The sequence below is a fragment of the Strongylocentrotus purpuratus genome, unplaced genomic scaffold (genome assembly GCF_000002235.5).
Source record: "Strongylocentrotus purpuratus isolate Spur 01 unplaced genomic scaffold, Spur_5.0 spur5_scaffold_14, whole genome shotgun sequence".
NCBI classification, from domain to species: domain Eukaryota; kingdom Metazoa; phylum Echinodermata; class Echinoidea; order Camarodonta; family Strongylocentrotidae; genus Strongylocentrotus; species Strongylocentrotus purpuratus.
This window is the reverse complement of record NW_022145599.1, coordinates 26,671,012-26,743,100: the sequence shown is the minus strand read 5'-3', so window position 1 is coordinate 26,743,100 and position 72,089 is coordinate 26,671,012. Positions and strand designations below refer to the sequence as shown.

Here is a 72,089-nt window from a genome sequence, read left to right as displayed (position 1 = left end):
TATCTTGAAATGGCGATTTAATATCGTTAGTACCAAAAAGAACCAATAGCAAATTGCCATGTCAAGAGATTTTCATATATTGGATGAAACAAATGGATAAATGTTAGATGCCGCACAGGATCGAGACATTGCACAGAATTGCCCAAAATAATAACTGACACAGGACTGAATTTTTGCAATTTGTAAAAGTGTCTTGCTGTGAAAATGGCTGTTGTTTAATTACAATTTGTGAAAGTTACCATGCAGTCACAAACATTCTGGTTTTACAGTAGAGTAACTGATTTCATATTCAATTCTTTCTAGCAGAGGATATATAATGCAGAGGATATATAATGCAAAGGAATTTTCAAATATAATATTCAGAATGAAGGCATATACTGTTTATACATTGTAGCTGCACTAAAAAAATGAACTGGTTGAAATTAATTGGTTTTATGGGTCAATGAGTCCCCATAGTTAATATTTCATTTCACAAGATGAGCAAATAAAATAATGTAGGCCTTAAATTACCCCTATCCAATTTAAAAAATATTCAAAAATTAGTAAATTTACAAACAGGTTATTTATTTGGTGTCTCATTGATTTGTATATGCTAAAAATGGAATTAAAATACACAAAACATTAGAATGATTGAATATCAAATTAATGAAAGCATCAAGATCTTTTTTTTAAAAATTGCTCAACAAAGCAAGAAACATACATTCTTTGGAATAGATGACCAGCTATGCTACTGAGCATTACTTTGATATTGAGCAGGTATGATTTCTTTGTTAATCAAGGACTTAATATGTTATTCATATCACCTTTTTTTTTCTTGTTTCATGTACTCATACAAATATCATATTTTTGTAATGGGGTTTTCCATTTGTGGCCTTTGCAAATCCCACCATATTTGAATTTGTATGTGTTTTTATACTTTATATTTTCTCTTTTGCTGTATACATTAGTGTCATTGTGATTGTTCTTTTTATTCAAATGTGAAAATAACATTGATTGAATTCAAAAATGTAACAGAATCATAATTTTACTACTCTTGGTGCCTGAGGGGCAAATGTCTTTCTTTCTGAAGTCAATTGGTTTAGGTGATTTTTTCAAGAGTAATAGATATATCTTTAGATATATAGGGAGAGAGACAGCTATGGTATACCAGTGAGGTGTAATAGATGTACTTCATTTCATGAGAATGGGGAGAATATTAGTTTTGAACTTCCAATTCAGTTGTATTTTCTCCATTTCTCTGATTTTTGTTGGATATTTTACAAGAAATATAGCTCATACATTGTAATGTCCATGTTTTCTCTGAAAACTACTTTTATCATTACACAATTAGCACTTACATGTTTTTGTATGCATTAAATGAAATTTAACACTGTAAAACTTTAATGCGCTATCAACTCGCAAACCACATGCCAACACATAGGCATGGAATACCGAAAGAGCAGAGTAATGTACATTGTACTAAGAGACCATTGTTTACACTGGCTCCTATTTCAAAACGAAGTGATATCATAATGATGTTTACTGTATCTCTTATGTCTGTTAATCATTGACAAAAATTGTATGGATCAAAATTCCCCCACTGGCCTTAAAGTAGATATTCATTGATTTTAAAAACTAACTTTATTTTCATTATCGCAAAGTTGAAACTTTGATTCGACAAGGTTATCAAAATTCAATGCTTGAAAACATTCGAAGTAATGATTATTATAAATTACAAAACGCTTAAATACAGCCCCGGCATAGCACCTGAAAAGCTCCCCGAACGCTGCTGAGATGTGTGAGATCACAGTATGGACATGACTTGCACAAGCAGATGATGTCCCATGACATCTTACACATTTTCAGTGCCCGTGTTTTCATCTTCTCTTGAGTTCTTTCTCTTACTTCACTTACGTCAGGCTAAATTTATAATCTATTGCCTCACTCAAAACCCCGCGCATGGTTTTATTTTGATGACAAATGCAGTGATACAAAAATAAATGAATCTGTCGCTTGTAAACAAAATAAGACGCCATTGTATGTTCAGCTGCACACACCGGGGTATGTTCGGTGTTTCAAGAGGGAACAAATGCCATCCTTAATATTATTCCGGGGGGTTTTCAATTTGAAAGTCTGGTTTCTTTGATTGTTAATTAACCCCTATCCTGTGTATTTACAAGCAAAAGATTTTAGTTCTCAGAATCGGGTCATATCCCCTTTTGAATGGTTTCACATGCCATTACATTTATATACACTAAACTCATTATAATTTGAGAAATAATAGCTTTGCAATTACGTTCATTCTCTATGGGATGTCGTCTGCTTGGGCAGTGTTGGTCCATATACATTGTAGTGACATCATCAAAACATCTTTATTTTTCCGGCGAATCTGTCGGATATCCCAGCTGCTATGGAGGTGGTTGTATTTGTATTTTTATAAATCACCCGATATGTAGTTGACCTAAAACTTGTCCGATGGTCATCTGTTAGCTTACCAGTTTCTAGTGATACATTAGTTGACATATTGGTGATCTTCTTTGAATTTCACCTTTAAAAGCCCTACTTGACTGAATTTCCATGAATCTATTCTTTCATAGAAGTACTGCCATCTAAAGTCATTTCAGAAATAAACATGTCTATGTTCTAGTTTTATTAAGGAGTACTGGTTAAGGATTGATGTACACGTAGATAAGAATAGATGGATAGACAGACCGATAGTTAGATATAGACAGAGAGAGAGAGAGAGAGAGAGAGTTAGAAATGTACCTTACAACGTCATTAGACAGACAGGCAGACAAAGATATACAAAGTAGGTAAATTGATAGATGGACAGATAGATATATTGGCTTAATCCAATTGATTAATTTGGAGATAGGAGTCAACTATTTACACAAACAGACTATTAAATCCTTTTTGCTTCATACAATTACTCCTACCCTCCCAAGAGACTTCCTTCAATAATAAAGTGCATGTAACTCTGATTCATACTATTGTTGTTGAAACTGTAGAATCTTGTGGAGGTATCACTCACATGAAGCAAATATGGGGTACAGTGTATCTATTCATTAAGTCAGTCTGTAAATGTATTGTATCTGATTAATTTAGTGTGCAAGGCAATGTAAACAAAGGAGGAGCTGTGAGTCCTGGTCAAAGTGTAAATGGTATTTGATGATAAGCAGCTGAAATATTGGCCCCTTATTATTTCTTTCCAAGGAGATCTGTACATTATGATGCATGTAGGCCTGCATTTACATGTTCATGTATACTACTGGATGCAAGATTAGCAGTGAACACTTTTAGTTACAAATTCTTTCAATTTCATTTCTTTATAGTCAACCATGAGTTTATATCAAAATGTGTTTGTTTGGATGAGAATTTCTAAAAACAGATCGTGTGTGATTTGAATTGAATTATTGAATTGATATTCAAGCTTTGATTTTAAAAAAAATTAATGACTACCGGTATTACTCAGCACCCCTTAAACTGGCAGCATAGTGATATGATATCTGTTCAGGGCCAGAAGGGGGTTTAGTCTGTTTTAAACAATTTCTTCTGTTCAATGCGTATAGAATGTGGTTACGAAAATTAAATTTTATAGTTTCTTAAAAAAGGGGGTTTTACTGCAAGTTTGTTTGTACATGTCATATCCAATCAAAATGAACACGTAATTTTGTTTATGAATTTTAAATCTAAATTGTACTGATACACATTGTGAAATGTACCAATAAACGTGTATACACAGTGTATTAGATTGATTGTATTAACACTTTCCTTGGAGTACCATTTGGTTGGCTAATGACTTGTAATCCTTGAAGTTGTCTTGGAAACTGCATTAATGCCCTACATTTACATATTCACTGTAAATGGACACAAGCAGATTTTGGTCTTGAAAAACATGCAAACTCATGATGCAGCCTGGCCTGAACATTGCACTACAATATCAGCTTACCTGTAGACCTTAATTGTGTAAGAAATAATGTATGTAAATTGTATTCCCTTGACTTGTGCGCTGCATATAGAGAATCATAGGACAAAAAGCTTTGTTATGGTTGAGATATATCAACTTACCAACTCCATCTTGTCTCCTCAAAGATGGCTGAGATTAGAAGAGGCTCTCCTCTCGAGTTACTTTCTTCTATTTCAAAGCTCCATTTGTTCTTTTTTTCTTCCTTCAAGTTGAACAATCCCTTCCTTTCTGTTGGAATCTGTGAATGAGGTAGAGGCAAATGCAAGATCATCAGCATCAAGAAATAAATATGTCAATATATATTTTCTTTTCTTTTTTTTCATTTTAAGATGTTGGCACTGCATGAAAAACACTCTCAGTAGTACTGAATGAAAAACAAATGTTTTAAAGTTTATGGAAGCAATAAACTCTTATGAAATATTAATGACGAGTACCAGTCATTTGCAAGTTGAATTCAATAGAGAAAAATTAAAAAACCAAAACAGTTAAGGTTTCATAAAAGTCCACAAAAAAATAGGACAGTTATTGAAATTTAAAGTTTCACATAATTTCATGAAACAGTGTTGTGTATTGCATAGTCTGTATGCAAATAGCGAGTTGATGTCATCTCCACACTTTTCTGTATCTGTTTATACATAAATTTAACAAAAATATCATGTTTCTGCTCTGGAAATGTACAATATATGGCTTGAATACTCATAGAACATGTGCAAATTCATCATTACTGTAAGCAATTGTATTATAAAGGACCAATTTTATACAGGTGTGTCCAAAAAAGAGAAAACTTAAAATTTAATAAACAAAATATATGGGGAATATTGAGGGGGTGACATTATCAACTTGCTAAATTGCATACAGCCTATATGATGACGAAATTATGAGAAGCTTTAAAGGTCCACAACCTTCCCTTTTTTTTCTTACAATTTTGATGAAACTTTTAATGCTTTGTTTGTTTCATTTTTTTATGTATAATTCAATTCAAATTCTTGCAGATGGGTCAGACTTGCCCTTGGACTTGTTCAAATAATAACAATAAATTTAAAAAATAATAAAATAAAAAAATAATCTTGGCTGGTCATTACTAAAACATTGTACATACATTTCATATATATATGTTAATAATTTGTATAGTAATATGCAATGCACTGAAGAAAAAAATTCTTCAGTGTTCTGGACAGCTTAGAAATACCAAAGTTTGTACGCTAATATTCCTATATCCCTGTCTAATCTTTGATAACTCTTCAATACATGTATATACAGTTCTTGGATTAGGGGGTACATGTAGCAGTAATAGAAAAAGATATTTTTCATCTGATCTTTGAAATTACATGTTTGTGAAAACTTCCTTTTACACCACTACACGACAACAACAAAAATTGGTCTTTATAGACAAGTGGTCTTTCTGAGTCTGAAGGCTTGTCACTTAAGCAAGTTTGACTGTACTCATATAAATATACAAAATACAACTATGGTGGTCTACACTTGAAGAGGTGCATGAGGACTGCTTCAATAAACCATGAATAAAGTGAGCATCCCCCAAACAATAGCCATCGATCAAGTCGTGGTGCCACAGGTTATGGGCTTGAAGTGCTGGTCATATTTGTTTGAGCCTCACCCAGACCCGTTAATCCATCACGTCCAGAAGAGGATGGCAATTGTTTTCTTGACGATCGTCGATTGGTGAAGAATGTTGGCACAGATCACACCCTCTCTACCTACAATTGTTCTGAGGTGACATCACGACTATGTTTTCTTTCATGAAAAGTCACGGCTGTGATTGTAAACGGATGGTGACTTTTGATACCCTTTTGATTAGGAGCAGAGGGCGATATGGTGTGATATTGCAGAATTTGGGAGTGGACAAGAGTACAAGGGTATACGCCCTAAAGCAGCAAACATTTTAAGAAATGTATTTTTTTAATACACAAATAAACCTTAGTTGGATGTCACTTTTGGTTTGTTTTAGTTTTGTTTTGTTTTTAAATCTTATAAGCACATGAAGATCACCTTTATGAACCATTTTAACCTCATGAATGTGGCAAGTACCTTTAACCCGGAGATAAATTCATTTGTTGTCTCATCGCTATCCACATTTAGGATATTTCAATTATCTCAAACAAGTTTAACAGTACATTCAAATTCTATGGTACCAAATTATTCATTCCTTCAACAAAATAAAATCATAATCTAAAACGTAAACAAATACATTTTATGAAACAAAAAAGGATAGCTTCACATAAATACCCAGATAATTATGGGCATGTGCATGTAGAGTTATTCACAAGATTGTCATGGCAGCTAGAACAACCTTAACAAACTTTAAAATGAAATAAATGCTTATGAAGTTCTTAATAACATTTTCAAAAAGTACTTCACTATAATGAAAAACTAATTTTAATTCCTGTGTACATGTATGCCCGTCTTCAAATAAAATAGTAATGTGCCCCACCCCCTCGATTCTCTATCTCCCTCCCTCTCCCTCTCCCTCTCCCTCTCCCTCTCTCTCTCTCTCTCTTTCCCTCTTTCTCTCTCTGGTCAATAACCATATGATATAAAAACAAAATTCCTAGGCATAATTATAGATTGGCCATTTTGATTCAGAGTCACTGCATTGGCGATTTACTGCAAAAAATCAGCCACAAATCTAAAAGCTGAAAATAATTGTTCTGATAGTAATTATTTTCACAGTGGCTGTTTTCATAAAACTGCATGGTCAATGAGATTTTACCACAATCAAATTGACCTTGCAGCAGCACACACAGTTCACAATCTACTGTAATTACCCAGCTATAAACCTTATGTATGCTTAATGACGTGATAATTGGTGCAATTCATACTCACTTTAATCAATTCAGCAACTAGCCAGATTAATTATATCCCAATCAAGTCAATGAAGCACACTTTACAACTCGATCCTCTCTTGAGTACTATTAAATGCAAAATTCTCGCTTCTCGTTCTAGCTCCTGCCCACACTCTTCTTCTGGAAATGATTTATCGTTCGTGCAGATCCTTCGGTGATGATGGGCTGTGATATATTTAAACCCTTTTCTACAGCCCCTTAATGAACAAATAACAGTAGGCTCCGGCAAACAGACATGCCAAAGATTAAACACAAGCAGCCCACTAAGTACACACTCCAATCATCTTAAATTGCAGGACAAACTCTGTGATGGGGCAGACTTCTCCTGTAACACTGCCCTCTATCAGACAGACTTGACAAGGGCTGTTGGCATCAAAACAATCTAACCTTAATTTTCATCACTCAATGCTTGACCCAAGAAATTAGCATTACTAGAAAAACATTGAGATGATTCTTTATATTCAATAGTGAATTGCCTTGATAGAGATACACTGAAGGTTAGTGACCTCATGCTTCACCACAATTGGACACAAAAGTTAAAAAGGTTGCATTTGTTAATTTCAAATCTTTTGTTTACAGTATTTTTTTTCTTTACTTCAGGACAATCCAACTGTAACAAAGTGAGACAAAAACATGCTTAGTTGTTTATATTCAATATTAAACTTCATAGGTATTTTTAGAAATTGTATTGTTTGTTTGGATATTCAATTCATATTTTAAAGATACAAATCCAAGACATTCTGCACCACCTTCTCCTTGGCACTACATACACGAGTGAAAGCAATATCATACAGAATAGTTGCTAATTTTTTAAATGTTCTAAATCAACATTCAATCAAATATGAATTCTGGAAAAGTACAAAAATGTGAACTATCAGGGTACTTTTACAATGGCACTATCCAAACAAGATCCTACATTATGCTTCATAAATATACATGTATCTACAAGCTGAAGATTTTTTTTTAAATAATTAAACACCCATTTTTTAATGAAGATATACACTATTATTATATATAAGGATTCCAAGTGGTACAATAAATCAGTGAATTCAATATCTTTAGCGCAGTACCCGGAGACTGACCAATAATGTTCTTGTATTGCTCAGTCATCCGGGAATTTCAACTATCAATATCGATATCATGATGATATCACACGAAAATATGGCCATTTTTACTGAGGTAAGTCAAATTTTGTTATTTCGCTAGTCAGACTAATATAGATAATAATATTAATATTGTATGGCTTTGTTTTTCATGTGATACAAGAATATATTGCTCTCGCTAAGACAGACTCGTCTTTGATTCGTCCAGTAGCTCGAGCAATATATTCTTGTATCACACTCAAGGCCATCCAATATTATACATGTATTAGGGAGGGAGGGACCTCTTTAAAGCAAAGACTCGTTAGAGGGGCGTGAGGGAGGCATAACAGTTCATAACCCTCCCCCTGTCAAATCCAAAAAGTGCTCAATGACATACAAAAGTACACAAACTACAAACTAGCTTCGCCCCCTTTTAAATTCAAATTTAAATTTAAAATCCCTAAATAGTATCGGTTCAACATAGCCTGAAAGCACAGCATGCCCATTCATCATTTCAAGCATTTGTACGATTCCTACCTACCATTAAGTTATTTTTGTATTGTTTTTTTTGTGTACAATAATATTATTGCTCAATAATCATCTTTTGACTCGGGGCCAATCAGGTATAATATGACTATAGACGATGCGACAGCAGCATCCGATCATGTGCATGCAACCTATGCACAACCGAAGCGCGAGAACTTAGTTCCGTTTAGCAAACACTAATGCGCGCTGACCATTAATCAAGTTCATTTGTTTACATACAGTTGTCCAAAAAAAGTTTTCGATAGCTTATCCAGTATTTACCAGGCTTTGGCTTATTCCTTTAATAAATTTTATCTAGGTCTATCAGATTATTACTTTTTTAAAGTTCAGACTGCCTTAGTTTGATTTCTCGATTCTCATTGTCTTGTCTCTGCTTTGTGTAAAAAATGATGAAAACATCAAGTCTCTCATGCTGTAAAATCACATAATGATCCTCATCATCCACTAACCAAGAGGAGAGGGGTTAACACCCCCCCCCCCCCCCCCCCCCCCGTGATCTGCAGCTCACACTTTGTTCTCTCATTCCGACTTTAAAATAAAAGTCAATAAAAAGTATAACAGGAAAACATACGCGTGGGACCGAAATGTCAGAATTTACCCATCTGGTCACGCCTGATGAATCCACGCTGAATAATCTCCTTTCACGTTGTCCAATTAAATTTGAACTGCATTCGTATGGTATCATTTATAGTTATTTGTGTATTGAACATGAAGAAATGGACTCACCTAGTTCGCATATTATTTTGCTTCCTTTATAGCTACATCACCGTTTATTCGCATCCACTTTCTGCAAAGAGCCAATCATGAGTTCCGCACTGAGAATACGTACACAGTATACGTACCGGTACAATGTACAGCGTGTGTGCGGATAAGTTATAAAGGCAAGAGGTTACACAACGAGCATGCATGCAACAGGTGCACATGTATCGTGTCTTTTATACACAGCAATTCGTTTACATCTACTGCAGATGAAACCCCTTGTATTTGTGGCGACTGCCAATACGCATCATAATAATACCGGCAACAGAATATTATTGGATCGATTTCATATCAGGATGGCGCTGTTATCATAAGTGATAGGAAATTTATAATCAGAATTTATTCGAGACAGATCAAGGATTGTCATGACCGGGGGGGGGGGGGGTATATTAATCGAATTTACGAAAGAGGCGAGGGTGAGCGAGGGAAGAGGAAGAATGGATTATAACAGAGTGATACAAATCTGCGAGGTGGAGAGACTGATATATAGAGGAGAGGGTGAGAGAGAGAGAGAGAGAAAGAGAGAAAAAGAAAGAGAGAGAGAGGGAGAGAGAGAGATAGATGATAGAGAGAGTAAGGGGGTGAATGGCGAAGAAAGAGGAAATAAGAGAGAAAGAGAGAGATAGAGAGAGAGAGAGAGAGAGAGAGAGAAAAGGATAAAGAGAAAGAGGGAGAGAATAAAAGATTGTATATTGCCACCCAGTGCGTTATAGAGGATGGACTCTAAAGTATAAAAAAAGGTACAGAATTTTTTTTTTTAAAGAATTGTTACTTATAATTAGCAAAGTAATTAAGTTTCCTATATACATTTTTCTTTCTACTTCTTAAGTTCGCCTTCTTCTTCCTCTTCTTCCTCTTCTTCCTCTTCTTCTTCATCTTCTTCTTCATCTTCTTCTTCTTAAGTATTCTTCTTCCTCTTCTCCGTTCATCATCTTCTTCTTCTTCTCCATCTTCTTTTTCAGTTTTCTTTTTCTTCTTCTTCTTCGTCTTTTCCTTCTTCTTCGTCTCCTGTATGGCTATGCTTCCGCTTCGACCATAAAGAGGTCCATTGGGTAGGCCTAAGTATAAAGAAAGGTACAGAATGATTTATTTAAAAGAAAAATTGTTAATTAATAATTATCAAAGTTATTAAAGTGTCCTATACACATTTTTTCCTACTTCTTATCCTTTCGCCTTCTTCTTGTTGTTCTTCTTCTTTTTCTTTTTCTTAAGTTTTCTTCTTTCTCTTCTTCTTCTTCCTCCTCTCCTTCTTCTTCTTCTTTTTCTTCTTCATCTGTTTGGCTATGCTTTCGCTTCGACCTTAAAAAGGTCCATCGGGTAATTCCACACTTAAAAGTCTATCCAACATAAAGTAGGCCCACCTTTCTAAAATACTACTTTCATCCGCCCACACAATACATTTTTAAAATCTTTTTCTCTCTTATACCAAACTTAGTTTAAAGTCTGATGTCAGTTAAACAAAATATTAGGCCTTACCAAATCATATTATGATATACAACTCCGGTGCATCGAGGCACTGAATTAATTATCAATGTGTGAAATTAGAAAATATTATTAGAATTTCCAAATTTTTATATCAACTCCTTGAAAAGAGCAACGTAGAAAAGAGTCCATAATAAAACAGCTGCATGGGTTTTTAAAATTCCTTTGAAAAGGTCTTATTTTATGTTTTAAAATGTTATGTCTGCATTTTTCCAAAAAGGCCTGCAATAACTGAATAACAAAAAACATATAAACTTTAAGTATAATACAAAAAACAACAATATTAACTTTATGTCAAAATGATATTTATATAAACATTTCATAACGAACTCATATTTCTATAACATATTCGTATAAATCTAAAATATTATCCGAATAAACTGTGGACAAATTGCAGGAGACCGCAATCATATATAAAGCGATGCTTGACTAGGATGTCGGCATCAAAAGAAAAAGAATAAATTATGCATTCCTTTCATGGCTCAATTATTATTAACCGAATGAACATAATTATATAAATGTCGTCAGCATTTGCATGAGTAATGATAATAATAATAATTTAAGATTTGTTTAGCGCACATATCTGCCTATATAATGGCACCCAAGGCGCACAAAAAAGATTCACTATAATGACATTTCAAATACAGACAATAAACAAATTAAAGTTAACAAATTAATAATAAATCATAAATAATCATTGTAATTATGCATAGACACAGACTTACATTCTTTAAAGTGTCATTCCCACCTCTCTCTGCTCATTTGTATAGAACATTTATAAGATCAACGTCATTTTTCCCATCTTCATTCGTAAACCACGGATGTTTGAGTAATGTTCCAGCCTGTATTTTTGCTTTAAAGGTAATACAAAGTTTTGGTAAGGGGTCATGAATTTGGTTTAAATGAACAAATTGGAAGCATATGTGATCCTACAATATTTAGTGATCATTGCCGCGGTTGAAATCGAGTCTAAAGTTATGAAAATGTAAATAATAAACTCTTTATGCTGCATAGCTCCCTCTCAAGGTCAAGATATTAATTATAAGCTATAAAACAATGTTTCTTGACTAAAATCGACCGATTAGCTATTCCGGTTTGGAAATTATATATCACAATTACATATTCTGAGATTTTCATGGTCACAGCTACGATTGTACGGCCGTATAGGCGCTTTTTGAATTCACCCAAATTTACCGGGAGCACCGGCAAATGTTTATATTCAATTATTCTCGAAAGCAGAAGTGTTTTAGGGGCTAAATGTTTTAGTGCTTACAATACACCCACAGGGGCATCCGAATATATATAAATTTTAAAGAATCACTGTCCACCCAATTTTCAAAATTTTCCAAAACTTTGTAATACCTTTAAGTTTTATCGGTTTTCCCCAATCGCGCTCTTCACTCATTTAAAAACACTCAACCACTCACCCACACATACGCACGCATCTTCACTCACCCACGCACACACTCTCTCTCTCCTTCTCCCTTTCTCTCTCTCTCTCTCTTTCTCTCTCGCTTTCTCTTTCTTACACACACACATACACCATCTCTAAGAGATCGAATAATGATAATAAATTAAAAATAAATGTTTAAAGATATATTTTTGTGGTTTTTCGACATTTGGATAGAAAATTGATTAAGAGTTAGTTGTCAAAAGAAAATATTGAAAATTTGGCCACACCTTTAGTTATGACTAAAATTCAAAGTTATAATATGTTTTTATATTGGAATACATTTTGGTCTCTCTGTCATATTTTCGTCATTCTCTCTTTTCCTGTATGTATTGTATACAAATCTCTTTCCCCTTCTCTCTCCTCTTCTCTCTCTCCCTCTCTCTCTCTTCTTCTCACCACCACTCTATGTACAATTCAGGATAAATATATTATATGACTTTATATATATAGGCATCTCTCTCTCTCTCTCTCTCTATCACTCTGAATTTTTTCAGGTTCATCCATCATCTAAGTCTAATTTGTCTCGTTTGTCTCTGATCTGCATCTGCAACACGACCGTTATCTATCATAATTATATTTTTCCTCCCTCGACTGCATATTCGCGAAACCACCCTCTCATCTTAGTCTCGATGCCAAATTGGCATTCCATTTCGAGGACACGCCCGCGGGATTTGACGGTGAACTCGTCAGGAAATAGAAGAGTCGTTATCACACACTCTCTAAAGAAAGCACTCACTAACGTTATTCCACCGGACGTCTTTCTGGAAACTAATGGGCTTCTAAATCCGCAAATGGCATCGACGCATCATATTACACAAACTTGTGCACGCGTGCCGCCGTAAAGACTCGCAGACGATCGATCGACGAATTGCACTGCATCTGAGAGGAAAGGAAGTGACTGTGCGCGCGAACTTCATAAATATTACACAACGCGTCTCCGTGAGACCTTTAACTTTCTTTCATCGGTACATATAATTAATTCTCCCTACAGGGTTTCCGGACACCTTTATCAGTTCTTGGAAAATTTTGTCTCAGGAGCATGGCGGATTACATGTTAGATCTTGTTGTTTCATGTCACGGACATTGCAGGAAAACAGCGAATGTTTGCTAGTCGGAGGCAGCAGTCACAATCGTTTTCAGTTTTCACAACAAGATGAGCAAGCGTACATTGCTGATGTGATTATACACATTGATACTTTTTTTATTCTAGAAAAGCAACATCTCTCGATTCTATCCAATAAAATCATCTCATTTTCCACTCATATTTAGGGAATCGCATTGTGATTATCTCTGGACATTAACAACCGACCACAGTTCATAAAAGGCGATCAAATCAACATCATTTTGGATCCGTCTTTCTGATACGCAATTTTAAAAAAGAATCTCCTAGTCATCAACTTCGGTAAAAGTTGAAACCAGTCGTACTTTACCTGTGTGGAGATCACCCTGTCTCAGCAATCTCCATCCATCAAGACCCCAAAGCAGGCCGGGATGACTGGAGGAAGCTTCATCGGTAGGAAGATTCCTGATGAAGACGTAGTCAACCAAAGAAGGATCAGAACAGGTTATCTGGATCAGATCGTGTGTCTGAAAACCATCAAAACAAAAAGGGTAAGAAAATTATATATCTCAAATGTATTTGGATGTGGACCAGATCGTCTGTTTTTGAAAACCATCAAAACAAAGAGGATAAGAAATTATATACCTAAGACGTATCTGGATCTGGATCAGATCGTATATTTTTCAAAACCATAAAAACAAAGAAGGTAAGAAAATTATTCTTGAAATGTCTCATTATATACTATATCCTTAGATACACTGTAATAAGTGATTTTAATTGATTTACTAGTTTCTATAATCTTCGAATCGAAGATACAATTCTTGAAAAAGAGCTTTATACGAATTTTCTAACATATGATATTTTCAACATAATTATATGAGATGGGGGGTAGTAGGACACTTTTTTCTTTTTCTTTTGTCTCAAAATTTGAAAATTTGACATTTTGCTCCGTTTGGGGGAAGGGTGAGGTCAACTTTTTTTTTTTTAATTAAAAAAATAATAAAAAAATCAAAAATTACCAAAGAGGGGGGAGGGGGGTTCCTCCAAAATACACACATATAACATACCAAAGGGGGAGGGTTAAACCCCCCCCCCCCTGCGTACGCGCCTCAGGAAGAATAATGACAACCATGCAAATCATTTTTCAAAGTTTTAAAGTTTCAAAGTTTTTCACTCGATAAAAAAAAATGAACATGTAGGCCTACACCATTGAAGCGTACAGTTAAGACTAAGGAACAAAACAACGAAATACAAATAAAAAGAACTTACTCTGTATTCAGGCGCGAAATTTTCGGACCGATTTATAAATGTTAACCCCCCCCCCCCCCCCCCTTGAAAAAATCCTGCGTACGCGCCTGCCTGTATTAATCATATAAATACAGAAGTAGGGAAAAATACAAGATAGAGAACAGGTCGAGTGAGGACCGGCGTTACAGATAAAAAAATCTTGGTTGAAGTTGCCCGTACAACATTACAATAAGTTTAATAAGGGTACACCATTGTATGAAGGTACATATTAAGTAAAATACTCTTCACTTTCTGGTCCATTATATTGTTAGAATTATTGTTTCCTTTCCGTTTCCGGTCTCCTCCTTTAAACCTATCTCCCTCTCAATCTCCACCCCTCTCTTTCATTCTTTCTCTCTCTCTCTCTCTCTCTCTCTTTCTCTGTTTCACCTTCTCTCTTTTTCTCTTTCTCTTCCTCATCCTCAATGCGACTTTGACGTGATCTTCAAACAATACATTTTTGTCACGTTTTTCCTTAATCAAAAAGACATTTATTATCAATTATTAACGGGGTATGACGGTACTCTGGAGTATAAGTAGAGAGAGGGACAGGAATAGAATTTAGAAGCATGTCCACGACATGTATGAATCTTAAACCCCTCGACGTGCCGGGGTTGATACGGACTCGCCAAGCCATGGCAGCAATCTTGAAATAAACTTTCCTTCATTATGATTTATTCTGCATGTTTTATAAGGTCACTGTATCTGTGCGATGCATCAATGTTACATTAATCTAAGAGTATTTTAGATAAGGCCCATGAAGTAGTAAAGATATAAATGAAGTAGGTTATTAGAAACGCTTTTACAATTTTAATTTTGATGAATGATTGTAATAAAAATAATAATGATAATGATAATAATAATAATAATAATAATAATAGTGATAGTAATGTACTAGAAGTTGAAGTAGTAATAATAATGATAATAATATTGATTTTGAAAATCAAAATTAATAACTTTGTTTAAGTAGCGCTATTTCCAGGGGATACAATCTTATTATACGTTGGTGTAATTAAAATGGATGAGAGTATGGGGAATGTTCAGCTTACATTAAAATAATTCTTGTAGGCTTAGCGGACCGCCCCAAAACTCATTAACCCCTTTCAATTCTACTTCTCTTTCCTTTTTTCCTCATTTAGATCGAAAAAAAGGTGTCTTCATAGTCATCAGCTGGAATTCCCCATCTGTGTTTATTACATTCTTTAATTATGTCATCCACTCCGACTCTCTTTCTTGACATACAGTGATTCTTAGAATCACTGTATGTCAAGAGAGGGATTAGGAGTGGAATCGGTGAATTCATGTCAGTTGTCATCATTATGTCGATTTTTGTCAGTGTTTTGCACATAATTATCGCCCCTCTGAGAGGAATTATTTCAACTTTTGAGATTACAATAATGTTAAATAATCACTCAAAAGCGATGAGAAACAATGTAATGATAGGAATGGTGACATGCTCATGGAATCCTTTTTGAAATTGCCCTTCTCCTTACGGCGAAATATACAATACAGGATGTATCATCAGGTGGTTCGAGTTAAATATTAATTAAGTCTTATTGAAAAAAACATATCACCTATTCGGAAAAAATATTGATCAATCTCATTAAAAGAACGTAGTGATGTCTTTCATCTAAAGCGAAATATATAACTATTCCTACAGCTATGTCAAAATGTTAATCAACACCTATGCAAAGAATCATTAAAATGATCGAGGGACAAGATATACCTTGGATCACACTATGCCCATGTGGGTCAGGAGACGTCAGAAAGAGACAAGGATTCGGGTTGTTTGCCATGACAACGCAGCATCCTTTGCGGGTTGAGACGTCCCTGTCTCATCTGGTTGAAACGAGCATGTTCCGCTTACCAATCAATATCTTGGGAGGTACCATGTTGAGGCGAACAGCCTAGTATTGATGTAGCTTTCGAAGATAACTAGTTCATTCGTGCCCGTATTCTCTGTAGTTATTCAATAATTATTTCATTGATATGATAAAATAAAGTATGAAAATGAAATGAAATGAAAATTCCAACCACATTTCCCGAAAAAAGTGAATAAATTTTCATTAATCACTTTCCGCGAATTATGATAATCTTTAGAAAACCATCATGTTAATACTAAATCAATGCCAAATGTACTCATCTTCTTATCAATATATCAAACCTGCTCAAAAGTATTCAAAACATAAGTTTATTACACGTTTAATAATAATCAATTTTAAAAACTATTGTTAATGTTGAAGGGGGCACTTAAGGAGCGGCTACGGTCCACCAGACTGACAATGTCAGTCTCGGGAGGCCAACGCCAACGAGACCGACAGCCAACTAGACCCAAAGCTGTCTTACCACTTTTATTATTGTCCACTTAGCCAGTGTCCCTTAAGACTGACAATGTTCTATCATCCCTTATGTATTTCTGTATATATTTATTTTTGTAGGTCTTGTTGCCTGGCGGTCTAGTGGATCTTGAGTAATTTAGTATTTTCTATATTTTCCAATTCTTTTTCTTTGTTTGTCGGTCCCTTGGGCTGTCAGTCTACATGGATGACCAAAAAAGACAGTGCTTCTTCTATCCCTCGGCGTAGGCCCCTTTATAAGATTTAAATCCAGAACAGGTGGATGCATTGCATAAGCACAGAAAAAAATAGCATCAATGATTTGGAAATTGAATTTGTGATGAGAATTTAACTCGAGTAGCAATAGCTTAGTGTATTCTGATTGAAGGCGTAGGCCTATGTTTTCAAAATGATTACGCTTAAACGTGAAGGTTTTCACATTTCAAAAACTGACAAATGAGCCTTTACTTTGAGGACTTTTTGCTCAATAAAATGACACAAATTATTAAGAAAGATTTTAGAATTAAATATTTTACAGAACAAAGCGTTATAAAATATCATACACTACGCATAGATATTAAATACATAATAGTATCAAGTTTAACAGAACACAGACTTGTACAGTACTTTACCTAATATTTCTAAAAAATAAAATGAAATTAATTTAGACAAAAAACCAGTAGGCCATACTATAACAAAACAAAAATATTTATTTGAATTTGATTTTTTCCCCATATTCCCTTTCCATCCTCTTTCTCTTACTGTTACACACTAAGAAATTGGGTGCAATTGGGGTGCAGAATTGCATCCACCTACGCGTATTTGACAGAGGGTGCTGCTATTGTAGCAGAATTGTACCTTTATTTATGGTGGCCCTGAAGGGACATCGCGAATAGACTAAATCGTGAAAAATATGCGATAAAATTCACGATATCGTCAATTTTATCGCATATTTTTCACGAAGAAATTCACGAAATTGACGATATCGTGAACTTTATCGTGAACTTTTCACGATGAAATTGACGATATCGTGAATTTTATCGTGAAAAGTTCACGATATAAAGTTCACGATATCGTCAATTTTATCGTGTACTCTATCGTGTACTCTATCGTGTACTCTCCTGACGGGCGCTTCGTAAACAAAACCAGCCCTAGCTGGGGGAGACAGAGAGAAGGAAAAAAGGGAAAGGGAAAGAGAAGATAAAAGGAAAGAAAGAATAATAAGAAGAAAAGAGGGAAACGGGGGGGGCGAAGGGCTCTTGCCTCCTCCTCACTCCCCCCCCCCCTCCCCGCCAAAAAATAAATCAGAGAGAGAGAGAGAAGGGAAAGGGAAAGGGAAAGAGAAGATAAAAGGAAAGAAAGAAGAGGAAGAAGAAGAAAAGAGGGAAACGGGGGCAAAGGGCTTTTTCCTCGTCCCCCCCGCCCCCCGCCAAAAAATAAATCAGAGAGAGAGAGAGAAGGGAAAGGGAAAGGGAAAGAGAAGATAAAAGGAAAGAAAGAAGAGGAAGAAGAAGAAAAGAGGGAAACGGGGGCAAAGGGCTTTTTCCTCGTCCCCCCGCCCCCCGCCAAAAAATAAATAAGAGAGAGAGAGAGAGGGAAAGGGAAAGAGAAGAAAGAAAGAGAAAAACGAAAAAGAGGGAGAATAGGAAAGAAAGGAAAAGAAAGAAAAGAAAGGAGGCAAGAGCCCTTCGCCCCTGTTTCCCTCTTTTCTTATTCTTTTTCCTCTTCTTTCTTTCCTTTTATATTTTCTTTCCCTCTCCCTTCTCTTTCCCTTTATGGCGGGAGGGGGGAGGGGGAGGTATATAAGAGCCTTTCGCCCTTCCCCCGTTTCCCTCTTTCCGTCTTCTTCTTCTTTCTTTCCTTTTATATTTTTTTTCCCTTTCCCTTTCCCTTCTCTCTATCTCTCTCTCTCTCCCATTATTTGTTGGCGTGGGAGGGGGGAGGGGGCAAGAGCCCCTCTTTTCTTCTTATTCTTCTTCCTTTCCTTTTTTATTCTCTTTCCCTTTCCCTTCTCTCTCTCTCTCTTATTTATTTTTTGGGCGGGGGGATGCAAGAGCCCTTCGCCCCCGTTTCCCCCTTTTCTTCTTCTTCTTCCTCTTCTTTCTTTCCTTTTATCTTCTCTTTCCCTTTCCCTTTCCCTTCTCTCTCTATCTCTTATTTATCTTTTGGCGGGGGGTGGGGAGGGAGGAGGCAAGAACCCTTCGCCCTTCCCCCGTTTCCCTCTTTCCTTCTTATTCCTCTCCTTTCTTTCCTTTTATATTTTCTTTCCCTTTCCCTTCTCTCTCTTATTTATTTTTGACGGGGGGGGGGGGGAGAGGCAAGAGCCCTTCGCCCTTCCCCTGTTTCCCTCTTATTCCTCTTCTTTCTTTCCCTTTCCCTTCTCTCTCTCTCTCTCTTATTTTTTTTTTTTTGGCGGGGGGGGGAGGTAAGAGCCTTTCGCCCTTCCCCCGTTTCCCTCTTTTCTTCTTATTATTCTTTCTTTCCTTTTATCTTCTCTTTCCCTTTCCCTTTTTTCCTTCTCTCTGTCTCCCCCAGCTAGGGCTGGTTTTGTTTACGAAGCGCCCGTCAGGAGAGTACACGATAGAGTACACGATAGAGTACACGATAAAATTGACGATATCGTGAACTTTATATCGTGAACTTTTCACGATAAAATTCACGATATCGTCAATTTCATCGTGAAAAGTTCACGATAAAGTTCACGATATCGTCAATTTCGTGAATTTCTTCGTGAAAAATATGCGATAAAATTGACGATATCGTGAATTTTATCGCATATTTTTCACGATTTAGTCTATTCGCGATGTCCCTTCAGGGCCACCATATTTATTTCTTAATGTGCACTACAAAATACAAAATATTTAGACTGTTAATGGGGGTAATAGAGGGAGAAACAAAATTACACTTGGAAAAGATATTAAATTAAGCATTTCCTCGCTCATATATAAAGATTCTTTTTCATTCCCTTACTCCTTGAATTAATTCAAATAAAGGAAGACATAATGTGATTTGTATATAATCGATATCGCAAACATAATTATGTGTAGGCCAATACTCGGGCATGATTGGCCGTTGAAGACGTCGGCGGATATGAGAGTTCGCTGTACAAACAGTGATCGCTCGTATGAAGATTGATCGGATGACCTCCTTGCTAACATGGCATCAACCATCATCGACAGGAAGGACGAAAGCTTATCCCGTCTGGCGAACGGAAATCAAATGTTCGCATAACGACATCGTTGGATAGATTTCCTTAGCCTAACTTGTTATTCCCACATTGCAGTTTGTTATTGGATTCGTTGGATTTAGCACTTAAAGGCACACTGTCCTACTTGTAGCTACTTGCTCCCTCTATATAGAAAACTTCCCCAATCGGTGCCTGTTTGTTCCCCATGATCCTCTTTTTCTTATGTTAAATAAGAGCTGAGTTAATGAGATAGCCACCTGTCGCAGTGACCTCGCTGGCTCGCTGGGTGGTCTAATCCCTTCTAGCTGAAGTAGTAAAGTCTGCCTTTAAGCCACCTGTCCTCGCCCTCCCCTTCCCAAACACACATACGCATACACACACCCAAAGGAAAACACGAAAATAAGATACTCGCATAACAACATCGTTGTATAGATTTGTAAATGGAGACGGCTTCAGAATTAAATATAAGCTTGGATTGCGCTCGATTTATCTTGCTGTTATACTCACAGGAAATGTTGGTTGAAATCAACTCTTGCAAAATGCAGTTATAAGTATTAATATCATATTCGCCCAAGGGTTTAAAAAAAAGTTTTTGTTCGGAGTAGCATCCCGATGTTGCTCTTTGGTTTATTAAAAAAAAAAACACTTTCCCACACGAAATCTGGTTGTTATAGGCATTACATTGTAATCTTACTCTTATATTTTCGTCTTTCTTTTCAGCGATGGGTGGTTTTTCAAGGTGATACACAGAATGGTAAGTATTCTATGATTTTAAGATGAATTCGATATTGACCACGCCCCTCTATTTCTTCCCCTCAAAGATAAACACGTCGGTGTTAAAATATCATGAGCTCAGATGGTTTTATTTAGCTAAGAAGGGAAGCTAAACAGAAATCTTAGTAAAGAAAGATTAGAGAATAAAGCGTAAACAGACGGAAGTATCGTTCTTAGGTATGTGAACAACAAAAAAGTTGTAACTAATGACTTTAGATTTATACATGTATGTTTGTGAAGATTGTTGATGAAAAATCTTGAAATAAATTGTATGAAATATCATGGCCGTGGGAAAGAGGCCTTATTATAGCGAAAATCATGAAACAAAATCGCACATTTTCTATCAACGGAGAACTATCGCATTTATAAAAACATTTCTTCATAATAAGAATTACAGAAATAACGATAGCTTTTTTTAATGGTAAAAGAAAGCAGCTGTAACCGCAGCCCTCCCCGCACCTCCCACCGCCCCCGAGGGAATAGGCCAATAGTAATCTTATCTCTCCTGATTAATTTTTCTAAAAGATAAATCAATTTGTCTATATCATGAAACCATGATTGCATGGGTTCTAGTGTATACACGTCATTGAAAGGAGAAAGAAAGTCCTGCATGATCCCGAAATTGCGGGTCATGCCTTATACTACACATATCATAATTATGTTCAAAAACGTTATGATTTGCTTTAAAGATACTATGTTCCTTTTGCAGCCAACCTCAAAATCTGTAGAACTTTGCAGGAATTATGAATATGTCATGTATGTCATAATCTGTGAAATTTAAACGTCAGCAGTGTCCTAATATTCAAATTATGCCAGGAAACCCGTTTACTTGCTAGACTTCATATCACTGTCACACACTATTGTCAGTATTGAGTGACTGACTGGCTTTTTCTTCTTCTTTGGTTATAAAATACATAAAATGAGCTGTAAAGGATTTGTCTACATCAATAACCCACTTCTTGTAATGGCCAAAATTAAACTGATTGAATCTTCGCGCAGCATAAAACGTACGACCATGCGGTACAATTGTCTGAAAATCAAGACTATTACTTTTGGGCTCTATAGCCCTAAAGTCGATTTGACAACTAGTAGTCGTTATTTTTCCACTTAAAGACATTTTCAAGCCCCATTTTTTGAAGGGAAGTTCTAAATTAGTATTATCTTTCAAATGCCATTGGAATTTAACCTTTTCTTTTTGGGGGCCTGCAAAAGGGACATAGTACCTTTAATATTGCACAGTTTGTACTGTCTTGTTACGTGGGCAATCCCAAGGTATTTTCCCAATACGACACTGACGACATGAACAATTTATATATACCTCTCATTTAGCTTGAATTAGACCAAATATCATGGAAAATTATAATTGCATTGGCAAATCAAGTTCATTATTTCATTATGTGGATGTATCGGGTTCTTGTGGATACGTCATCGGACTGTGGTGGGTCATACAGTTCGCCGTTCGAGTCCTTTGGCAAGACATTAATCTACATTTTCCACACTCGGCCCTGGTGAAGTACCTAATGGAAATGAAATGCTAGAGCGGCAAAATGGTAGCCATGCAATTAAGCCAGAGTAATTCAATTCAATTCAATTCAATTTATTTCTCCACAAATGCAAAACATAGGAAAATACATAATACAATACAATAATAGAACATGTACATCATATACAAAACGACTCCATAAGAAGCAATGAATGTTTAAAAAAAAATCAGCACAAATAATGATTGTGAAGCGCCAAGAGTGTCAAGTCTGAGTGAAAGCACTATACAAGAACCCACTGTTATTTTTTATTTATATCATTATTATAATTACTATTATCATTATCATTGTTAATTTTACTATCATTATTTTTACTATCATTATACGTCGTAACGTGGGAGACAGATGATGACCATCTACTTTAAATTTGGTTAAACGATGGTTTGTTTTACTTGACTTTTAAGATCGAAAGCATGTGTTTGCTTATGCTTAAAGTTAGTAGGCAGGGGACCGATGCGACGGCTTTAAGACAGTCCTCTCCGATGGACGTGGTATTGAGGATTAACTAAAGGGCACTAGTGCACCGACTTGGTTTCGAGACTGGAACCCCCAGTTATACGAGGAAAATGAGCTACCACTGGGCCATCACACCTCCATACCTTGCCATCGTATGAGTTATCTATGTTACTATATCGATAAGTAAATAGAATTAAAGGCATGTAATTTGAATACTCGTGGTTGATGTGTCTCTAAATTTACTCATCCTGAAGGCTTGTTCCAGCTGAAGATCTTCAAGAAGATGGACGAGAAGATCTTAAAGAGTGCTTACACGGTCAACAAGGACACCTTCATGGGCACCGAACGGGGCATGATGCAGCGACCTGGGAAGCGCAAGTCGCCCATCGAGTACTGGGCCATCATGCTGGCAGCCGACACCATCCTCTTCCAGGAGTCCAAATCCGTGTCACGTGATCTGTTCGTCAAGAAGATGGCGTCGGAGGATCTGGCCACCTGGTACGCATTCATAAAGTCACACTTTTTCAGCGGTAAGTGCGATTTAATGGATTTCTACATGGTTATATCCACCCAAATCATTTAGAATGTCCCATATTTGATTTTTCTTCTTTCAGCACTGTGAAAAGGTTAGGCAATATTTTCCAACACTTTGCCCACCGTTGTGCCAATAGTCAACCCAACCATCTATTGGGCAATACTTGCATAATAATTGTTTCGTATTTTGCCCAACAGCTGGTCAAGATTTTCCCAACAAGTTGGCTACCGTAGTCGGGCAGTTGAAGGGTCATATCTTTGCCCACATTTTGGTCAAAATATGAAACAATTATGCATTTGTGAAGTAGGGTACTTACGTTTACCAATACCATTGGGCAAAATATTGCCCAATAGATGGTTGGGTTGACTATTGGCACAACGTTGGGCAAAGTGTTGGACAAGTATTGCCCAACCTTTTCACAGTGTGGCTTGTAGCATTATTGAACCAAATGATAAAACCTCGCGAAATGTGTTCTATACACTTGGGAAAGTAAGTAATGCAGTGTTTTTAAAATGGCCTGTGAAATATCTTGAATAGAATCTACACTAAAGGTATAATCGAAAATGATTGTCAATTTTGATTTCCATTGTTAACAGATTTTATTGAAACGTACGTTGAATCACAGAGTAGACACTCCAAACTGTGGATTTTCATGGCGTACTCGGTAGGACTGCAAATTATAGGCCGACTTTAACACTGTTTTCACGATGTGTATTCCAATCAATTTTCTTGGCAAGTCCTCCTCAGGCTGATATCACCTGTTCTTTCAATATTCAATGATCATTTTCATACCGATTGTAGAAAGTTGGACAGTGTTTCCGCTGAAGGGCATTGTAGCGCCAGAGTTTCGAATGGCCCTGCACGTGACACACCACGCGATGTGTCTGGCCACTCTCAGCCCGCCAAAATGCTGCAACGCCTGGGATCTGAAGAGAATTGCACAGTTCAGCATCCAGGAAGAAACACTCGGGTTTCACATTGACAGCACGGGAAGCGACGCGGGTAAGAGAACTTTGCCTTAAAGGTGAAATTCAAAGAAAATCACAAATATGTCAACTAATGTATCACTAGAAACTGGTAAGCTTTACAGATGGCCATCGTACAAGTTTGAATTCAACTACATATCGGGCGATTTATAAAAATACAAATACAACCACCTCCATAGCAGCTGGGATATTCGAGAGATTCGCCGGAAAAATAACGATGTTTTAATGACGTCACTATATGGACCAATACTGCCCAAGCAGACGACATCCCATAAAGAATGAACATAATTGCAAAGGAGAGCTCTTCAGGTGCTATGCTGGGGTGTATTTAAGCGTTTTTTAATTTGTAATAATCATTACTTCGAATGTTTCCAAGCATTGAATTTTGATATTAAACCTTGTCGAATCAAAGTTTCAACTTTGCAATAATGAAAATAAAGTTAGTTTTTAAAATCAATGAATATCTACTTTAAGCTTACACACGATGCGTCGTTAAACAAAAATTGTTGACGCAGTACTGCGTCAATGACCTCTGACCATAGCGCTCGATCTCTTTGACGCGCAATCGTACGTAAGGTGAATGCAATATCAAGAATGGTCGAAATGACACCACTTAAGCATAATGGCTTTAGACAACCGTCTCCCGCACACTTAGGCCACGGAGTTACTACTAGCCTTATCACCGGACCATATCCTCAAACAATAATGATACCGCCTATTTTACTGGACTCTCAGAATAATGATAATTCCGGGATAGTTGGTATTTAGTGTATAAGTTCTCAAGGTGAGTGGGATAGGTAGTCGTCCTGTGTGGATTATTTTTCTCAGGAAACTCTTCGGGGGTTGTAACTATACCAGGGACACTTGATAAACATACTGGAGGATTTTATTCACTCGGATTAAATAGATTGAGTGTTCACTGTACATTATGTACCATGTGAACCCGTTGTGCTTTAAAACCTAGCATCCTTAAGATAGTGCCGAAGATAATTATGTATGCAAATATACATTTATACTGAACGATTGAACATGCTGAAGGAAAGTCGACGAGGCGTCTTGCCAAAACATGGTCCTGCAATCAACTGCGGTTTCGAGAAGAAAAAAAAATCGTAATCTTATTTGAGATCGGTCACGCGTGGCCTTTATGGTACTCTTTATGCATAGGACGTGATGAAGAAACATAATTAAATACCATTATATTTTTATTTGCGAACTGCCTGCCACAAACTTAATTGAAACGAAAATCAGAGCCAGTAGCGAAAACAGTGTTTCTAAGTAGTCTTTCTCTTTCTTAATCCCCACATCCCTTCCCCTATAGGATACTGCGAGCTGAAGACGGAATCCAAGAAGACAGCTGGAGAGATCTTTCGAATCCTGTCTCGCCACCACAGTAAGGGGTCCATCAGAGGGGCACTCCCTAAGCTGCCACCCATGGAACCAACCGTAGCACCCCCTCTGCTTTTCATGAGGCCTGATCTTAAACCTGGCGCCATTCCCGGTAAGCAGAACGATCGGCTGGGATGGGGTCAGTATTTTTGTTGTTGAACTCTATCCATAGCGTTAAAACACATAAGGCGTGATACTGAACCTCTTTTTTCTCCACTCCTAGGACCCGAGCGCTACACGGCCTCTCCGTCTCGCCTGAGAAGCAGGCCACCTCAGCCTCCCATACCGCATCCGGGTGCTTCACCAGATCCCCTGACCAATGGCCGCCACTGTGATTCTATCTTAGATGATAGCGACCTCGATGAATGTGAGGTTGAAGGGCTCCATGAGGAAACGCACGTCGACATGCTCTCACTGATGATGTCATCAGATGATTCAGATCGGGATGAGATCACCGCGTACGTTAACACGTGAATCATTATTTGATTCCGAAATTGCTTGACGACTTAGGTTCTTTGTGTCAGGTCTTGAGAAGTTATACTGCTTTCCGTCCAGCAAAGGAGGGCCATGAGTACATTCTGTTACCTCGATCGGAACTTAACTTTGACTCTTTAATGTTAAAGATCAAGAAAAATCTAATAACAACAAAAACAAAACAAGGTGAAAAAAGTAACAAAAAAAGAGGACGGAGGATGGTGAGAAAACTGTGCTATTTAAAATCGATTTTATATAAAAGTGAAAAGGGAGGATGAGCCGGGATTCAGACACTCAAACAAAGCTTATTCGACTCTTGATTTCCTGGCTTCAGTGACATTTTACTCAAACGTTGAAATTGAATATTTTAAGATGCATGTACAATTTTGAAAAATGATTGAAACGGGCTTGGAGTGTTTGTTCACTGATTATTGGGAGCACAATGTTCAAAGAATGTACAAATAGCAGTTATGGTTCGTTGATTTAAAAAAAAAGCTTTGTAACGTGTGAATATATTTTCTTACATTGATAATTATACAGATTGAATTAGATATAAGAATATATTTTATGAACATTTCTCCTGAGATAAATATGTATATTTATTGTAATGAAACTATTACAAAGGTGTATATATCATGATGGAAATATGTGCCAAAGTCGCATGGCCTAATTGTTTACAAATTCATTATTAAAGGGGAAGTCCACCCTGAAATTAAGTTAGTTTTAATAGGAGTAGAAAAATGAGAGAAACAAGTCAGTGAAAGTTTGAGCAAATTCCGATTAAAAATAAGGAATTTAGGATTTTTGAAGTTGTGATCAATCAAATACAAATTGGCCACTCTATAACGTATCAATCAGAGCTCAACTTCCATTTGCTCAGTACTAAAAAAATCTAAAATTTTCATTTTCCCTCAAGAAAAATTTCAACCATACATGCACCCTAAATATAATAATTGCAAATATGTTTCTATACTCCCCCTGCAAGGAACAAATATATATTCCGTCATCAATAACGAAGAAAACATGATTTTATGGAATATTATGCACAAAGCAAATGAAGGAGAGCTCGTATAATAAGTCACAGAGTTGCCAATTTGTATTTGATTGATCACAACTTCAATAATTCATAACTTTCTTATTTTCATTCAGAATTTGCTCAAACTTTCACTCACCTGATTTTCTTATTATTCTGCCTCTATCGAAACAAACTTATTTTGGGGGTGGACTTTCCCTTTAATATTGTGTCTCTATTTTTATTGATTGAGGTGTGCTGTTTCTTCTATGTGATTATTTATAGCTGTTGAACATTTAATTCGTTAGAATATCTCATGAATTAAGACGGATCAATCTGCCGAAAGTTTTGCCGAATAATTCCTAACCAGCTTCACCATCCACAAATTATTGAAGTAGTAAACCCTAATCCAAACCCTGAACTATTCAAAGTATTAAAGGATCCATTATTTACTGTTAATATAACATTCTCATGCTTAGTATCCAGTATATACCGTTGGAATAGATGCTGCACTATGGCATCGATCTTTTGTAAATTAAAGGTTTTTTATCATTGTATATTATGCAAGTATATACCAAACTTTACTTTTGAAGTATCTTATGTATATAAGCGTCGGAAATTACTGTACAATCTTTACAATCAAATATATTGACGTTGTCTGCTTCATGCAGTGGTAGATACAGTTTGAATTATTGTTCATTCAATAAATGACACTGAGTTAAATGACTTTACTTTTCGAACATCGTATTTCTTTTTAATAGTGTCTTCCACAAATCTGAACATTTTAGGGTGATTCCAATAATTATGGGCGGAAGATTATAGTTATTTCTTGTGAATTAATGAAAGATTGCAGAGTCTTAGAAAACAATTTAATAATACAACGTGTAATAAGATATAAGAATTCAAACTTGTCGATAACAGAAGTGACATCAATTACATATGATATTCCTTAATGTATTATATATATATATATATATATATATATATGTGTGTATATATATATATATATATATGTTTGTGTGTGTTTGTGTGTGTGTGTGTGTGTACACGCAAACATAGTGGCATAGTGTGGGCTTAGTCATGGGGGGGGGGGGCACCAGTTTTAGTGTTTTAGTCATGACACCCTTTTAAATCAATTTACACCAGATAAAATGTTAACCAAAAATAAAATTGGTCATCTCGCCGCCAGGAATCATCCTGAGTTATCGACTTTGCGAGAAGAGAAGTGAACGAGGGAACTTAGACACTCTGTTGAGATATAAATTTAATTTCGATATTAAAAAAATACAATTTATAAGTGTACATTCGGGCGCCATGCTGCCCGAACATTGACGATATTCGGGAAGCATGGTGCCCGAATATCGTTGTATCATCGTTTGGGGATATTCATGGTCTTCGCTATCTGAACAAACTATCCCGTTTCAAATTTTTGCGAGCGAGCGAAGCGAGCTAGGGAAAAACTTTAACAATTTACTATCTTTGAAATCGTATATTTCCTCATCAAAATACCTAAAGTAATATACATTTAAACATCTTGGGGTTTCCAATACTTTGTTTTCATGAAGTTTACGATTTTCCAAAACATATTTTAATATAACTAAAATTCTCTCGGGCGCCCCGGTTTAAAATCGCTGAAATAGATTGATCAGGCCTGAGAGGTTATACCCTTGCCTCCTAGAAAAATGCATCTTTGAAAAATACTAGTTTTGACATTATCTTGGTTTTCTGCGGTTGGATATTTTTGTAGGTTCTCCATTGTTAAAAAACTTACCCATGACTGGATTTTATTTTATTCTTAGAAATTTATTGTAAAAGTATATTGAGTACAATTTTCGTTCTTTCTTCACGCTAGGGGATTCATCATGATTTAAAAACAAACAAACACTCGCCCATACCCCACCCCCTCCCCCTAAAAAAAAAATTAAGAAAAAGAAAAAGAAAAAGAAAAAAGCTATGTGGCATCTAATTGTTAAACTTTATCCACATGCAGCTATAATGTTTATGTATTGTTTGTTGCTGTTTGTTAAGCCTCGCTTGTGTAGGACTTGACAATAAGAGTTCAACAATATTTCTTGAGAAAGAAACCTTAGGACATTGTATTCTTTTAAGAAGGCGGTTAAAACTATGTTATTGTCTAAGTATTGATCCTGTCGTGTGTTATTCTACTGTATTCATGTTCGCATGTAAAGTGATTCAACAATGATGTGTAATCGTCCATGACCTAGCGTCGTTTATCCATCCATGAATGAACATACATTCAATCAGCAGATGTATTAGATTTATTGTATTATTATCAACGCTCCTTCTCTTCCCTTTCCTTTTCTTCTCTGCAAGTCACTCTTTATTTTTTTTTATTGCTGTATCTAAGTTGAGGGCGGCGGGCACGTCAAGCTATTTTGCTTACCTCCTGCATCTAATGTATGTTAATTATGCATTCAATATATTTGTTTAATTTCGTTTATTATCTGTATAAAATTATATACACTTAAAATATTGTATGAAACCATATTATGTTCATGAAAATGTATGATGAAGAAAAAAAAAGATGCAAAAAACAATAAATCAAATCAAATCAAATAGAATATTACACTGAGCCTTGTAGAGCTTTGTGTACATGAACACTCGTAATAGTTCTTTGAATCTGTCAAAACTTATGAACAGTCTGTACGTAAGTTATTTGCAACCTTATACACTCTTGTCTCTCTTTTATAAAATTAAAAAGCCGAGCCTAAAGTATTTAGCGTAAAACAAGAGTTATTAAAAAGTTCCCGTCTTATGTAGTAGTAACTTCCGTTAAAAATTATTGCTTGTTAATGGAAAGTCAAGTATTGCATATTTTTTTTCTTCATTTATCAGTGTTAATTGTAATTAGAAATTACTAATATATTGTTAATCAAGGTTTAACAACAATTTTTGTAAATCGCTGTCTATACTATTTATTTCAAATGGTAGGGCTAACGTATAACTAATTCAAATATAGTTTCATTTCCCAATAGATTATTGTTTTGTTTGCGTTTTGAATAGTAGAACTTATCGCATTACAGAAGGAAATAAGGAGACATGAAAATGGATGTCAGTAAGAAGGCAGTGTTCAGATGTCATTTTAAGGAATTGAGTCAATGAAGGCAAATAGTTTTTTTTTTAAACTGTCATCATCATTCCTTTTTTCTCATTTATTTGTACAATTTTGTACATTTATGGCTGTTGAAAAAGGAAATGAAATTATGAACTTAAATATGGGGTGCGGGTTTGCGCCGGCGTAAGTGTTTGTGTGTGGGTGGGTGTGTGTGTATCTGTTTTTTAATAACATTTTTTTCTTGCAAGTAGACAAATTACAAGACATGATTGATATCGCTTAAATTAATATATTGTAATAACCTTTTTAATGTCAGCCTATTGACCCTTATGTATTGAATGAAGAAGCTGAGTGGAAATTAATCAATGGAAACCTTATCTATTAAATTAACAGTCTATAAGACATATGCCCACTAGATAGAAATTGATCCATTATAGCGTCTGACACGTATGTACAAATCAAATATTAAGAGAGTCTGCCAAATATTTCAAATGAAGTGACTTTTGTTTTGTTTTTTAATAGATTTATTCGTGAATTTTTTTTTGATTCGATACCCTTGAGGTGTGTTTGTTCTAGTTTTCGCTTGCAAACCGGAAAACATACTTGCTGAGAGCATTTTGATTTTAACGAATATTTGATGTTACGGTTAAACGTCACGATACTCCTACAAGCATTTTAAATTTACCTAGTACGTAATGAGCACGTTCAATGATAGTCGAGATGTCACTCAGATCAGTTTCTTTTGTCTAGTTAAATCGAGAAATAGCTGGAAAAAGATTCTTTATTCTTTTTTAAATAGAAAGAGAGAGAGAGAGAGTGGAATAGATAGTTAGAGAGGTAGAGAGAGAGAGAGTTAGAGAGAAAGGGGGAGGGGGAGGTGACAGGTGAGAGAGTGGATAAAGCTATTAGGTGCCTCAGGAGTAGTTCTTTAAAGTTCTCTAGACAGTCAGCTTACTCTGAATTTGTTGGAAGGCTGTTGAATTCAGGTATAAAGGGTAGGGCAAATGAAAACTTGTCTATGTCGCTCCCGGCTTGGTACATGTGGAGGATCATGTCATGATTCTTCCATGTTTGCGATTGGTGATTGGAAAATAGAGCTGGTCGAAAAACCGTTGTTATATTTTGCACCAGTCTACTAGCCTTGTAGATAGAACAGGCCATTGACATTTGTGGATCATTCCAGGCACACTGCTGGTTCTCTTGTAGTCTCTTGCCTAGAGACGCTGGACCCTTTCAAGATCCTGGACATCCGAGATATTGTAGGGGATCGCAGACGCTGAAACAACACTCAAGAAATTAGGGACATCACTTCATTTTTGTTATAATTGAAATGTAATAAACTCATTAAAAAAATGGAAGAGATATCGCCAGAGCAAACTCCAAACTATACATCTGTTTTGTTACCCAACTCGGAGTACATGTGTTATTCGTCTGATCCAGGTATATATACGACTTTCATCCTAACTCTGGGAATCGCTGGTCTGTTGTCATTCAGTACTCTACTACTCATTCCCTGCTATCGCCAATTTCGACAACGTCGATTTATATTTCAGTTTAATATTGTCTTAGCAGATTTCAGCACCACCATTGCAGTCGCTATCGTAACCATCGGTTCTTCTTTAGGCAACCCAGAGGTAATTGTAACAATTTTATATTCTTATCTTTTTTTAAAGACCATAGTAAGGTGTTGGTTTTAAATGTTTTTCTGTTTTTTTGTTTTAGTGTTATATTAGTGAAGGCTCTTGACGCTAATACAAGAGGTTAGAGGTTAATTTCTCGCTCGTTGATTCCTAAAGTGTTTTATCCATTTAGCTCGTTTCGACCCAGGTGTATCACATGGGAACCTGGGAATGCTGGGGTATTTAAAATAGCAACCGCCCTTAGGGAATACAGTGTTTATAATGTTAATACTGATGAGGCTACCCTGCTTGGCAGCTGGATTTTTAAAATCAAAATTAACTTTAAAGGACATTTTATGAATCTATGATGTTGATCCTTTTCTGATGTTATAGTTTATGAATGATCTGATATAATTATGCTCCTCGTCGAATACAACGTAGATATTTCTACTCATGAAAATATTCACACTATTCAACGAATGAAAATCATTCATTATTTGTTTTATAAAACATCACAAATTATATCTAAAAAATATCCCCCCAAAATATATAAACAAATATATTTACACAATTTATGTGAACAAATTAATTTTAAAAATGTATTAACAAAATATATATATACAACCCCTATAAATCTTGAAACCCCTATAAATCTTGACCCTCCCATTTTATTATGGAACGCAAGGGGGAGACCCTTCCAGGTAGCACTACGCGTGCAGTGTGAGGGAAGGACCAACTTGTGAGGATCAAGGTAAACGTCCTGGTCTACCTTCAAGCTGGTAGGGGTTGTGAGCCATCTGACTTGTTCGGTTGGTGGCGGACAGACCAGGGTGGCTAGGAGAGAAGTGTCTCATCCGCCTAGTGTAACTATATGAGCGAAACTGCATGAATGATGGAAAGCCTAAATAGCACCAGGGTTAAAGCCCCTGATAACACTAACCAGCCATATCGACCGACGTGCCTGCAAACTGCAGTGCATGATGATGCATCATTTCCAAACCAAGTTGGAAGAGATCATGTTGATACCCCAAAAGAAAAAACGGCTCTACTACCAGCAAAAAAGGTATTGGCATATGGAATGTGCGTACTCTAAATCGAGATGGAAAACTAGACATTCTACTGAACCAATTGGAAAAATTCAAGTGGGAAGTTTATTGGAGTCTCAGAGACTCACTGGAAAGAATCAGGAGATTTCACCGAGGGAGGATACAAAGTACTGTGTGCTAGCGAGGAAGATGTACACAGGAGAGGCGTCGCTCTGATCCTCAACAAACAAGCACAAAAAGCATTCCTGGGATATAACACCATATCCCCTAGACTGATCTCAGCCAGATTCCAAACACAGGTTGGAGCCTTCACAATAATCCAGGTATATGCACCGAACATGGCAGACAGAGAGGAAACGATAGACACATTTTAAGACCAGCTTCAACAAACAATAGACGACACTCTAGCTAACAAGGACATACTGATAGTGTAAGGTGATTTAAACGCAAAAGTAGGGAGAGACTGGGACACCTGGAAGAACGTCATAGGACATCATGGATACGGAGAAATGAACAACGACGGGAGAATCAAAAACAAGATAGACTTTGTCATGGTGAACAACAAATGGAAATCAAGCGTCCAATGCGCTAGAAGTTTTCCAAGTGCTGATGTGGCTTCAGATCATCAACTGGTTATCTGCAATTTCAAGCTACGATTCAAAACTAAACCCAAACAAAACATAATGAAGAGATACGATGTGTCGAAACTGAAAAATGAAAACACATCAAAAAACTACCAGGCCATAATCGGAGGGAAGTTCGGACCGTTGCTTGATCACTCTGATACCCACCTAGACATAGATAGCATCTGGGAAAAGATCAAGCAAGCATTTAACAGCACAGCAAAGGATGTTCTGGGAATGAAAAAAAATAGACCGCAGAAGGATGGATCTCACAAGAAGTACTAGATCTCAGCGAAGAACGCAGCAAAATCAAACAAGCCAAACAAAACGACCCTTCACTGAAACCAAGGTACAACTTTCTGAATAGAGAGATAAAGAGGAAGACTAGGGGCTGTAAAGATGCGTGGCTCCAAGACCTTTGCAGTAGAGTAGAAAGTGCACACCACGCTGCTAAATCAAAGGAGGTCTACGCAGCAATTAAGAAAATCACCAAATCAGCATCAAAGAGAATGCAATCAGTTAAGAGCAAGACAGGGAGAACTCTAACAGAAAAATCAGAAGAAAAAAAGTGATGGCAAGAAAACTACGACGAACTATACAATGAACACAACCCCAAAAACGACACAGTAGCAAACAGTCTACCCAACAGCTTTTCAGATGACCCAGAGCCAAACATACTGAAGGAGGAAATTAAAAGTGCAATAAAAAAAAACTTAGTGAGGATAAGGCACCCGGCTTTGATACAGTCACTTCCGAAGAAATCAAAGCAGCTGGAGAAACAGGAACAGACACCTTTCACTATCTCTGCAACCAAATATGAAAGTCTGAGAAATTCCCGGAGGAATGAGGAAGAGCAATAATAACCCCGATCTATAAGAAGAAAGATAAGCTAGACTGCGGCAAATACAGAGGTATCAGTCTACTGTCCCATGCAGGAAAAGTACTTACAACAATCCTACAAAGAAGAATTCTCAAAAGAACAGAAGAAACCCTCTCTGAATCCCAGGCAGGATTCAGACCAGGCAGGGCTACGACAGACCAAATATTCACGCTAAGACAAATAGCTGACAAATACCTGAAAAAGAACAGAATCCTGTACTGCTGCTATATTGACTTTCAGAAGGCTTTTGATTCGGTATGGCAGAACGACCTGTGGAAGGCGATGGGATGTTTTGGATATCCAAGCAAGCTGATACGACTGTTACAAGCACTGTATGAACAACCCCAGAGTAAATGGAGAGCTGTCAGAGTGGTTCAAGACAACCGTAGGAGTCAGGCAAGGGTGTGCCATCTCCCCACAACTTGTCAATATACTCCTCGAGCTAGTTATGACCATGGCAATGGATGAAGTCCAAATAGGAGCCAAAATTCAAGAAACCTGCATAAACAACTTACGTTTTGCAGATGACTTCGTCTTGATAGCCGAGACTCCAAAGGAACTGCAGACACTGGCTGATAAAGTCTACAAGGCAAGCTGTGACCTTGGTCTCAAGGTGAACATAGCAAAGACAGAAGTGCAAGCTATTAGCAAAATAAAGTGCAACCTCAACATCGACAGGTGGAAGATTTTGTGTACCTGGGAGGGAAAATAGCAGAAAACGGCTCAAGTACAAGTGACATTAAGAATCGTATCAGGAAAGCAGGGGCAGCTGTCCAAAGGCTAAATAACATAATGGACATCAAAAAGCATTAGTAGCCACACGAAGATGTAACTGTACCAATCACTCATCCTCTCTATACTACTTTATGGGGCAAAATCTTGGACAGTTAAAAAAGAAGATAGCAACAGGCTTCAAGTGTTTGAAATGGCATGCCTTCGTCGCATAATGGGGGTGACAAGACTAGATAAGATCCGTAACACACACATCAAAGAATCCCTCAACCTCGATCAAGATGTTATGGACAAAGTCCCTACTAAAAGACTCAAATATTTTGGCCACGTCCTAAGAATGAAACCTACAAGATACCCCAAAATTGCCGTGGAAGGAAAGGTCACAGGAAATCGACCCAGAGGCCGTCCACCCAAAAGATGGCTTGACTGCAAAGCAAGATCCATACCAAGGCTGTCAGATGCATCAAGACTGGCTGCGGACAGAAAAACTTGGCATACCATCACCATACAGAAGCCATCACGAGGCCCCTGGCCTGCGTGGACGGCATAAGTTAAGTCAAATATATAAAATATATATCCCAAAAAGATATATCAAAAAATATATAAGCCTAACCAAAAATACGGGATTCATATAATCTGAATAGTACTGAATAGTACAAAAATGCACGGCGAATATAACCAAAAATGCACGCTCAATGACGCAGTCGTTCAATAGATTATTTATTGAATATCATATGACCAAAAATCCTCCAATTAAATCACAAGTATCTACTTAGATGTTATATTAAAGCTCATCGGTACTAGTTTTTAGGAGGGATTACACCACCCTGCAAGGTCACTGGACAGGTGGTTATCTCATCAAATCAGCTGTCAATTAACATAAGAAAAAGAGGATCATGGGGACCAATGGTCACCGATGAGGCATTGTTTTCTATATAGAGGGAGCAAATAGCTACAAGTAGTTCAGTGTGGCTTTAAAAGGGTTGATAAAGGATCGGGAGCAAGAGCCATAATTATACGACTGTGAAGTGGTAGTGTGTACTAACCCTTGTCAGTCACCATGCATGAAAAAGGGTCTGAGCTAATGGAGCTTGGAGACTATACAAAGACCACATTCAATAATGCTTGTACTGTTCGCAACCAGTGACTGTCAGATATATACTTTGCTCAAGATTTTATGAAATTGTATTAAGTGTCAAAAAATAGTTTGAGCCCGTAGACTGGTGTAGTGGGGCGGTAGCAGGATGGGGTGCTGGTATAACGAACTCAAATTCCGCTTTAAAATATCCAAAAATGTCGGCAGGTTTTTTCCTCGAATAAAAATAATGTTTACCCGTTATTGTTTTATTCATGTTATGTAAATATATTAAAATGATTAATTAAATGTATCTGTATTGTATTATAACCGTATTGTGGAGCTGTCGTGATTTAGTGGGTAAGCCACTTGGCTCTCAGTCTAAGAGTTGAGGGTTCGAATCCCTGCCCGGTTCTCAAATGTCAGTCGCTAGGGTTAAAATAATTACAGGGTCCTCTAGCGGGGCACTGTTCTTGCTTCCCTTTAGGATAAACTAGTATTCATTATTGTTATTTATCCTTCACTCACAAATTTATCAACAGCCTCAGCTCGTTTGGCCTCTAATACGATTCATGGTTGTCATCGGAACAAATGTGTCCCTCATCAACATCTTCTTCGTTGCTGTCTATCAGCTCATCACCATTCGAATCGACCCCTTCGGTGTACGCAACATCATCACCTCTCCAAGATGCTTTGTCGCATGTATTGCATCTTGGTTAACTGCTTTGTCTGGAGTGAAATTTGTTAACAATGGCTATTACAATATAGATGCAGAACTTATCGCCACCATTTCGCAAATGGTATTTTGTTGCTTTACGGGTGCAAGTATTTGCCTGATCTATCACGCTGTTGCTAAGGATCCATGCAATGGTAACATCCAGATGATAGAAAGAAATAAAGAAAACAAAAAGCTTCTTCGGACATTTGCTTTAGTGTATGGAACAACTTTGATTTCGGCTACTTTGTCTCTAGCTTTATCGATCACATTGAATACAAACGGTATATATTATGACATATATGCCATCTCTATCTTAGATTGTCTGTACTTTATAGTAATAGAGTGTAGCATCTTGAATTTGATTACAAATTCAGTGGTGTATTGGTGGAGATTGAAAGAATTTCGTTCGATTCTATCTTGCAAGAAAAACAGGGTGGCTCCTATAAATATCGACGAAATAATATTGTAATTTGTTGTCTATTGATGAAAGATTCAAGATTCTGAAAAAAAACATATTTACGTTCATTTTTCAAATTTAATAAAATGGCATGTTATTAGTGTTGAGAATTTAAACTTCTTGATAACAGAAAATTAAATTAAGTACATAAATGATGACATTTGTATTTTGAGGGTCAATGGTACATTGCATATGTTTGCTAAATGGTTTATTGAAGCAGAAATTCACCATTTTTGTTCCTTTGAAAAATACTGTTTTTGAAAATAATCTTTGTTCTAACTACCCTTTTTTCGGTAAGGTATTTTTAGTTCTCCTTTGTCCTCTTTTATTCTTAGAGGGTTATTGTGAAAAAATATAATACATATCTATTTTCTACAAGCACAAAACTTTCTTTTTTCTGTCTATAGGGTTTCAATGTTGCCTGTGATTTAAACCAAAAAAAAATCAAAATAAAGGTAAGAAAAAAGAACAGCTACTTGGCATCTACTTACAAACTTTAATATCTTTATTCACGGTAATTTCTAATTTTTATATATCGTTTTTCTTTTTGTTGTTGTTAATTTATGACTTTATTTAAGTATAAGTTGAATATAATTGTTCAAAATATATTTTTTTAAAGAAGCAATCCAACTTCTGACCAAAAAAAAAAACTCTTATGAAATAGCTTATTAAACTAAGCCTTCTCGAATTGTGTAAATACATATATTTAGCAGTTATAGTGTTGGATCTAGGTTGTTCAAAGTCTTAATCAGCCAATTTGATAAAGTGGTCACTCCTCGGCCCAATTAAATGGGGATTTAATTTTTTTAGTTTTTAAGAGTGTAGGGACACTCAAATTAGCTCTTTGAATCTGTCAAATCTTATAAACAGTCTGCACATATTTGCAACAGTATACGCTACTATCACTGAGAAACCGTTCATATACAAATGATAATTACGAAAAGGAAACGACGCTTGATTAATCTTGTTTTCCTTACTGCAGAGTAGTTTTGATTTAGACAATATACAAAACCCACCACAACATAATAGCGTAAAACAAGAGTTATTGAATAACCCCACTGTTTTATGCAGTAGTAACTTCAAATTACAAATACTGCTTGTTGATGGAAATCAAATATTGCTTGAATTTCCATTTACAAGTGTTGATTACAATTGAAGGTTACAGGAATATTGTTAATCTACGTTTGACGATAATGTTGTAAATTACTGTATATAATAGTATATGATTCGTTTGAAATGCTAGACCTAACGTATAACCAATTTAAACATAGTTTCATTTCGCACTAGATTTATTTTAATGCGTTTTGAACAGTAAAAGTTATCGCATTAAAGACGTAAAAATGGAAACATGGAATTGGATTTTCGTAAGAAGGCAGTGTTCAAATGTCATTTTAAAGGTAAAGACCAGTATTGGAAACCCCCCATTTCAAAAAATGAAATGGAAGCTCTCATTACCAATCATGTGAAAGAATATGTTTTGACCAATACATGATGATAACAAATTTGCCGGGAAACCGCCTACTAATTCATATATTTGGTAAATTTGTTTCTCTCATGGTCTGTGAGAGACACAGGGTAGTCCCATATACATCTTTCTGTGTATAGTACTTGTAACTTTACGAAGAATGGGCCAAATTTCTTATCATTTTGATGATTCCAGAACCTTGCAGATGCTAGATGCTAGATGATCAACCTTTTCTGATCGATTCCACAACGTTTCTTTCACAATGCAATCGCATGACCATAACTGGTCTTTACCTTTAAGCAATTGAGTCAATGAAGACAAATATTAAAAGTTGTCTTCATCATTCCGTTTTTGTAATGTTTGTTTGACAACTTTGTACTTCAATGTGTTTTGATTCGTCATAGTTCTCCGCCACATGGGCTTTTTGTTCTATATATTTCTACATTTGTTAACTCGTGTTCTGTTGAAAAAGGAAATAAAGTTATGAACTTAGATATAAATTAGTCTTGTTTGCGCGGGCGTCTGTGTTTCTATGTGTGTGCGTGTGTGTGTGTGTGTGTGTGTGTGTGTGTATCTGTTTTTTAAGATTTTTTTATTTTTTTCAAGTAGACAAATTAGAGCTGTCGTCGTGATTGATATCATTAAAGTTGATAACATTGCAATAACTTCTTTAATGCCAGCCTATTGACCCTCATATAACTCACATCTTCCTTCAGACATTTAAATGCTAACTTTATTGGAGGAGCTCGTGCCTTTGAATGTTTGTTTTAAACAGATATATGGCGCCGTACAAATGCTGTGAATCATCATCAAATATTGAATGAAGAAACTGAGTGGCAATTAATCAATGGAAACCACATCTATTAAATTAGCGAAACGCGTAAAAACAAACATTGTGCCCTCCATAATAGAAATGAATTTCTTGTATAAGGCCTTCGATCACGAAATAGAAATTGATGCAATATAGCGTGTGACAGGTATGTTCACATCAAATATTCAGAAAGTCTGTCAAACACTTCAAACTAAAGTGTTAGCTGTCAAAAAATATATAGATGTATTAGCGAATTAATTTTTGTTCGCTATTCTTAAGGTGTGTTAGTTCTAGTTTTCCCCTGCAACCGGAAAAAATACTTGCTGAGAGCATTTCGATTTCAATGAATATTTGATGTCAAGATTTAATGTCACAAACTCCTTTAAGCATCATGGATTTACCTACGAGGTAAGCACGTACATTGTTAGCAGAGATGTCACTCAGATCAGTTCCCTTTGTCCAGTTATATCGAGACATCGATAGAAGTAAATTTTGTTTTGCTAAATAGAAGGAGAAAGAGAGGGGCAAGCGAGAGAGTAAGAGAGAGAGAGAGAGAGAGTGAAAAAGAGAGAGAGGGGGGGAGGAAGGAAGGTGACATATGAGAGAGTGCATGAAGCCATTAGATGCCTCAGGAGTAGTCCTTGGAAGTTCTCTCGACAGTCAGCTGACACTGTATTTGCTGGAAGGCTGTTGCCGAATTCAGGGATAGAAGTAGCTCACGGCGTTTTATATGTGGAGGATCATGCCATGATTCTTCCATGTTTGCGATTGGTGTTAGGAAAATGAAGCTGTAATAGGAATGGTAGAGAGACCATTGATATATTTTACACAAGTCTACTATCTTTGTAGAAAGAACTGCCACTGTAATTTGTGGACCATGCCAGTCACACTGCTGGTTCTCTCCGAGACGCTGGACCCCTTTCAAAATCCTGGATATCCAAAATATTGCAGAGATCGCAGACGCTGAAACAGCCCTCAAGAGAGAAGAAACTAGGAACATCACTTCAATTTTGTATAATTCAAACGAAATAAACTTGATTATAAAAAAAAATGGAAGAGATTTCGACAGAGCAAACTCCAATCTATAGATCTGTTTCGTTAACCGACTTAGAGTACTAATTGTGTGTTCCGTCTGATCCCCGTATATATACGACTTTCATTCTTACTCTGGGAATCGCTGGTCTGTTGTCATTCAGTACTCTACTACTCATTCCCTGCTATCGCCAATTTCGACAACGTCGATTCATATTCCAGATCAATATTGTCTTAGCAGATTTCAGCACCACCATTGCAGTCACCATTGTAATCATCATTTATTCTGTAATCCCAGAGGTATAATAGTAGCAATTTTTAATTCTTATCTTTTTTATAGACCTTTGTAAGGTATTGGTTTTAATTGCTTTTTTGTTTTTTTGTTTTTGAGTTATATTAGTGAAGGCTCTTGACGCTGATATAAGAGGTTCTAGATTAACTCCCCGATTGGTGATTTCTAAAGTGTTTTACCCAGTTAGGTCATCTTGACACAGGTGTATAATATGGGAACCTGGTAATGCTGGGGTATTGACTATAGCACGCACCCTTAGGGAGGGCAGTTTTCGTTAGGTTTATACTGATGAGGCTACCTATGAGTTAAATGATAGGTGAGATTACGTTTTCGCTTGGAAGCTGGTCTTTTATTAAGATTAAATTTAAAGGACATTTTATAAATCTATGATTTTGATCTGTTTCCGATTGTTAAAGTTTATGGGTTATCTGGCATAATTATGCTCCGACTTCATTCCGTCGAGGGCATGGTGTTAAGGTTAGGGTTGCAAGTGTGTTTTCTGTTATATTAAGAGTTAAAATTAATGGTATACAAATAATTATGTTTATGAATTTAATAATGCGAATATTTTCATGAGTTGAAAGATAAACGTTCGATTCAGAGTCCCGTTTAATAGAACATTAATCTTTCAACTCATGAAACTCGGCTGACGCCTCATTGAATACAACGTTAATATTTCAAGTCAAGAAAATATTCGCACTATTGAACGAATGAAAAACATTCATTATTTGTATTATAAAACATACAAAGATATATGTACCAAAAATATCCCCTAAAATATTTTGAAAAATGAATTAAAACATGTTTTTAAGAAAAATATATATACTAATATATATACAAAAAATATATCCCAAAAGAATGTATACAAAATATGTAACCAAAAATACGGTAGGCATATCACCAAAAATGAACACTGAATAGTACACAAATGCACAGCGAATATAACCAAAAATGCACGCTCAATGACGCAGTCGTTCAATAGATTATTTATTGAATATCATATGACCAACAATATTCCAATCAAATGACAAGTATCTACTTAGATGTTATATGATGAGGGTTAATAAAGGATTGGGAGCAAGAGCCATAATTATACGGCGTTGAAAGTGGTTGTTTATGGGCACAAAGCTAATGAGTTAGTGGAGCTAGGAGACTAAAACAAAGACCACATTCAATAATACCTGTACTGTTCACAACCAGTGACTGACAGAGAAATACTTTGCTCAAGACTTCATGAAATTGTGTTTAAGTGTCAAAAGAAAGTGTGAGTTTTATTTTTGTTCTTCACTCACACATTTATCAACAGCTTCAGCTTGATTGGCTTCTAACCCTAGTACGATTCATGATTGTCGTCGGAACCAACGTGTCCCTTATTAACATCTTCTTCGTTGCTCTCTATCAGCTGATCACCATTCGAATCGACCCCTTCGGTGTACGCAACATCATCACCACTCCAAGATGCTTTGTCGCCTGTATCGCATCTTGGTTAACTGCTTTATATGGAGTGAAAATAATGGGCAATGGCAATTACAATAGAGATGCAGAACTTATCGCCACCATTTCGCAAATGGTATACTGTTGTTTCACGGGTGCAAGAATTTGCCTGATCTATCACGCTGTTGCTAAGGCTCCATGCAATGACAACATCCAGATGATAGAAAGAAATAAAGAAAACAAACAACTTCTTCGGACATATTTTGTTTTAGTGTATGGAACAACTTTGATTTCGGCTACTTTGTCTTTAGCTTTATCGATCATATTGACACAAGACAGAACAAATGACATATCTGTAGATTGTCTGTACTTTTTAGTGATATTATGTGGCAACTTGAATTTGATTACAAATTCAGTTGTGTATTGGTGGAGATTAAAAGAATTTCGTTCGATTCTGTTTTGCAACAAAAACAGAGTGGTTCCTATAAATATCGACGAAAGATTATAGTAATTTGTTGACAATTGATGTAAGATTTAAGAATCTGACGAAAATTAATATTCAATTCTTTTTACAATGTAGAAAAATAGCATGTTATAACTGGTGATAAGTCAAAGTTGTTGATAACAGACAATTTAATCAACTACATAAATGATGTCACTAGTATTTTGATGGTCAATGGTACATAGCAATGTTTGGCTAACTGTATTATTGAAGCAGAAATTCATCATTTTTGTTCCTTTGAAAAATACTGGTTTTTAAAGATAATCTACCCACGGTTGTTTTTTTTATTTTATTCTTAGAGGGATGTTGGGAGAATATAATATACATTTATTTTCTTCAAGAACAAAACTTTGTGTTTTCTGTCTAGGGGTTTCATTGTTGCCTATGCTTTAAACAAACAAAAAAATCAAAATAAAGGTAAGAAAAAAGAACGGCTACTTGGCATCTACCTACAAACTTTAATCACTTTATACACGTTAATTTCTGATTTGTATATATATCGCTTTTCTTTTTGTTGTTGTTGTTAATTTATGACTTTATTTAAGTAGAAGTTGAAGATAATTGTTCAAAGCATATTTTTTTACAGAAGCAATCCAACTTCTGACCAAAAAAAACAACTCTGATGAAATAGCTTATTAAACTAAGCCTTCTAGAATTTTGTAAATACACATATTCAACAGTTATAGTTTTGGATCCAGCATGTTCAAAGTCTTAATCAACCATTTTGATAAAGCGGTCACTCCTCGGCCCAATTAAATGGTGATTTACTTTGTCTAGGTTTTTAGAGTGTAGGGACACTCAAATAAGCTTTTTGAATCTGTCAAATCTTATAAACAGTCTACACATATTTGCAACCGTATACGCTACTATCATTGAGAAACCGTTCATGTACAAATGATAATTACGAAAAGGAAACGACGCTTGATTAATCTTGTTTTCCTTACTGCAGAGTAGTTTTGATTTAGACAATATACAAAACCCACCACAACATAATAGCGTAAAACAAGAGTTATTGAATAATCCCACAGTTTTATGCAGTTGTAACTTCAAATTACAAATACTGCTTGTTGATGGAAATCAAATATTGCTTGAATTTCCATTTACAAGTGTTAATTACAATTGAAGGTTACAGGAATTTTGTTAATCTACGTTTGACGATAATGTTGTAAATTACTGTATATAATAGTATATGATTCGTTTGAAATGCTAGACCTAACGTATAACCAATTTAAACATAGTTTCATTTCGCACTAGATTCATTTTAATGCGTTTTGAACAGTAAAAGTTATCGCATTAAAGACGGAAAAATGGAGACATGGAATTGGATTTTCGTAAGAAGGCAGTGTTCAAATGTCATTTTAAGCAATTGAGTCAATGAAGACAAATATTAAAAGTTGTCATCATCATTCCGTTTGTGTAATGTTTGTTTGACAACTTTGTACTTCAATGTGTTTTGATTCGTCATAGTTCTCCGCCTCATGGGCTTTTTGTTCTATATATTTTTACATTTGTTAACTCGTGTTCTGTTGAAAAAGGAAATAAAGTTATGAACTTAGATATAAATTAGTCTTGTTTGCGCGGGCGTGTGTGCTTCGATGGGTGTGTGTGTGTGTGTGTGTATCTGTTTTTTAAGATTTTTTTTTATTTTCTTCAAGTAGACAAATTAGAGCTGTCGTCGTGATTGATATCATTAAAGTTGATAACATTGCAATAACTTCTTTAATGCCAGCCTATTGACCTTATATAACTCACATCTTCCTTCAGACATTTAAATGCTAACTTTATTGGAGGAGCTCGTGCCTTTGAATGTTTGTTTTAAACAGATATATGGCGCCATACAAATGCTGTGAATCATCATCAAATATTGAATGAAGAAACTGAGTGGCAATTAATCAATGTAAACCACATCTATTAAATTAGCGAAACGCGTAAAAATAAACATTGTGCCCTCCATAATAGAAATGAATTTCTTGTATAAGGCCTTCGATCACGAAATAGAAATTGATGCAATATAGCGTCTGACAGGTATGTTCACATCAAATATTCAGAAAGTCTGTCAAACACTTCAAACTAAAGTGATAGCTGTCAAAAAATATATAGATGTATTAGCGAATTAATTTTTGTTCGCTATTCTTAAGGTGTGTTAGTTCTAGTTTTCCCCTGCAACCGGAAAAAATACTTGCTGAGAGCATTTCGATTTCAATGAATATTTGATGTCAAGATTTAATGTCACAAACTCCTTTAAGCATCATGGATTTACCTACGAGGTAAGCACGTACATTGTTAGCAGAGATGTCACTCAGGTCAGTTTCCTTTGTCCAGTTATATCGAGACATAGGAAGAGGTAAATTTTGTTTTGCTAAATAGAAGGAGAAAGAGAGGGGCAAGAGAGAGTAAGAGAGAGAGAGAGAGAGAGAGAGAGAGAAAGAGAGAGAGAGAGAGAGAGAGAGAGGGGAGGAGAAGGTGACATGTGAGAGAGTGGATTGATGCCTCAGAAATAGTCCTTTGAAGTTCTCTGGACAGTCAGCTGGCGCTGTTTTTGCTGGAAGGCTGTTGAATTCACAGATAGAAGGTTGGGCAAACTTGTCAATGTCGATCCCGGCCTTGTACATGTGGAGGATCATGTCTTGATTCTTCCCTGTTAGCGATTGGTTATAGGAAAATAAAGCTGCCAAAGGAATGAAAAAGACACGGGTGTTACTTTTTTTGCACCAGTCTAGTAGATAGAACAGGCCAATTAGATTTGAGGATCATGCCAGTCACACTGCTGTTTCTCTTGTAGTCTCCAGCCTAGTGACGCTGGATCATTTCAAAATCCTGGATAACAAGATGTTGAAGAGATCGGAAACGCTGGAGCAGTACTCAAGATAGGGGTGGCTAGGTACATCTCTCATTTATTTATAAATCACATGAAATAAACTTTAACAAAATTAAAATGGCAGAGATTTTGTCAGAGCCAACTCGGAGTCCTTGTGTGATACGTATGAACCACGTATAATATGTGATTTTTATTTTGACTATGGGAACCGCTGGTCTTTTGTCATTCAGTACCCTACTACTAATAGGCCATTTTCGTAATGTAACCAAATTTAATGCATAAGTGTTTGTGATGTGCCCAAATACAAATTATTTCATTCACCTGATAGGAATAATAATATTTCAATAGTCAGAATGCAACTGCATATATTAAGTGTTGCTAGATAGGTCAAACCATAATGTTTGTCCGACCTGGCAACAACTAATGTATGCAGTTTGGGTTCTGTCTATTGAAATACGATTATTCTTACCAGGTGAATGAAACAATTTGTATTGAGGCACTTCACAAAGACTTATGCATTAAATTTGGTTACATTACGAAAATGGCCTATTCCTTGTTATCGCCAACTTCGACAACGTCGATCCATATTTCCGTTCAATATTGTCTTAGCAGATTTCATCACCACCATTGCAGTCATCTTGGTAAACATCGTATTTTCCAAAGACAACTCAAAGGTATAATTGTAGCATTTTGTGTAAACTTATCTTTTATTAAAGACATTGGGAAGGTTTTGTTTAATATTGGTTTTCCGTTTTTATTTTCGTGTTATATTAGGATCTTGTCGCTCATTCAAGAGGTTCTAGGTTAATTCCTTACTCGGTGTTGTATTGACTACAGCAAACTCCCTCGGGAAGTTCGGTATTTGTTATGTTAGTACTGATGAGGTTACCTATGAGTTAAATACTACCATGATATTCCGTTTTTTGATTGGCAGCTGGTCTTTTATTGAAAATTAACTTTAAGGGACATTTAATAAAACAATGCTGTTGATCTGTTTCTGACTGGTATAGTTTTTGGGTGATCCGATATATGCTCTGGCGACGATTGCTCCGGCTTCATTTCAACGAGAGAATGGTGTTACGGTTAGAGTTGCAAGTGGGATTTTCTGTAATATTTAGAATTTTAGATTTAGGGTTACCGAAGGATCGGGGGAGGGGAGAAATATCTCGCGGTGAAGTGGTAGTTTGTAGGCACAAACCCTTATCAGTCGCCAAACATGAACGAGGGTTTGAGCTAATGGAGCTAGGAGACTATACAAAGACCACATTCAATAATCCCTGTACTGTTCACAACCAGTGACTGGCAGATATATACTTTGCTCAAGAGGTTGTAGAAGTTCACGATCAAATATCCGGGAATATATTGACAGGTTTTGTTCTGAAATACACAAGATGTCTAACCGTTATTTCTTGATTTATCTCATGTACATACACTTTTGCCCATACAGTTGGAATCAGGCGCGTACGCAGGGCGGGGGGGGGGGGGGGGGTTAAACCCCTCCCCTTTGGTAATTTAAAAAACAAAAATTATACTTATGGCTGACCTAAAAAAGTTAACCTTACCCCCCCCCCCCCAACGGAGCAAAATGTCATATTTTCAAATTTCGAGACCCCCCAAAAAAAATATATATATCCTCTTACCCCCCCCCCCCCACTTATTCAGCGGCTAGCTGAGTCGTTGCGAAATTTTCGGCCCGATTTAAAAATGTTAACCCCCCCCCCCCCCCTTGAAAAAATCCTGCGTACGCGCCTGGTTGGAATATTTGATTAACCTCTTTTCATGAAATGATTGTGACACTATGATTTATTCTTGATGAATAGTAAAGTTTGTATCTTTTCAGTTCTTTTTTGATCAATCTCTTGCAAACGTATCAGAATGAAAATCAAATCACACTTAATCTTTACAAACTCTATATTGAAACAAAAGTGGATTCGGAGGCATGAAAAAATACTGTCTTTAAAAAAATGTTTAAGCCTTGGTCATTTTAAAGGAAACGCCTATTCGAGGAGATTTCACGTATACAAATGTCACATCTATTGAAGGTTCAAGTGTCACTCAGACACTGATGTCGACTATCGAGTATCGAATATCGAGTATGGCCTCCCCTGACACGGATCAGCGAGTCGTGGCAACTGTCCACAATCATGTTGATGTTGTCAATGGAGAGGGTGTATCACTCTTCGGTCAGATCCTTGGCTAACTCCTGTGGAGTTGGAGGAGTAATGTCCCTCTTAAATGGCTCGGCCTAAGGCATCCCATAATGCTCAATAGGGTTTAAATAAGGGGAGCAAGTAGACCATCGTATCTGCTGAGCCCCCGGTGCATCAAGGAATTATTTCACAACAGCAAGGTGAAATCCGTAATGCGTCTTACAGCTTAAAGTTGTTTCCATACACACTTCTTGCGTGTGGAAGGCATTGGTTCTCCAGGATGACTTGATACACGAAAGCGTTAACATTTCCATACGGCACCACGGTCACCACCGATGGCGTCTTTCCTTCGCAATGAGTACCGGCTCAAACCATCACTGCATGAGCCGTCACCAACTTGGTTTGTTTGATGGATGCAATCATTGTGGAGGTTCTCATCCTGTTATCACCTAGCCCTTGTCTTTAATCTGTACAGTCAAGAATATGACGGCTCTCTTCCCTAACGATTATATGTAGCCAGTGTCCCAAGCTGAATAGTCTTCAGTTTAACTTCAGGGTAACTCGAGCAGGTAGGTATGGATACGAACCTCGGCCATTCGACTTGCTCGGTAACCACGCTGAAGCAATCTTCGATTAACAGTTTGGCGGCAAACGCCCGGTGGGGTCACTCAATGTGACTTCCGGACCGCATGACCGTTACCAAAATCGCGGAAAAAGGGGTCAATTTCAAGCAATGTCCGCGGACAAAATATTCCTCGAAATTAAGAAAATAGGGGCGCACATGTGTCCCCGAAATTGATAAATAGGGGTCAGGAAAAGGGAAAAGAGAAAACCGGGAAGGGAAAAGAGAAAACGGGGAAGAAAAATTCTCGGAGCCGAGTCTTGTCCTTGAAATATGGTAAAATAGGGGTAAATTTGCGAAAGTGTCCTTACAATCTTATAAATAGGGGTATTCCAAAGTACGATTTTGTCCTTGTTTTGACGTAAAAAAGGGGGTTAAATTTCACAAAATGTCCTTGAAATTGACCGCAAAAGGGGGTTATATGCATTGGTGGTAACGGTCATACGTGTCACTCTTTGCAGGGGAGTGACCCCACCGGGGGCAAACGTTGATTCCATGGTGTCACCTCCACAAACGACGAGGGCGGCTCTCTGGCAACTCTTGCAACCGGTTTTTATACAGTACAGATTAAGCAGTTGCCGATCATCACGTCAGGTAGTCAGTTGGGATCGTCCTAGAGATTCATGTGGCCTCGAATTATATCCTCCTCTCGATTACGTTTGAGTATTTTACAGACCGCACTCTGTGATATATTCAAAGGAAATCAGCAAACTCGGCTTGTTTGTGTCCATCCTGTCGGAGGGCAAGCACTCTTTGATGTATTGCCAGTATAGTTGAACGAGGCATAGCCTAAGGAACTTCTGTGTAGTAGTAATGATATTAATATTTCTATAGTAATAATACAAAATAATGAAAACGTAGTACAACATGATATTAAAAAGAATGCTTTGCAGAATTAATGTAACAAACATATTGTAAAACGTGGTTGAGTGGATACGTCGACGGACTCTGTCGATCTTAAGGTCCGCGGTTCGAGTCCCGAGCGGTACTAATGTCCTTTGGTAAGATATTGATCTACATTTTCCACACTCGACCCAGGTGAGGGAAATGGGTACCTGGCTGGAATTGATTCCTTGAGATGCTAGAGCGCCGTAGTGGCTGCCTTGCTAAGGCCAGGGTAATAATCGGGGCAGCGCCAGGAGCGTCACAACGTGAAGGACATGTGCGCTATAATTTATAAGAAGCCACCATTATTATTATTATTAAATTCAACATCTATAGATTGTCAAAAAAGACTCAACAAAAGAAAGTTACGTATATGTGTACCAAAATGTAATAGAGACAAAACGCTACCAAGGAAGGACAATAGACTTTACAGAAATAGTAACAGAGAACCGAAGAGATAGAAGTAGAAACAGAGTAACAAAATAACACGGGTCTGTATAGAGGACATGCATGTTGCGCTATCAAAAGTACAGCTTTATATAGGCATTAATTAAGCTATTAAAAGGTCAATATAAAAAAATATTAAAAAAAACATCTAATGGATATTGTGCAAATCTTTTCTTAGTTTACTTTTAAATGAGACGAGATTAGTTTCGCCTTTTAATTGTCTAGTTTGTACCAAAGCTTTGGACCAGTAAAGACAAAGGTATTTTGGGTGTGAATGGTTCTCAATAGAGGTAAACGGAATTCACTGGACGTCGAGTGAAGTGGAGATTAGAGATTCAAGTTATTTCTCAAGCAAAAAATAATACAATGAATAAGTATACCACAATAAAATATAAAATGAAACAAGACACATATAACTGTAATGGCACGAGAAAAGAGGAATTAGCTAGAAGCAGAGCTTGTTGAAGTATAAGTTCCTCAGAGGCTGTTTAATAATACGTCTTGAAAACAACATATACATGTACGTGGTCATTCCTATAAAATAAGCCATCAATTAATTCAGGTAGGCTGTTGGTAGTATAATCACACATGAACTGACCCAATTGAAATAAGTACAAATCTCTCATTTTGGATATTTGATTATTAAAAAATAAGATATGAGTATGCGCTAGTGGATGGAGATTGAAAACAATTCTGAGTGTCTTCTTTTGCATTAATAAGAGTTTATCTCTATTAAAGGGATCGTTTAACAATGTTCAATCTAAGATACACGACCCTACGTGCTATCAGTGTCTGTGATATGGTGTCATATTGAAGTCCTAAAAAAATCGCGCTTCAAAATGATCAAGAAGTGCCTCAAAACAGTAAAAATCTTTGAGTGACCGGTTTTACCATACTCGTTTTCCCCAATAGACTGTATTGTTATGAAAACCGTTTGGCAAACGGTTTTCAAAATTTGTAATTCCAATCATAAATATATTGATAATCAGACAGGCGATCGGCTTGTAAAAGTCATGGGGTTCCTGACTGACCTAAAGGTTTATACTTGATTGCAGCATGAGCTAAATCCAGGATTTTGTTTCAGAATCTGAGACAAAGTTACCGGATCCCTTTAAGGTTTGGTGTGTGTTACCCCACGTTAAAATGCCGTAGTTCAAGTAAGGTAATATCAAACTTGAATAAAGTGTGACTAGAGCAGATGAGGGCAATTAATTTGTTTTAAATATTTTATTTGGGACACTAATATCACGTGACATGTATCACGTAAGAGCACACTCTTTCTTTTTTTCCCCCTGGAATTGGAAAATTACGTCGTCAGATATTTCGTTCAATGGCTTGGGGGGGGGGGGGGGGGAGGAACACTTATTTTGCTTTGCCTCCTTTAAATAGTATATTTTATTTATGTTTACAATTAAAAAAAAATGAGGAGGGGTTTAACAATCTCGAAATACAAATTGATGCACTAGAGCGTCTGACACGATTGTTCAAATCAAATATTCAGAAAATCTACCAAACACTTCAAACTGAAGTGATGGTTGTAACACAAAATCAACTTCAACTAAAAAAAAATTAAACTAGACATTGAATTCGTCAAGGAGAAGAATAAGCTATCATCGAGAAAAAACACATGTAGAAACTCAATGAGAGATTTAGTCTCTTTTTTTAAATGCCCCAAGATACATGAACAGATTGTTTTAATCATCAGGAATTAGATGTTAATTTTCCTTTTAATACATGAATATTCATAACTGTGGAATGACATGACTGGAAGAATAGTGAAAGCACTAATCCCTTGTTCCATATAGGCTCCCTTGAAACTCTAGTTTTCCCCTGAAAACCGGACATTAAATTGCTGAGAGCATTCAATCATTTTAATGAAGATTTGATGTCAAGATTAAATGTGACAAACTTCTTCAAGCGTTACGGATTTACCTAGAACGTGATAAGCACGTACATTAATAGCAGAGATTTCACTCACCTCAGCTTTATGTAACACGTACAAGCAGAAACCACAATGGCAGATTTTGCAGTCTTAATCTTATAGACCTAATACTACGCTTTAAAGTGTGGGAGCTCATAATTCGCCAAAAGTTTAATGGCAAAATTTGACTATTGTATCATAATGTAAAAGCGGATTTCAATTAAGACACACTTCTGCCAAGTTTCCCCCCCCCCAAAAAAAGAGTTAACAATTTGGGTTTGCTGTCGTAAAGTCGAAAACCTTAATTTGTATTCTTTCATCAATATCGACTTGAAAGTCCTTGCAGAAATGTGTTTTAAATGACATCCTCTTTTCAATATCATACAATTTAAGTGAAATTTTGGCATAAAATGTTTGGAACTCCCAACAGTTTAGAGGGGGCTTTAAGGTGTGTTTGTTCTCGTTTCCCCCTGAAAACTGGCAATTAAACTTGCTGAGAGCATTTCGATTTTAATGAAGATTTGGTGTCAAGATTTGATGTCACTAACTCCTTTAAGAGTTTTGTATGTACCTAGTTCGTGATAAGCACGAACATTAATAGCAGAGACGTCGCTCAGATCAGTTTCCTTTGTCCAGCATAATATATATCGAGACATGATAATAATAAATTAAATCTGTCAGACTTGACACTCGTCCCCGACTATTATCCTGGCTTTATAGCATGACTGTCATTGCGGTGCTCTAACATCTCATGGAATTAATTCCTGCCAGGTAGACTAAAGTGGAAATTCGATTTTTTTTTTTTCCTAATTAGAAGGAGGGAGAGGGAAAGAGAGAGTAATAGAGAGAGAGAGAGAGTAATAGAGAGAGAGAGGGAGAGAGAGAGAGAGAGAGAGAGAGAGAGAGAGGTGAGGTGATGAAGGTGAAGGTAATTAGAGAGTGGGTTAAGCCATTACGTGCCTCAGGAGTAGTCATTTGAATTTCTATTGACAGTCACCTTGCACTGTATTTGCTGGAAGGCTGTTGAATCCAAGGATAGCGGGTTGGCAGTGAAAATTTGCCTGTATGTCGCTCCCAGTTTCGTACATGTGGAGGATCATGTCATGATTATTCGATGTTTGCGATTGGTGATAGGAAAATAAAGCTGCCAGCTGAATGGTAGAAAGGCCGTTCTTATATTTTTCACAAGTCTCCTAGCCTCGTAGATAGAACAGACCACTGACATTTGAGGATCATACTGCTGATTCTCTTGTAGTCTCCTGTACTCTTGACGTTTCCAAGATCCTGGATACCTGAGATATTGTACAGATCGCAGACGCTGGAACAGCACTCAAGATAGAGGAAACTAGGGACATCATTTTTTTTTATAATTCTAATGAAATAAACTATACTTCAAACAAAAATTAAAATGGAAGACATGTCGTCAGCGCAAACTTCGAATTATACATCTGTTACGTCCTCAAACTCAATGTGTGATATATCTCTACCAAGTTTATATACGCCTTTCATTCTGACTGTGGGAATCGCTGGTCTGTTGTCATTCAGTACTCTACTACTAATACCCTGTCATCGCCGACTTCGACAACGTAGATTTATATTTCAGTTCAATATGGTCTTAGCAGATTTCATTACTACCATTGCAGTAACCTTGGTAAACATCGTATCTTATGAAGGCAACCCAAGGGTATCATTGTAGCCATTTTGTTTTAAAGACCATATAGTAAGGTTTTTTCAATTGTTTGTTTTCTTCAAATTGTCGTGTTATATTAGTGAAGGCTCTTGACATGTTTACAATGATCCCTTTAGGTTTTTTTAACCATTGTAGCCCGTCTCGACCCAGGTGTATCACATGGGAACCTGGTAATGCTGGGGTATTGACTATAGCAAGCTTCAGTCGGGAAGCGCAGTACTTTTTTTGTTAATACTGATGAGGATACTACCTATGAGTTAAATACTACCATGGTATTACGTTATATTTCTATACTACGTGATATTTCTGACAGGTATAGTTTATAGGTGATCTGACAAAATTATGCTTTGATTACGATTGCTTCGGCTTAATTTCGTCCAGGGCATTGTGTTCAGATTAGGGTTGCCATTTGATTTATCTGTATTATATTTAGAGGTTTAGAGTAATATAAGGGTTAACGAAGGGTCGGGTGGAGGAATATCTCGCGGTGGAGTGGTATGTTATAGGCACAAACCTTTGTCAGTCGCCATGCATGAACGAGGGTCTGAGCTAATGGAGCTAGGAGACTATACACAGACCACATTCAATAATCCCAGTACTGTTCACAACCAGTGACTGACAGATATACTTTGCTCAAGACTTTATGAAACTGTGTTTAAGTGTCAACAGGCAGTAGGTGCATGCCCGTAGACTAGTGGAGTAGGCCGGTAGTAGGAAGGAGTAATGGTATAACGGACTCAAATTCTACGACCAAATAACCCAGAAATATTGGACCGGTTTTGTTTCGAACTACACAAGATGTCTACCCGTTATTTCTTGATTTCTCTAATGTACGAAAATGATGTACGAAAATGATGCATTAAAAGTACGTTTATTGTATTGTAACCGTATTGTGGAGGTTTCGTGGCTTAGTGGTTCGGTCACTTAATTGACTCTCAGTCTAAGAGATGAGGGTTCGTATCCCAGCCTAGTACAAACGACCCTTGGCTAGACATTAATCCCCATTCGTGCCATTTTCTATCCATGAGTACCTGCCAATCGATGGGTAAACAAATAAATGCAGGGCTCTCTGGAAGCACCGATTCTACTGAAGTTTCACTACGGGGTAAACAAGTATTTAATATTATTATTATTATTTATCTTTCATTCACCAATTTATCAACAGCGTGGATTGGTTCGGGTACGAGTCATGATAGTAATCGGAACCAATGTGTCCCTTATCAACATCTTCTTTGTTGCTCTCTATCAGCTCATCACCATTCGGATCGACCCCTTTGGTGTACGCAACATCATCACCACTCCAAGATGCTTTGTCGCCTGTATCGCATCTTGGTTAACTGCTTTCTCTGCTTTTACGATAGTGATGCAGAACTTGGCGCCACCATTTCGCAAATGGTATTATGTTGTTTCACGGGTGCAAGTATTTGCCTGATCTATCACGCTGTTGCTAAGGCTCCATGCAATGACAACATCCAGATGATGGAGAGAAAAAGAGAAAACAAACAACTTCTTCGGACATTCGCTTTAGTGTATGGAACAACTTTGATTTCTGCTACTTTGTCTTTAGCTTTATCGATCAGATTGAAACAAGACAGTTCGTATTACATACGTGACATCTCTTTCGGAGATTGTCTGTACTTTATAGTGTTCGAGTGTAGTGTTTTGAATTTGATTACAAATTCTGTGCTGTATTGGTGGAGATTAAAAGAATTTCGTTCGATTCTGTCTTGCAACAAAAACAGGGTGGTACCATTAAATATCGACGAAAGATTATAGTAATTTGTTGTCAATTGATGAGGATTCAAGAGTCTGAAGAAGAATAAATATTCGCATTCGTTTTACAATGTAATAAAAAAGCATGTTATAACTGGTGAGCCGTCAAAGTTGTTGATAACCGAAATCACATTAACTACATAAATGATGTCACTTGTATTTTGGGGAAATTTGTACTTTGCAAATGTTTGTTTAATGTATTTTTGAAGCAGAAGTTCACAATTGTTTTTACTTTGAAAAACACTACTTTTGATAATAATCTTCATACTTCATATTAAATCACTTTGTTTCAGTTCGGTGTTATAGTATATCCCAGTTGGGAGAGGGGGGGCAATGGTACATTGTATATGTTTGCTAAATATATTTTTGAAGCAGAAATTCCTAATTTTTGATGCTTTGAAAAATACTACTATAATTTGAAAATAATCTTTGTTCTAAATAACCTTTTTCCTCGGTTTGGTATTATTGTTGGTTCTCCTCTGTATGAAAACCTACCCATGACTGCTTTTTATTTCATTCTTAGAGGGTTATTGTGAGAATATAATATATATTTATTTTCTTCAAGCACAAAACTTTCTGTTTTCAGAGTAGAGGGTTTAATTTTTGCATGTGATTTAATATAAAAAGAATTAAAACGAAGGCAAGAAAAATGAAAAGCTACATGGCATCTATATATGTACAAACTTTATCCACGTACATTTCTGATGTGTATATAATTATATCGTTTTTGTTGTTGTTAATTTATGAATTTCTTGAATATAAGTTGAAGATAATTGCTCCAAAAATAAAAAATTCTCAGAAGGAATACAACTTCTAAAGAAAAAAAAAATCCTGATGAAATAGCTTACCCAATAAACAAAATCACGTGGAAATCACGTCAATACCAAGGTATCGACTTGAGGAGAGTTACGTTATTCAAACACCGGACATTTACGTAAATGTGTTAATACATTTATTGCACTAGGTCACTTAAAACACACGTACACTAAATCACGCAATTGTCACTGCAATATCACCATTATAATAACGTGATTATCACTACCTTGAAGACCATGGTTTGTAAACCTAATACTCCCGTGTTTGTTTGGTTATGAAATTACATCTTCATAAACGAAATTATCGCGTCACAGAAACACGTGAAGCGTTAGTGATAGTTTTAGTCAAAATATCTGCGTGAAATTCACGTGAACATTACGAGGCTGACTTGAGATGAATCATGTTCTTCATTCACGTGAAATTTACGTCGAAGAGGAAATATGTTACTGTAACCCGCTTGATATTCTTGTTTTTTTTACTACAGAAAAGTCTTGATTTATACAACATAAAAAGCCAACCCCAAAATAATAGCGCAAAGCAAGTGTTAATGAAAAACCCCACAGTTTTATGCATATGCGCAAAAGTAACTTCCAATTACAAATACTTCGTGTTAATGGAAAATAAATTATTGCTTGGTTTTCCATTTAGTTATACAAGTGTTGATTGCAATTGGAAGTTACTAAAATATTTTAATCTACGTCTGAAAATGATGTTGTAAATCTCTGTAAAATACTTCCAGGTTTCGCACTATTTTTGTTTGTGTTTTGAAAAGTAAAAATAACCGCATTACAGATTAAGAAGGAAAAAAAGAAGGAAACATGGAATAGAAGATTCGTAAGAAGGCAGTGTTCACATATAATTTTAAGCAGTTGTGTCAATTAAGGCAAATAGTAAAATAAAATTGTCTTCATCATTTCGCTTTTGTAGAGTTTCTTTGACGACCTTTCCTTTGTACTTTGATTATATATTGATTTGTCACAGGCGCGTACGCAGGGGTGTTATGCCCATGGCTGACCTAAAAAAGGTGACCTTACCCCCCCCCCCAACGCAGAAAAATTTCAAGACAAAAAAAAAAAAAAAATGTCCTCTTACCCCCCCCCCCCGCTTATTCAGCGGCTGGCTGAGTCGTTGCGATTTTTTTTGGGATCAAAAAAAAAAAAAGTGTCCTCTTACTCTTAATATAATAATGTACTTTTACCAGTCTCTTTTTTTAGGTAAAAGATCATATCATGTTTTGTGTGGTTTTGAATAAAATGAACTTGAACTTACCTGATCGTAAATACTTTAGCCCCCCCCCCCCCCCACTTTTTAAAACGTTTCGCGGGGCTTGTTTTGTATGTTTGTTTGCAGTTATTTCGATGATAGCCTACGATCTACAACATCTAATGTATCTAATGTATGTCGCAACCTTGGTGTGTTTCTCGACTCAAACATGAAAATGTCTACTCAAATTCAATATGTCTCAAAATCAGTACGTTATCAGTTACGCAATTTGGGTTTTATTCGTAAATATCTTAACCGTGGTGCCACCGAGAAAATTACTCATGCTTTGATTTCTTCTCGCTTGGATTTTGGTAATGGCCTTTTGTTTAGTTCGCCTCACAACCTACTCGCAAAATTACAAAGATTACAAAATGCTGCTGCTCGTGTCGTGACCCTGTCCAACAAGTACAGTCACATCACACCAGTCCTCAAATCACTCCATTGGTTGCCCGTAGAAAAACGTGTTGTTTTCAAGATTATTTTGCTATTATTTCACTGTATACATGGCTCTGCTCCGCAGTATAACATCGGCTTGATTAAGCATTACTTTTCTTCTAGACAGCTACGTTCTCAAAACTCTGGCTTACTTGTTACTCCTAGGGTTAAAACAAAGTGGGGGGAACGAACCTTCGCTCATGCTGGGCCTTCGTTATGGAATACTCTCCCTCAATGGGTTAAGAATAGCAGTTCTGCTGAGGTGTTAAAAAACAATCTTAAGAAATATCTGTTTAATTTAGCTTATAATTGATTACCATCACCTTTCATGTCTGTACCTTTCCTATCGCACTTTGTATAAATGTATCATGTATGTATTTCATCTTTTGCACAAGCTGCGCCTTGAGCATTTGACTGTCAAGTGGATTTGGCGCCTTATAAATCATATGTATTATTATTATTATTAACAGATAGAGGTCATGGAAAATACGTAATCAAAAGTGAATTCCATGACATGCATGGTACCTACACAAGTGAAAGTATTATTTTCAAAAGGGGGAATCGTAACGCACCGCTATCACATTAGCAGCGATTATTCTCAAATCCAAAAAGCGCCATCTCCAAAATCTGTTGGAAATTGGGGTCATTTAAACTCGTACCATGTGTTAATAGACCAGTTCACGGTTAGCACATTACTGCAATGACCCCGAATATCCACAGATCTTCAAACATGAAGAGGTCCCACTTTGTAAATTTTTGAAATAATCACTCCTACAGCGATGGATGTGCTACATAAATAGCCCTTTTTTCCCCCTTTTTCAAAGAATACTTCCACCTGTGTATCATGGAGTGCATAAATGAATAATGATTACATAACTTTCATGAGCACGTATCCAGTATTTCGTCTCCGTGTATTTCACAATTTGTTCTGCAATGACCTTTTTCTGCTCATGCTCAGATTGCGACCGTGAACTGGCTTAAACAAATTGGTCTATTGGTAGAATCTGGACTGGGTAGAAAACACAAGTGATGTGATGTTTGGGTGATTATAGAAGGGTGAATCTTTGTTTGTCTCATGGCAAATCAATACAACATTCCAATTCAACAGATTGTACACATTGACGAAATAGGGGAAATACATGTAAGTCTATTATGCGGTCTGATTGTTTGACGATTTTAGTGATATCAAAAAAGAAATATTTATCACACTTTGCTCACTTTCTTCTTCTTTTCCTTCTAACTGTCTCCTCTGACCAGGCACGTAGCCAGAGTTTGATGTTTGTTTGTTTGTTTGTGTTTTTTTTTTTGGGGGGGGCACACACATGTAATCGATCGAGGTTTAAAAAAGGTGTCTAAAAAATTTCAACCGTTCTTGGAGAAAAAAAATTGGGGGGCACATGCCCCCCCCCCCTCCCTCCGTGGCTACGTGCCTGCCTCTGACATCGATTTTGTTTGCAGGTTTATTGTTGCGTGTCCATCAAAATGAAAGAAAGGCGTTCACGTCATACGGGGCACACTTTACTGATCACCCATGCAGGAGCACAATAGTTATGTCCAGTACATGAATAACCTTATAATGCTCTATCAATCAACAGCTGAAGACGATAGCTTCAAGCAATTCCTCTACAAATCAGACGATAGAAAGTACGAGGTTCGCTGGAATTCCAACCTTATATTAGCATGACAATAGATTGTACCACAGTGGGCTCAATAGCATGACAGTTATCACCAGTATATTTTTGGAACCCGTTGCCATTATTAAATGCCTTTGTCTTGGGTGAATGTGATTCGTTCGTCCGCTCAAATCACGTGATGCATTCAAAGAAACCGCCCGCGCAAATCGAATTTTAGGTTTCGTGTAAGATGAGGAGCTAGAAATCTGCCTGTCTCTGCTAGATTCTGTCCTAGACAAGTCGCTTGGAGATTTTTACTTAGTTTTTGCTTCGTAATTGAATTCGTCGTCGTCGTATTGCTTAGTGTCATAATGATTGCTAACCGGTACAACGATAACTGTGTGGAGTATACCCAGAAGGGTACGCGTTGTTTGAGGAAGGTACCCCTAGCCTTAGGAATTGAAGGAGAGTGCTGGCAACACCGTCAGTAAGTACACAATAATCTCCTAAATTAAAACCCAATTTACCAACCATAGTTGATTATACATTCAAGAAGTATAATGACCCCTAAATGAGTTGACATAGGTTTCTTTAGAGTCATCCTTTGTCAAATTACCTAATCAAAAGTGTTAAAAAATTGTAACATGTGCACTTTATAATTATTTGCAATCTCTTATTATTGGCAATCTAGTAGTAATATGTCCTTGTTGTATGTTTCCTGTATTACAGACAGCCAGCCGAGGTCCAGTGCTCTGCACATACTGGGCTTCATGGGAATGGCAGACGTTGCAGCCGGCGTGGACGTCACACGCTAGACGAAAACGCCGTTGAACTCTACTGCACGCAACACGGTATGTATTTATTCAAAGTAAACCTCTCAAAATTACTGTTACTTCTCATTTGTTTAAAAGACAGTCTTGTGGACCATAGACCTTTACTGGTTAAAAATAGTATGTATAGAATCGTGAATATTGATTCATGACGAAAATATTTTGAGACTAATTACACTGCCCCTATAGCTGTAACTTCTAAGTATGTAAGATGATGGATCATTCAAAGTGTACGTTTTGTACTGTGACAGGTTAAGGAGTTGGGCCACCATTTGGCCTTTTTTAGGGGGGGGTAGATCTATATAACGAATATCAATGGAGAATCGTGTATTTTAATGTCATCTGTGAAATGCCATGAAGCACATCCTAACCATTTATATTTTGCTTGGTTTATACAGTCAACAAGTTGCATCGCGAGAACGGTCGTGCGGAGGTCGTTTCTGCTAATCGCCAACAGCAGGATGAACAGCGTAGGAGGGCGGAGGAGCGTGAGCAACTCCACCCGAGACGAAGGTCACCGCGTCTGGTAGAGCGAGAGATCGCAGCTGCCGCCGCTGTTCAGCTCGCCGCAGAGAGGGAGCAACGTCGTGCCGCCAATCGGGCAAACCAGAACCTGCGGAGGTCGGCCCGGATTGCCGCGAGGCGAGGCAATGTGTGATAATAGCCTGGGTAAGTAAAATTACTTTATTTCTACGCTCGCCTATTTTTATAATTATAACAATACCCCCCCCCCCCCTCCCCAAAAAATAGACGAGCATACAATGTATTCAAAGTATAATTATGTACCTAAACAAAAGATCTCAAATTTGAAGACTTGTGAATCTGCCCAAACTTTACCAACATAGCAGCAACTGTTTATCTTTAGTTGAAACAAAGTGAGCCGAGGTGGTTTCAATGTTTCTTTTATCATCGATCCCTAAAGGGCCTTAACAGCAACATGTTATTTGCCACTTATATATAGGGGGTTCTGAAAATGAATTAAACTGAATGCATATTCTGTTGTTAAGTACGTTAAAAAGAAGTATGAAACCAAAGATCTGGCTCATAATGAAATTAAAGGGGATGTATGTACTCCCTGATATTAAGTTGGTTTTAATAGAAGCAGATAAATGAGAGAAACAGGCCAGTGAAAGTTTGAACATATTAAACCGATTGAAAATTAGAAAATTATTATGGGAGCAAGCAATCAAACACAATTGGCGATTCTGACGTTTCACGTGACGTGAGCCCGCCTCCCGGTGTCCTTTCCCCCAAAAATCCTAAAAACGTATATTTTCACTTAATAAATGTTTCAATCATATATTAACCCTAAGTATAATCATTGCAAGTTTGGTTTTATACAACCCCTGTATGAAACGTTTCTATTCCGTCATCAATAACTAAGAGAATTTTAAAAATATATATATCTGTATAGAGCAAGTAGGAGAGGAGCTTACATGATGACAGCTTAACACATTCATAACTTTCATATTCTTAATTTGATATTGCACTACTTTGTTTATCTCATTTTTATGGTTTAATTACAACCAACTTGATATCAGGGTGGACTCCCATTTTTAGTATGAATGATTTTTTTTTTAAACTCACTTTGTTCTTCTTTCCTACAGACTGATTCGCAGAAGCAGCAGGGGGGAGACCGAGGGGGGATACTGGGTCGAACACTGCTGAGGTTCTCGGGACGTAAACGCCTTGCTATAGGAATAGTAGGGAGGAAGCCGAGACGGGTAGTGCATGGTCACTCAAACAAGGCCCGCTGCACTATCGTGGTCAAGAAAGACTGGGTGTGGTCAGTCGGGGTAGACGCCGGAGGCCATTCTCTTTCTTTGACCGCCTGTAAATTATTTCCAAGAAGGTATGTGTACTGTTCATTATTAGGCTTCATACAGTGTATGTTTGAAATAGTAATTAGTTCTTTATAACATTCTAGCAGTACATGGTGGGTCTTCATGTTTGCTTCTGTTTGCATATGTCCTCATCATTTTGGAGAGTATGCAACTGCTATGTTTCCTTTATTTTATAATTAGTAAATGTAGGGCCGAAAGGTGAAAAATATTTTAATATTTGTTCAAGATACTTGGAAATAAATTTTATTTTAAAATGAATGTATAAACTTGCTATATACTATACCTAACAAAATGTCATAATTTGTCTTTGAGTTTTAAGATTGTATCTGCCCCATCATATTTCCTTTGAGATGCCTAATACAGCATTCTGTTTATCTCTTTATTCCACAGATCAGGCCTCACCGTGGGACGCGCACACACGTCGTAGGTATGCAGGTATTTCAATGTCTACCTTGTGACAATATGTTCCTATTCACCAGATCTGTTTACCCCTATACCTCCTAATGGGAGTCATGTATATCTATGAGTTTGACACGTTGGTTACTAAGTTGTGAATATTTGGTCGAAAATCTTTTTGAAATATACATTATATTGTTTTAACAAAGGATTCAGAAGTTGTCTTTTTTGGTAAGTCTTACTTATTGGGTTTTGCAATCATCCCTCTCATAAAAGCAGTTGTACTGATATTTCAAATTGTATCTTGTTGTAAGAGTTACACTTGGCAGGAGTTGTCCAATTACCCAGTTCGTAATTAGCACGAAATATCCACTGAATATCTGAACATGAAGAGACCCAACATGATCCTTAAAGTGGAGGGGTCAGGTGAATGTCTTTTATCTCCATTTAGAGACAACTTTACCTGTGTATCATGAAATATAAATGGTGCATGAAATAAAAATGAATATTTGAACATGAGCATGTATCCAGTATTTTTTTCCATATTTTTTAAAACCAAAAACAAATTTAGACTGCAATTACAAACTGGCTTGTTTTAGGATGTGTACCGGTACTTGTGGAAAGATTGTACTTTCATGTGGAATATCAGAAAATGCACAAAAGAATTAGAAAAGAAGATTCCAACAACTAATGATTTTATACGAAGATGGTTTCAAACTAATAAAATGAAATACTATTAAAAAATATCAAATTAAAAAAGATAAGAAAAATTAAGAATAAAAATATAAAATGAAAAAAATGATTTAATTGAATAGAATACATTTTTTTTATAAAAAGGGTTAGAAATGCGAAGTTTCAAACAGTAAAACCACTTTAATCATTAAGCATTACTGATCATAAGAGTTTTCCAGGGCATTGAAACAAATAAGTTAAATCTCAGTTTCTAATTGCAATTACTTGATTAAAATTTCTTATACATTATATCCAATTTATGCATATATAGGTTCTACTCACTTATAACAAATCCCATTCCGTTTCTCTTTTTGTCGCGGACTGTTCTCAATCCTATCTTTTAAAGGGGTGCATATTCCCGACATCTTACAATTTAAGTCACCTCTCACCTTTATGCGTGGCTGGGGTAAAATAGTTGTCCATTAATAGTTGAGTATGAGACAGTATTTTAATTTGTTGATTTTAGTATATTATTCAAAGTTACCATAATACGTAGTAGCATGACATCGGACACAAAATATATCGTGTTCACTATTTTCAGGTATACGGCCCCAGTAAATCCCATGTGTGGTCTCTAATATGATTGGTTATACTCTCTGTGAAATGAAATATTTTTATCCTTTTTCCTTCTCCGCTAATCTTTACAGTTTGTCTCTTCAATCTTATTCAATTGCTTTTATTGTGGGTTGTTTTTGTTGTTCGTCTAGTAGGATAGGATTCCTTTTACATGTCTTTAAATATATTACAAACCTTTTTCTGATTTTCTTCTCAATTCTTTACTAAATAAATTAAATTATTTAATACAGTAGGCCCTACTTCAGATTTGTAACAAAAATACCTTCAAACACACCCTATCCTTTTCAAAATGACCTATCAAATTCTCACTTGCATGTGTGAATATACTAACTCCCTCCCATCTCCTATTGATACATCCCCCTCCCTCTATAACTCTTTTTAAAAAATAAAATAGACAAATTAGTATTACACTGTATATAACATCTACGAAAGTTGTGATTCCCTCTTTCAGTCTTTTGTTAATATCCAACAATTCTCAGTATTTTTTTAACAGCTGTTTATCTTGTCCAATGCTCTCTTTGATTTACCCTTCTCTCCATTGCAGCAGGGATGTTTCTCGATATTGTAGAATTTTCTAATAGCTCCTTACATCCTCTAACAATATTGAATCTTTAAAGGTCATTCCGTAAAATTGAGACTAAAACAAAATCGAGATTGAGAAGGTTGGGAGGAGATCACGAAGGTTAAAGAGTGAAAAGTACAGAGTGAAGAGTGTAATTCTGAAAAGACCTGTTCGAATACAGACAGTTCGTGTTATTTTTATATCATTTTTCCTCTTTCTGTATCATTTTATCTTTCGATTTATTTTTCTATTTGTTTATGTCTTGGTCTTTATTTCTCTTCTTTCTGTGTATCAGCTCCAAATCAAGACCCATCCTCTGTTCCCCTCTCTCTCCCTCCCTATCTCTCACAATTTCTCACACTTTCTCGCTCACTATTTGTGATTCTGACTTATCAAATCTACATTTGCTTGTTTGAATAGGATACATAAATTTCAAAGCAAGAATTTTATTTGCCTTCTCCCCTATCCCCCTCCTCTGTCTGTACCCCTCTCTCTCTCTCTCTCTCTCTCTCTCTCTCTCTCTCTCTCTCTCTCTCTCTATATATATATATATATGTATATCTATTTATGATTGAACATTCTTTGTTCATGGAATACTGTACATCTGATTTAAATATTGAATAGCTAGTGGAATACTATTGCATATCGCATTAAAAGCACGAATCGTGATTCCTCCCTTATTTTTCTTTAAATTCAATTATTTTTAAATCTAAAGTTGGTTATTCGAATACTGTACCATGAAACAGAAGGGATGGGAACACGATGTAGGTGAACAGCATAGATCCAAAGGTTATCTTTCATTTTAAGACATTAAATTGCATCTTTTTGGGGTATTCATAGTGTTAGGTTAGGTCATTAATGGCTGGGAGAAGATGGTGACCTGTGAATGATGAGCCTCCGGTGCACTGTCCCTTAAGTTGTAGGTGAACGGCACGCCCAGTCAGTTGCTAATTTCTTTCATTTTGAGACATTAAATTGTATCTCTTTTGGTTATTCATGTTGTTAGGTGTGTATTAACTTGCTGGGAGATGGTGACCTGTGAATGAAGAGCATACCGGGCACTGTCCCTTTAATTGTAGGTGAAAGGCACCACCCTTTAGGTGCTAGTTTTCTTTTATTTTAAGATATAACATTTTTTGTTACGGAACGGGGGGTTCATGGTGCTAGGTAAGGTGTTCATTGGCTGGGACATGGTGACGTGTGAATGATGAGACTATGTACGGCACGACCAGTCATGTGCTAATTTTCTTTTATTTTAAGATTTTACTTCTTTCTTCTTTTTTTTCTTCTTTTTTTTTTAGAGAGGGGGGTATTTATTGTACTAGGTTAGGTCTTCACTGGCTGGGAGATGGTGACCTGTGAATTATGAGCCTACTGGGTACTGTCCCTTAAATTGTGGGAGAAGGCACGCCCAGTCATGTGATAATTTTCTTTTCTTTTAAGATTTTACATCTTTCTTCTTCTTTTTTTTAGGGGGGGGGGGTATTCGTGGTACTAGGTTAGGTCTTCACTGGCTGGGAGATGGTGACCTGTGAATTATGAGCCTTCTGGGTACTGTCCCTTAAATTGTGGGAGAACGGCACGACCAGTCATGTGCTATTTTTCTTTTATTTTAAGATTTTACTTCTTTCTTCTTTTTTTTTTTTTTTTTTTTTTAGGGGGGAGGGTATTCATGGTACTAGATTAGGTCTTCACTGGCTGGGAGATGGTGACCTGTGAATTATGAGCCTACTGGGTACTGTCCCTTAAATTGTGGGAGAACGGCACGCCCAGTCATGTGATAATCTTCTTTTAATTTAAGATTTTACATCTTTCTTCTTCTTCTTTTTTCTTCTTTTTTTGAGGGGGGGGGGGGTATTCGTGGTACTAGGTTAGGTCTTCACTGGCTGGGAGATGGTGACCTGTGAATTATGAGCCTACTGGGTACTGTCCCTTAAATAGTGGGAGAACGGCACGCCCAGTCATGTGATAATTTTCTTTTATTTTAAGATTTTTCTTCTTTTTTATATATATATATATATATATATTTTTTTTTTTTTTTTTTTTTTTGGGGGGGGGGGGGGGAGTATTTATGGTACTAGGTTAGGTCTTCACTGGCTGGGAGATGGTGACCTGTGAATTATGAGCCTACTGGGTACTGTCCCTTAAATTGTGGGAGAACGGCACGACCAGTCATGTGCTATTTTTCTTTTATTTTAAGATTTTACTTCTTTCTTCTTTTCTTTTTTCTTTTTTTTTTTTTTAGGGGGGAGGGTATTCATGGTACTAGATTAGGTCTTCTCTGGCTGGGAGATGGTGACCTGTGAATTATGAGCCTACTGGGTACCGTCCCTTAAATTGTGGGAGAACGGCACGCCCAGTCATGTGATAATTTTCTTTTATTTTAAGATTTTTGTTTTTTCTTCTTTTTTATTATATATATATATATTTTTTTTTTTTTTTTTTTTTTTTGGGGGGGGGGGGGGAGTATTCATGGTACTAGGTTAGGTCTTCATTGGCTTGGAGATGGTGACCTGTGAATTATGAGCCTACTGGGTACTGTCCCTTAAATTGTGGGAGAACGGCACGCCCAGTCATGTGATAATTTCCTTTTAATTTAAGATTTTACTTCTTTCTTCTTTTCTTTTTTTTTCTTTTTTAGGGGAGGGGGGGGGGAGGGTATTTATTGTACTAGGTTAGGTCTTCACTGGCTGGGAGATGGTGACCTGTGAATTATGAGCCTACTGGGTACTGTCCCTTAAATTGTGGGAGAACGGCACGCCCAGTCATGTGATAATTTCCTTTTAATTTAAGATTTTACTTCTTTCTTCTTTTCTTTTTTTTTTCTTTTTTAGGGGAGGGGGGGGGGGGGTATTTATTGTACTAGGTTAGGTCTTCAATGGCTGGGAGATGGTGACCTGTGAATTATGAGCCTACTGGGTACTGTCCCATAAATAGTGGGAGAACGGCACGCCAGTCATGTGATAATTTCCTTTTAATTTAAGATTTTACTTCTTTCTTCTTTTCTTTTTTTTTTCTTTTTTAGGGGAGGGGGGGGGAGGGTATTTATTGTACTAGGTTAGATCTTCACTGGCTGGGAGATGGTGACCTGTGAAATATGAGCCTAATGGGTACTGTCCCTTGGAATTGTGGGAGAACGGCACGACCAGTCATGTGCTAATTTTCTTTTATTTTAAGATTTTACTTCCTTCTTCTTTTTTTTTTCTTTTTTTTTTTAGGGGGGGGGGGGTTTATTGTACTAGGTTAGGTCTTCACTGGCTGGGAGATGGTGACCTGTGAATTATGAGCCTACTGGGTACTATCCCTTAAATTGTGGGAGAACGGCCCGCCCAGTCATGTGATAATTTCCTTTTAATTTAAGATTTTACATCTTTCTTCTTTTTTTTTTTCTTTTTTTCGAGGGTGGGGGGGGGGGGGTATTCGTGGTACTAGGTTAGGTCTTCACTGGCTGGGAGATGGTGACCTGTGAATTATGAGCCTACTGGGTACTGTCCCTTAAATTGTGGGAGAACGGCACGCCCAGTCATGTGATAATTTTCTTTTATTTTAAGATTTTACTTCTTTCTTTTTTTTCCCCCTTTTTTTTTGAGGGGGGGGGGGTATTCGTGGTACTAGGTTAGGTCTTCACTGGCTGAGAGATGGTGACCTGTGAATTATGAGCCTACTGGGTACTCTCCCTTAAATTGTGGGAGAACGGCACAACCAGTCATGTGCTAATTTTCTTTTATTTTAAGATTTTACTTCTTTCTTCTTTTCTTTTCTTTTTTTTTTTTTAGTGGGGAGGGTATTTATGGTACTAGTTTAGATCTTCACTGGCTGGAACATGGTGACCTGTGAATTATAAGCCTACTGGGTACTGTCCCTTAAATTGTGGGAGAACGGCACGCCCAGTCATGTGATAATTTCCTTTTAATTTAAGATTTTACTTCTTTCTTTTCTTTTTTTTTTCTTTTTTAGGGGAGGGGGGGGGGAGGGTATTTATTGTACTAGGTTAGATCTTCACTGGCTGGGAGATGGTGACCTGTGAATTATGAGCCTACTGGGTACTGTGCCTTAAATAGTGGGAGAACGGCACGCCCAGTCATGTGATAATTTTCTTTTATTTTAAGATTTTTTTTTCATATTTTTTGTAATATATATATATATATATATTTTTTTTTTTTTTTTTTTTTTGGGGGGGGGGGGGGGAGTATTCATGGTACTAGGTTAGGTCTTCACTGGCTTGGAGATGGTGACCTGTGAATTATGAGCCTACTGGGTACTGTCCCTTAAATTGTGGGAGAACGGCACGCCCAGTCATGTGATAATTTTCTTTTATTTTAAGATTTTACTTTCTTATTCTTTTTTCCTTTTTTTTTTTGGAGGGGGGGGGGTGGTATCGTGGTACTAGGTTAGGTCTTCACTGGCTGAGAGATGGTGACCAGTGAAATATGAGCCTAATGAGTACTGTCCCTCAAATTGTGGGAGAACGGCACGACCAGTCATGTGCTATTTTTCTTTTATTTTAAGATTTTACTTCTTTCTTCTTTTCTATTTTCTTTTTTTTTGTTTTTTAGGGGGGAGGGTATTCATGGTTCTAGATAAGGTCTTCACTGGCTGGGCGATTGTGACCTGTGAATTATGAGCCTACTGGGTACTGTCCCTTAAATTGTGGGAGAACGGCACGCCCAGACATGTGATAATTTTCTTTTAATTTAAGATTTTACATCTTTCTTCTTCTTTTTTTTTCTTTTTTTTTTTGAGGGGGGGGGGGGTATTCGTGGTACTAGGTTAGGTCTTCACTTGCTGGGAGATGGTGACCTGTGAATTATGAGCCTACTGGGTACTGTCCCTTAAATTGTGGGAGAACGGCACGCCCAGTCATGTGATAATTTTCTTTTATTTTAAGATTTTACTTCTTTCTTCTTTTCTTTTTCTTTTCTTTTTTTTTGGGGGGGGGGGGGTATTCGTGGTACTAGGTTAGGTCTTCACTGGCTTGGAGATGGTGACCTGTGAATTATGAGCCTACTGGGTACTGTCCCTTAAATTGTGGGAGAACGGCACGCCCAGTCATGTGATAATTTTCTTTTATTTTAAGATTTTACTTTCTTATTCTTTTTTCCTTTTTTTTTTTGGAGGGGGGGGGGGGGTGGTATTCGTGGTACTAGGTTAGGTCTTCACTGGCTGAGAGATGGTGACCAGTGAAATATGAGCCTAATGAGTATTGTCCCTCAAATTGTGGGAGAACGGCACGACCAGTCATGTGCTATTTTTTCTTTTATTTTAAGATTTTACTTCGTTCTTCTTTTCTATTTTCTTTTTTTTTGTTTTTTAGGGGGGAGGGGTATTCATGGTTCTAGATAAGGTCTTCACTGGCTGGGCGATTGTGACCTGTGAATTATGAGCCTACTGGGTACTGTCCCTTAAATTGTGGGAGAACGGCACGCCCAGACATGTGATAATTTTCTTTTAATTTAAGATTTTACATCTTTCTTCTTCTTTTTTTTTTCTTTTTTTTGAGGGGGGGGGGGGTATTCGTGGTACTAGGTTAGGTCTTCACTTGCTGGGAGATGGTGACCTGTGAATTATGAGCCTACTGGGTACTGTCCCTTAAATTGTGGGAGAACGGCACGCCCAGTCATGTGATAATTTTCTTTTATTTTAAGATTTTACTTCTTTCTCTTTTCTTTTTTCTTTTCTTTTTTTTTGGGGGGGGGGGGGGGTATTCGTGGTACTAGGTTAGGTCTTCACAGGCTGAGAGATGGTGACCTGTGATATATGAGCCTAATGGGTACCTCCCTAAATTGTGGGAGAACGGCACGACCAGTCATGTGCTTTTTTTCTTTTATGTTAAGATTTTACTTTCTTCTTTTTTCTTTTTTTCTTTTTTTCTTTTTTTTTAGGGGGGAGGGTATTCATGGTACTAGGTTAGGTCTTCACTGGCTGGGAGATGGTGACCTGTGAATTATGAGCCTACTGGGTACTGTCCCTTAGATTGTGGGAGAACGGCACGCCCAGTCATGTGATAATTTTCTTTTAATTTAAGATTTTACATCTTTCTTCTTCTTCTTTTTTTCTTCTTTTTTTTTGAGGGGGGGGGGGGGTATTCGTGGTACTAGGTTAGGTCTTCACTTGCTGGGAGATGGTGACCTGTGAATTATGAGCCTACTGGGTACTGTCCCTTAAATTGTGGGAGAACGGCACGCCCAGTCATGTGATAATTTTCTTTTATTTTAAGATTTTACTTCTTTCTTCTTTTCTTTTTTCTTTTTTTTTTTTAGGGGGGAGGGTAATCATGGTACTAGGTTAGGTCTTCACTGGCTGGGAGATGGTGACCTGTGAATTATGAGCCTACTGGGTACTCTCCCTTAAATTGTGGGAGAACGGCACGCCCAGTCATGTGATAATTTCTTTTAATTTAAGATTTTACTTCTTTCTTCTTTCTTTTTTTTTTTCTTTTTTAGGGGAGGGGGGGAGGGTATTTATTGTACTAGGTTAGGTCTTCACTGACTGAGAGATGGTGACCTGTGATATATGAGCCTAATGGGTACTCTCCCTTAAATTGTGGGAGAACGGCACGACCAGTCATGTGCTTTTTTTCTTTTATTTTAAGATTTTACTTTCTTCTTTTCTTCTTTTTTTCTTTTTTTTTAGGGGGGAGGGTATTCATGGTACTAGGTTAGGTCTTCACTGGCTTGGAGATGGTGACCTGGGAATTATGAGCCTACTGGGTACTGTCCCTTAAATTGTGGGAGAACGGCACGCCCAGTCATGTGATAATTTTCTTTTATTTTAAGATTTTACTTCTTTCTTTTTTTTTTCCTTTTTTTTGAGGGGGGGGGGGTATTCGTGTTACTAGGTTAGGTCTTCACTGGCTGAGAGATGGTGACCTGTGATATATGAGCCTAATGGGTACTCTCCCTTAAATTGTGGGAGAACGGCACGACCAGTCATGTGCTTTTTTTCTTTTATTTTAAGATTTTACTTTCTTCTTTTCTTTTTTTTTTTTTTTTTTTTTAGGGGGGGAGGGTATTCATGGTACTAGGTTAGGTCTTCACTGGCTGGGAGATGGTGACCTGTGAATTATGAGCCTACTGGGTACTGTCCCTTAAATTGTGGGAGAACGGCACGCCCAGTCATGTGATAATTTTCTTTTAATTTAAGATTTTACATCTTTCTTCTTCTTCTTTTTTTCTTCTTTTTTTTGAGGGGGGGGGGGGGTATTCGTGGTACTAGGTTAGGTCTTCACTGCTGGGAGATGGTGACCTGTGAATTATGAGCCTACTGGGTACTGTCCCTTAAATTGTGGGAGAACGGCACGCCCAGTCATGTGATAATTTTCTTTTATTTTACGATTTTACTTCTTTCTTCTTTTTTTTCCCTTTTTTTTTGGGGGGGGGGGGGGTATTCATGGTACTAGGTTAGGTCTTCGCAGGCTGAGAGATGGTGACCTGTGATATATGAGCCTAATGGGTACTCTCCCTTAAATTGTGGGAGAACGGCACGACCAGTCATGTGCTTTTTTTTCTTTTATTTAAGATTTTACCTTCTTCTTTTCTTTTTTTGTTTTTTTTTTTGTTTTTTAGGGGGGAGGGTATTCATGGTACTAGATAAGGTCTTCACTGGCTGGGAGATTGTGACCTGTGAATTATGAGCCTACTGGGTACTGTCCCTTAAATTGTGGGAGAACGGCACGCCCAGTCATGTGATAATTTTCTTTTATTTTAAGATTTTACTTCTTTCTTTTTTTTTTTCCTTTTTTTTGAGGGGGGGGGGGGGTATTCGTGTTACTAGGTTAGGTCTTCACTGGCT

The 72,089-nt window shown here is 36.8% G+C and overlaps 3 protein-coding genes across 3 annotated transcripts in view; 2 read left to right on the top strand and 1 right to left on the bottom strand.

Moving 5' to 3' along the window:
• LOC581439 (unconventional myosin-XV) overlaps window positions 1-9,469 on the bottom strand; it is a 68,685-nt gene extending 59,216 nt beyond the window's left edge. Inside the window, exons 1-2 of the mRNA XM_030984588.1 lie at window positions 9,162-9,469; window positions 4,048-4,184 (exon numbers count right to left, since the gene is read on the bottom strand). Of these exons, the coding sequence (XP_030840448.1) occupies window positions 4,048-4,056 (9 nt within the window). The 5' untranslated portion in view covers window positions 4,057-4,184; window positions 9,162-9,469. The remainder of the gene's footprint in view (window positions 1-4,047; window positions 4,185-9,161) is intronic.
• A 3,524-nt stretch (window positions 9,470-12,993) lies between these two features.
• Window positions 12,994-45,796, top strand: LOC100893704. Its single transcript, XM_003730447.3, has 12 exons — window positions 12,994-13,740; window positions 20,720-20,753; window positions 23,025-23,300; window positions 24,107-24,307; window positions 25,610-25,789; window positions 25,901-26,135; window positions 33,002-33,227; window positions 34,534-34,756; window positions 34,932-35,020; window positions 36,757-36,912; window positions 42,296-42,461; window positions 45,708-45,796. Exons 1-12 carry the CDS (start codon window positions 13,621-13,623, stop codon window positions 45,794-45,796), a joined length of 1,995 nt encoding a protein of 664 aa, XP_003730495.3. The 5' UTR covers window positions 12,994-13,620.
• Window positions 45,797-59,657: 13,861 nt separating this feature from the next.
• Window positions 59,658-62,512, top strand: LOC105440128. The gene is made up of 5 exons (XM_030984587.1): window positions 59,658-59,845; window positions 60,088-60,209; window positions 60,587-60,857; window positions 61,796-62,040; window positions 62,423-62,512. Exons 1-3 carry the CDS (start codon window positions 59,730-59,732, stop codon window positions 60,844-60,846), a joined length of 498 nt encoding a protein of 165 aa, XP_030840447.1. The 5' UTR covers window positions 59,658-59,729; the 3' UTR covers window positions 60,847-60,857; window positions 61,796-62,040; window positions 62,423-62,512.
• Window positions 62,513-72,089: the final 9,577 nt, after the last annotated feature.

What these genes read in the sequence shown, in the direction of transcription:
- LOC100893704 (XM_003730447.3), top strand. Translation starts at nt 13,621, where the DNA reads ATGACTGGAGGAAGCTTCATCGGTAGGAAGATTCCTGATGAAGACGTA. An exon ending in TCAAGGTGATACACAGAATG is followed by an intron (nt 20,754 to 23,024) that starts GTAAGTATTCTA and finishes CTCATCCTGAAG; the next exon opens with GCTTGTTCCAGCTGAAGATC. An exon ending in CCTCTCCAAGATGCTTTGTC is followed by an intron (nt 36,913 to 42,295) that starts GCATGTATTGCA and finishes ATTTATCAACAG; the next exon opens with CTTCAGCTTGATTGGCTTCT.
- LOC105440128 (XM_030984587.1), top strand. Translation starts at nt 59,730, where the DNA reads ATGATTGCTAACCGGTACAACGATAACTGTGTGGAGTATACCCAGAAG. An exon ending in GAGTGCTGGCAACACCGTCA is followed by an intron (nt 59,846 to 60,087) that starts GTAAGTACACAA and finishes CCTGTATTACAG; the next exon opens with ACAGCCAGCCGAGGTCCAGT. An exon ending in ACTCTACTGCACGCAACACG is followed by an intron (nt 60,210 to 60,586) that starts GTATGTATTTAT and finishes TGGTTTATACAG; the next exon opens with TCAACAAGTTGCATCGCGAG.